This window comes from Tubulanus polymorphus, chromosome 4 (genome assembly GCF_964204645.1).
Source record: "Tubulanus polymorphus chromosome 4, tnTubPoly1.2, whole genome shotgun sequence".
Taxonomy (NCBI): Eukaryota; Metazoa; Nemertea; class Palaeonemertea; order Tubulaniformes; family Tubulanidae; genus Tubulanus; species Tubulanus polymorphus.
The window spans coordinates 19558962-19631050 of NC_134028.1; the positions used below are offsets into that span (position 1 = coordinate 19558962).

At 35.3% G+C, this 72089-nt stretch overlaps 1 protein-coding gene across 2 annotated transcripts; it reads right to left on the reverse strand.

Annotated features, from left to right (window-relative positions):
- Positions 1–8646: 8646 nt before the first annotated feature.
- On the reverse strand, positions 8647–54575 carry LOC141904793 (transient receptor potential cation channel subfamily A member 1-like). Of its 2 annotated transcripts, XM_074793466.1 has the most exons (28): positions 54398–54575; positions 50595–50760; positions 21294–21469; positions 21090–21212; positions 20874–20982; positions 20300–20409; positions 20090–20137; positions 19653–19700; positions 19458–19496; positions 17018–17191; positions 16370–16564; positions 16192–16275; positions 15333–15577; positions 15136–15247; positions 14418–14587; positions 13596–13740; positions 13352–13429; positions 12474–12544; positions 12185–12380; positions 11905–12030; positions 11396–11562; positions 11236–11296; positions 11075–11143; positions 10297–10470; positions 9608–9676; positions 9416–9526; positions 8971–9086; positions 8647–8895 (listed from the first exon to the last, which is right to left on the reverse strand). In XM_074793466.1, exons 1-28 carry the CDS (start codon positions 54566–54568, stop codon positions 8694–8696), a joined length of 3555 nt encoding a protein of 1184 aa, XP_074649567.1. In that variant the 5' UTR covers positions 54569–54575; the 3' UTR covers positions 8647–8693. The 2 variants fall into 2 exon arrangements, with proteins under 2 accessions (XP_074649567.1, XP_074649568.1); XM_074793467.1 differs by lacking the exons at positions 50595–50760; positions 54398–54575 and having other exon boundaries at positions 21347–21469.
- Between the last annotated feature and the right edge of the window lie 17514 nt (positions 54576–72089).

Below are 72089 nucleotides of genomic sequence, written 5' to 3' on the forward strand. Positions count from 1 at the left end.
TCTACCTTAAATGTTGTAAATAAGAGATAACCTCGAGGTTGTGTATATATTGTTCATTGTTCGAATATTTCCAAGAAATAATAAATAGTATTCAAGAGAATATTATCATATACATAAAATTCTAAATCTTTGCCTTTTTCCCTAAACTATTTTTGTGGTGTCGGATTTACTATCAATTGAGGAAAGGATTTTCTTGTGCATTTTTGGGATTCTGTGACACCATAAAATATTCTTGAAGAATCTTGTGGGTTGGAGAGTTTAGGGCATCATGTAAGTCTTCAAAAAGGGGAAGCATTGAGGGCACCCTCTAGTGGGAGAGGCCAAATATTGGTGAATGCTCCTCGTTTTATTTAGTTGGTATCTATTATTCTTTTTGAAGCTAAACGCCTGATCAGGTCGGCTGTGGAGGCCGGAAATACTTGTAGCGCTGGACGCAGTCCTGTATTTCCTCCTCAGTCGGAGAGAAAGCTAGGGGATTTTTATTTTATTTGACTCATTCATGATTCTTCTATTAATTCTTTTGGTCACAGTTTTTCATACATGCACACGCCTTTTTCATGGGTGATTTGTGAGGACATTCAGTCACCCGTGTTACCATTATGACTTATCACTGAGAATTAGGACTCCTTTAAGTATTCTCACTCACCAGAGGAAGACTTGACCTTATTTTTGCGCGTTAAATCTCATGGAGGAAAACAAGAGAATTTTCCCCTTCTAGCTTCTCTACCTCCCAGATGCTAGTGACGTGAGCGAACCCTAGAAGCGACGCCTATATGCAACTTTTTTCTTAAATGTATAGGGTTATAGAAAGAGAGAGAGAGAGAGTTACCTGTATTCCCTCTTGGTCGAGGAAATTCCGAGAGTCGAGACCTTAGACTTGACATTATGAATTTTAACGGAAACGGAAGTAGATTTTTGTAGTCACTTGCCAGAGCACGCTACCCCGAATCCCGGTATTCCGCTTCACAATTTTAAATAATGTTTCATATTTCCGGTAATTTGTTATTCTAAATCTATGCTTAATATCTTCTGTTGGATGTAAGCAACTAATAATTGACCATAGAAAACATTTATTATCTTCATTTTGAACATTTATTACTGCTTTTGTTGAAAATTGTAATTTAATATAAGATGATGCTTTAATATCCTTTTCTGTTATAAAGTTTGTATCATTTTTAAACATTTTATTACTTTTTGATGTTTTATTTCTTTTTGTATTATAAACATTTAAATCTAAATATATAATTTCATTTAATGATAAACCAGAACCCTCAAAATATCTTTCTTCAATATGACGTTTAAATTCATTAAATATTTTTTCTAACTTCTCTTTTATTTGTGTTTTTGAAATTATTTCTTCAGAGAGTGTTTGAATATTATAATCCATTTTTTCTTCTGACTTAATAAAACTTACTTTCCCAGAGATATTAATTTTTGGATATTCAACATCTGTTATCAAATCTAGTATATTTCTATTATTTCATTAAATTTACTATAATCTTCTATTGTTGTACCTTTAAAAAATCTAAATGTAATAGCTACAGGACCAATTTTACTATGTAATGTTTCTAAAATTTCAATTGTATCTTTTATTTCAAGAGTATCGATATAATTTCTAACATTTTCCATGTAGGGTTTATTTGAAATGGATTTAGTTTTTGAAGTTGGTTTTTTTACTTGTTGAGGTTTATCATCGAAATAATCTTTTCCTAAAACATTATTACTCAAATTTTGATGGTGTTTTTGTGATTCGAGATGTGTATTATAATTCCTTTTTACTATAAATTCATTACAAACTTCACATTTTATTTCATCCACATTCATATTTTCTAATCGTTCTTTTCTTTCATTGGAATTTTCTGAAGTTTCAAAATCTATAACCTTTTTTATATGATTTGAAGATTTTTCATGTTCAGATTTATTAGATTTATCGATGTATTTTTTTACAATATGGACAATAATATTGATTTTTATTAACATTATTGTTTTCTGTCTGGTGTTCATTCTCCCCCATTTATAAGGAAAAAAATTACTTGTGGTGATGAGTGGGGATTACTTCCCCTTGTATACAACAAACACGCTATTAACCGTTCTCACCCAAGCCTCACAGCATCTATTTATCCGAGCACAGTTGACACGCAATCACTGTACTACAGTAATAGCACACGCGTTAATAACCGTTCTCAGTAGCGACTCACTGTATTGATCTATCCACGCGCAACTGTTGTTACGCGCACTCACTGTATATGCGTATCACAGAGCAATCGTCCGTTCTCACTAGCGCCTAGCTGTGATGACGAGTGTCTCGTCTGGTATGAAATGAGTTATTTCACTCACACTTTACTCACACTTTTATGTTTAAAAATCTAATTTTTATCAACTCGTTAATTACTCGTTACTTTTATAATTAACATATAAATGATTTTAAAATATATGAAATTCATGTAAATAATGTTCATTTTTATGAGTTTCGCTACTAATTCAAGTAGAAATTGCTATTATTTTCATGTTTTTCATTTTTACGAGCTCGTACCCTCGTACTCTGGGTTGAAAACGCCATCTTCTAATTACTATCAATGATAGGTCGCTCAAATTGCTCAGCAGTTATATCCGAACGAAAACAGGTGGCCGAAATCAACGGAACGACTCATCTTGGAATAAGTCGCTCTAGCTAAGGGAGTTACGCAAGGTGGTATCCTAAGTCCTCTTCTCTTCACTGTCGTTATTAATGATATACACAGTAATCCAAAATGTACCAGACCGAGTAAATTTCCAAAACGACCTAAACAAGCTGTGTTCCGTACATGGTCAGAAACATGGAAGATGGGCTTCAACCTAAAAGGCATGATACGGATATTGGATACAAAGAAAACCCAGATTCAGATTATACCCTTGTGTTCGAGAGAGAAGATTATTTTGTGCGAATTAAGATTACTCATTATAACAAAAGACCATTTAGTTCCATCAGAATTTTGTTGTTTGGAACGAAAACGCTTCGATCGAACAATGTACTTGTTCGAACCAGGGAAGTGTGATGAGATGGAATACGGACGCTTTTAATTGCCGGATATAGGCTATTCAATTCAGCCCGTACATCAAAGGTTACCGCAACAGCAGTAAGGTACGCTTATCGAGTGTGTGTTACCAGCTGAACGCCAGTCAACATCAACTTTGATTCGGTCGCAGAACAACCCGCAATAGTTTTAGCCCGATAAATGTTCTGCGATCGATACTACGCATGCGCACTGCAGTTCATTGAACAACGTGGAAGTGGCTGTGTATACACATATTTTTCTTTAGAAAATCGGTTGAAATTCAACAATTTCTCGTAAAATTTGTCCAAAAAGGTATGTATTTTTATTCTTCTATATCTCCGAAACCCGGTATCGGAACATTAAGTATTTATATTGTGATTAAAGTCTGTTTTTATGTGTTAAACATATGTTTTTGCCAGTTCGTTCCGATTCCGGGTTTTAGCGTTATTTGGGCCTTGAAGATGTCAAATATTTCGGCCCAGACTCGCGCAGCTTTCGTTTCTGACTTCATGTTGCTATGTTACGACACAAACATATACACGAAGTATGATCTTTAAAATGTGTATTTACTACATAATAATGTTACTTAATAACGCTTACATTAGGCCTACAAATTATTGTCTCCCATATAAACCAAGTTGCCTAAATAGCATCAGCAATCTCATTTAATTAACCTTTTCTTGTTTTTAGTCATGGATCTTTGTCGATTGTGTGGAAAAATGCGAAACCTCCGGATCGTCGTCCTATCGATAAAAATAATTTCAAAAGCCATGTGAAGGAGTTGTTCAACATTGATTTTGATGATGATAATGAACAGTACCCGATATATATCTGTAATATGTGTCGTGTCAAATTACAAAAATGGCGTAAGAACAAAAACGTTAAAAAAACTGTCCCTGTGACTATCAAATTAAAACAATGGACATGTAAACCACTGGTTAATTCCAAGTCTGGACGGCAACGTATTTGTAGTCAAAATTTTATCGATCGATTTTCCATAATGTACTGCTGCCATTCCATTTGAACTGAATTTAAATACTCGATGGTTAATCACTTCAGTCATAGCCTTTTCCAAATATATACCGTTCCTGCGAAAATAATAATAATGATTATTATTTTAACATGTACTTATCTGGATTTTTTATATTATGTTTATATATTATTTTCTGTATTCGTTTATTATTTTATAACCTAAAAGGATTGTATTGATTATAAAAATAAATGTAAAAAATACCTGTATGTGTGTTTTCTCGTGATCAGATCGCAGTCTCTGGTCAGCTGAGCCTGAGAAGTACCTATATGAAAAAGAAAAGGAAAGAATAAAGTGCCTGCAATTAGGTGGAAACTATTCCGATATTTCATTGATTCAAAAGGAATAACACTCACTAGAATCGGCCGAATTAGTTGATCCTGATCCAGAGGATTCCCGTAATATTTCCGTATCGATCTGAACCAATTCGTCACTATCAAAGAATAGATCGTCAAAATCGTCATCATTTATAATTTCGTCGACAACCGTTGCCATTTTAATACAGCGGAAAGAACCGATATCACGATTGATAAAACACTATATCCGTCTGAAGCGATGTAGAGATAATCCCACAATGATAACGAAAAAGTCCAAAAATGTTAGTAGTTTATTCAACGTTTCGTCTATGTCCTAATAGTCATCTTCAGAAATAATGAATACTACAGAAATTATGAGAGATATATACAATCCAGAGACAAAGAGACTAATTCAAGTAATCAGAGATGATACTAACTAAAGGAAAATTAACGTAGAAACAGTTACACGCTAAAACAGATTAAAGAGAAGCAGTTAAGAGACAAACTAGGGGGCACTTAAATTTAAGACAATTGTGAATACAAGTTGATTGACTAAAATTGATGAGGGGAAATCAGGTGTTGAGTTTAACCAGTTTACAGAGGAATTTTTATATAAGTTTATTATGGGATGAAAAACCGATATTCGGAAACAACTGAATTATTACGGAGATTCCCGATCTCGCTGGTTATCGCTTATCGGCGCGTTACGTAACAAAGCGCTCGCCGACGAACCGTTATCGGCTTTAGGGCAATTACAACGCACATTCGACAAGAGCTGCACAATAGCGTCCGTATTCCATCTCATCACACTTCCCTGTTCGAACAAAAAACTTAATGTTCTGATCAGAAAATCTCGTTCGAATGCAAACGATTCTGTTTGATCGAATGCTTTCGTTCGAACAAAAACTTTTCTTCGTTCGGACAAATAAATTTGTCGAGCGAAAACGATTTTTCTCGAATGGATGTTTGAATGAAAACGATTCTAGTCGATCGAACAATTTGTTCGATCGAAAAACCTTTCGTTTAAATAGAAATTTATTCTGACGAAAACAACTTTTCTCGACGAAATTTTCAATGAAAATCATCATTTTTGCCAATAAAATATCGTCGATAATTGTGATTGATCATTGGAAGTCAGAACCAGTTAATAACTAATACATGCCTTCTAATTGATATGATTCCTCCTTTACAGGGAACTAAGCTTTAACCTAGTAGAGGCTACTAACCTCTGTAGGCCTATGTATATGCGTAGGCCTAGCATCCGGACAGATTGGTCTTAGGCCTATTGAATTTCAACACCCTCCTAAACATCGTAATCCTACACCTTATTCAACGGGGATAGGTCTCTGGGGTACCGTACTCAATTCTTGAAATCGATTTCATTTTCGGATTATAAAGAAAGAAATCTTTTGTAAATCGTAGCAATGTTGCCGGATTTTTATTTCTATTTTGTTTTGAAGCTCAATGCAACGAGTCCGTTAATAAACTTAAGAATTATACTGCGTTTGTTTGAGACAGTAAAGCTTAGTACCGGTAGGTCGCGTACAACTCGATAAACACTTCAAGTGACACAACGAACTGTCCCCCTGGCGAACGCTTACTCCGAATATCAAGCGTGAGTCCAGCTTACGGATCGGAGTGTGTTATATACTTATATTTAGTTGATACTTTGTGCATTTAACAATGATCGGTATGAACTGTAGAAAAAATAGAGTATTGATATTATAATAAAATGGTTGAAGCCCGCGGCCGAATAAAGTTATAATTTCTTTTATTTTGATACCTCGTCGACACTACAGCTTTTCTCCGCTACGTCTCTTCGGCGTGTTTAGTTTAGGCCTACGACTCCCCGGTACTCTAATGATTTATCCTTGTAAATACACGGTAAATTTGGTAAAGAAAAATAGATATTGTAAAACTAACTGTTTGAAGCCCGCGGAGAAATCACTGGTAGTAATAAATTTATTTGTACTTGATTTGATTCTCATGGCGAGGAAAACTCGCAGCAGATCCGCGTAACGACGATGTCAAGACACACGTTGATATTTACAGCTCGACAGTGCTTGTAATATTGAGAGTAGTAAATATCATGTGGATCGGTAAAGTGTATCTATGAAGAAAATGGGTAATTGTTAAAATTACCGTTTGAAGACCGCGACTGAATGTGAAGTCTTGCGGCAATAAATTTGTTTATTTATACTTGAATTGATAATCGAAGTGACCACTAGCCTGCGGATGATTTCGGGATGACGACTCTAAAAACATGTCGCCTCATTGAATGGGGCTCAGTTTTTCGATGTTTACAGCCCGACAGTGCTTTTGTAACGTTGATTCATCAAAATTCCCATGCAGTATTCTGTAGATCGAAGTGAGCTAAATGAATTAAACAGTTAAAGCGGATTGTATCGGAAACAGTGGTATGGTAAGAAAGCCTTTGCAGTTTTGAATCAATTGTCAATAATAATAATAAATATGAGGAATATCAATAGGGTTTTCCGTGGTGTAACAGAAAACCCTAGCTACAGCATAACGCCACATCAGCTATCATTTCGATATGTTTCACACAGTGAGTGCATAAATAAAAGTTAAGACCTCACTGGTAGCCCAGCAGGAGTATTTTAATCGCAAGTTTCAACTGAGATCTTCAATGAGTGTATCTATGAGTGTATCTATGAGTGTACACACTGGAGTGTGTGATGGGCCGCGATACGTCACCAATGTTTACGTGCCTCACTTTGGATTTCAAATATGGCGGCTCTCATCTGCCGTAAATTTTGCTGATAACAGTATTAAAATCGTTGTATACAAGTTAATTAGGAAGAATTGGAAATTTCTACTAGCATTATGCTAAACAACAACAAGAGTAGAAATGAATGGCCAATAAAAATTTTTTGACCGCAGTTCCCAGGTACCTTGGTATTGTAGTAACTGTAATGGTTCTTTTACTAAATGCCGAAAGGCATTGCGCGATAGCTGTCAACAGTTAAATTTAATTATCGATGTCAGTCTCCACTTATTTGATAGTATTGTTGAGCCATTTTTGCTTAATGCTTGTGAAATATGGGGCTTCGAAAATGTAAATATCTTTGAAAATGTGCATCTATTATTCCGTCAAGTACGTCCTAGACTGAATAAGTAGACACCCAATTTTATGGTGTACGGTCGAATTCCTCTTGAAATTGACATTAAAAGTAGTATGGTAAAATTCTGGCCAATCCCTAGCTAATCCCTAGAAGATTTTGCTCAACTCAAAATTTTTAAAACATGAACTCCCTTTTCTGTACAAAAAACAAAAGAATCCTGATAAACCTTTCTAAATTTATTCGAATATGCTCAAATTAAGTTGTAAACATGTATAATAGAGATGTGTACTGGATCCCCACGCTGTTATACCGTCATTCTGTATTTATGTAATTATTAATGTATGTTTTGTTCAATGCGAATTGTAAAATTTGTGAACAATCAAAATTGAATCACTCGTTATCATTTATCAACTTCGCCATAACAATCTCACGTGCCTGTGCCGCTCTCTCTCGCTGGCGGTCTATCAATGCGCATAGCACTGTCCGCTTGACTGCGTCCGCATCCACGGATCTAACTATGCACTGTTTATTAGAAACACATTGCCCCCGTGCACAACTTATATATATATACTTTAAGGCAAACTCAGCACGAGGTGTGAAGTACGTACCAACTGCACCCCTTGACTGAGAAATCCATCCTTATTGGAGCTGCAACGTCGATGTCGTACAAGTACACATCGAATACCAGGACCATACTCTCATCTGCATAATTTGCGTTTCGAAATGTGCTTCCTTTTAATCTACTCAGCACACGGGACAATCAATTTAGAGGACTTCAACATCAACCGAGAAAAAAAACTAAATACTTTCGGACTATTTACACGAGGACAAACGACCAAAAATGTAATAATGGACAAAATTATCTACAACCTTGCAATATATATCTTTCCAAATTATCTATGTATTAAAAATAAGGCAGCCAACAAAATCGACCCCAATCAGCCGGTTCAGACTGTTTGGACGATTGTTTGAATGAACGGAAACAAACAATTCTGACTCGACCGCTGACCACACAACTATATTTGCACTTCGATTTCCGATTTCAAAATCAAACCCCATGTTTCGCCCGCGACAGGTGTGGTGGGTTTGTAAAGGACACGAAATCAAACAATTAAATAGAAATCTATCAAACAAATAGATAACGTGGTCAATCCCTATTTTGAGATAAAAAAGCAATCTATGATTAAATAACATATCCGGGTTATGATTATTTTAAAAACAAACAAACAACATCAGCTGCTGCTGCAATCTAGACATCAACTAATGCTCGCATCAAGGGTTTCCGGCTGTCAGACGGGGAAGGTCTTGGATCGAATCCCATTTCCGAGAGAATGTACGAATCCTTCTCCGCACGATCTTGTTGCACATCCCTCGTCTCCAGTTCGAATTTACGACCTAATTGCTGAATAATGAGACCTTGTTTCTCTAGTAACCGTTGTAAACCTCGTAATCTATAAAAAGATTTATAATCCATATCATTGATTGATCATCAGTTTTCGAGCGGGGTTCGTATGTTATATTTGTACCTGTTTTTCTGTGACGCCATTTCTTGAACAATTGATTTTAATCTATCACTATCAACCTCGTCGTCTTCCTGTATGAATCGGGTGGATTTAGTTGTCCCAAAAAATTGAGCTCGAAACTAAATGGAAGAACACAGAGGAAAAATATGTTCAAGATCCGGACCGAGTTTTATATTGACCCAGTTCCATCGCAGCCCAGTTTCATCGGGACCCACTTCCATCGCAGCCGACATCCACGGTTCACGAGGCCCAGTTCTAAGTCCAGCACTGGTTCTCGTTGGGTTTGAATTTTCAGTTAGTGAGCAAGTTCTAACCAGTTGTCAGAATTAATTCATCTTCAATGTCCAAATATTGACCGAAAAATCGTGTATCTACGTCCAGGACCCGTATTAGCTAAAATGCAAAATCTTAATGCGGTATTCCATTCTAGTGAGAGATTTATAGTTACCCTCGAGAAACAAGACATGTCAGAGTTAGGTCTGATTGTGTGAGTTTTGAAATGTACTTTTCTCTGAAGTGAACGAGGAAATGTGGTTTCAATATCACTGATCATCTGGAACTAAAAATGGAACAAACATCTTATCCTAATCTCTATCCACTTGATTATGATCGAGGGAGGGCGGTGCTGTCGGGGATTTACCTGCATGGCTAGACGTTTAAAATATGCACTCTTCTGAATTTTATCAATGTCACCCACAGCGATACCGACCTACAAACAAAATATACAAAATTATTTAAAACAAAATTCTTCATCATTTAGATCATTTCATTTCTAATTAAGACGATCTTTAGGTTCGTTTATAGAGTGAATTTTTCTAATCACCATTCAAATAATATGAGAAATTTTGGATAGGCAGTAGATAGACTATAATATTCGGGTAATGTTATCCCAAAACGACCTCCAAAATAGGGCAAGCTTTATTTTTTTTCAAACCCCGCAACGTGATCACTGAATTAGTATTGAAATCAATGTTTTGAGTTTTAAGAGAAAAAAATATTACAAAAGGAAATAAGCATTTCAGCATATGTTCGATGATGAGTTTACGGCGGGGTACGGAGTGGCCGGGTAGTTCAGGTTATAAAGGTGTTCACGGTTTCGTAGTGTAGAGATAGTTCAGATGGTCTTGGCAAAGTGGTCCAGGTGGTTTTGGGTGTAAAGTGGTTCCTGGTCCTAGGTGTATATATGGTTCAGGGTTTCGTGGTGTTAAGTACAGGTTCAGATGGTTTCGAGGTGTAAAGTGGTTCAGATGGTTTCGTGGTGTAAAGGGGTTCAGATAGTTTTAGGTGTAATGGTTCTGATGGTTCTGGCGGATGAAATTATGAACATACCAATAGATTCATGATCATGATGGGCATCACAATAACGAATACAACCAATAGAATGAAACAATCGTGTTTGAACGGACTCAATTCTGATCCTACAAAACTATCTTTATAGTTGATTTCGCCTACAGTCATAATCATAACAGTCACTGCATTTGCTTCAAATGTCTCAAATACCGGCTGAAAATACACATCATTATTCATACACATACGTTATCACATCCCGGTCTATCGAATCCCCGCGGGTACAATTATCTATCCACTACTCCTCAACTCAGGCGTGTCTACCTATGCATGATAATTTAGTGCATTGGGTTTCCAATTGAAAGCAAATCAAGAACACCAATATGAAACACTAGGAATCAATCGATTGGTTTGATCATGGACGTATCTAGTTTAAACGTCCATGGTTTGATTTAATTTGTGTTTTCCTGCTTTACAGGGGTCAGCACCTCTAGCAGGCTGTTAATAATGCAATTACTATCAAACCCATGATAATTGTAGGCATCAATATGATAAAAATTAATAATAAAATGTTTGCCTCATGTACAAAATGGCCCCAAATCACCATCGACGATATTATCGATGTAATTGATTTCACCGATTGTATTCACAGCGATACACACAACATTACTGATATAATCAGAGAATATAGCCTGAAAATATAGAATATATCAATCAGAGCGAGGGGCGGTAGAGGAGGCAACACAACCCAGACACAGAGCTCCCAAGTGTGGAGGAGGGATGGTTCGGATTGAGATACATACCGGTATGTAAAACTTACCAATTTTCCCATAACGATGTAAAATGCACTTCCAAATGCACAAATAAAAAAAAACACAATAACCAACATCTGGAATTCACAGAGATGCAGATATTGATGTTCAGTTTATGACAATATATACCCCACACTGTGGGTTGGGATGTCAACCCAGTCACAATTACCTTTATCGCTGATTTAAAAACTGCTGTGAACATTATCAGATAAATTCCCAACCAATCAACCCTGCGAATAGAAAATTCAAACAATCATTCAAATACGTATAACAGACTGTTCTATTTGGACGATAGGGAGGAAGCGGGGGAGGAGGGGTGGTTGTTTTACCTGCGCATGTACATGATGAAATTAAACCAACTGAGGAACATAGCGATCCATCCACATCTCCACTGCATCAAACACGGTTTAGTCATTGGTGGATATATATATCCACAAGTGCTGATTAATAGTGCTAGCACCAGGTAGTTATAAACATCGAAGAAATACGACATTTTCTGCAAATAGAGAATGTAAATGAATATTGAAACATTCTCTACCCGGTAAATATGCATTATTTGGAGTCAGTGGTCACCCGTTCGATTTTTATGAAAGTAGATCTTTTCTAGCTTATTTGGGTTGAGAATCTTACTATACTTGTTCCTACAATCTGTCCCCAAATCGAGAAAGTTTGAAAGCACGGGCATATTTCAAACGAATACGAATGAAAAAGTGTTACCAATGAGTGAATCTTTTGAAATCGATGCTCAAATTTTCTAAGGGGCGGCATCTGCGCTGAACTTCGTCCAATGAGCGGGGAGGTTGGTTCGAACCCCCTTAATACGGGCGCGTTATTTTACCTGTCGAATTAGTGAGACAATCTCGCGTACAAAGAATGTGACGACCATCACCAGTAACAGAACATCGACAACAGCGAAAAAACTATAATCCTGATCCTGACGCATTTCCCTCGTCATCTGACCATGCTGTCAAAAATCACAGATCAATTCATTAAACAGTGAAATGTCAAATTATTTACTACGCAACACTTTATATAGATTCTACGTAGTTTCTACTATGTATGATTCTTAAATATTGAAATCATCATTAGGGATTAATAGATTAATAGATATACCTTACCTTCATGTAATAATCAACTAATGTGGAGTTTAACTTTTCACTTTCATTGAGGTAAATTGGACAATGATGGAATTCGTCGAATAAAGTGGCGTTTATAGGAAAATCAACGACATGAGCCGTGTAGATATTCAATAACAATACAAACATCACATAGAATAACAGATTACTGTAGAAGAGATACCGAACACATTTCACCCTGAAATTTCAGCAGAATATGGAAGTTTAATGTACATACAATACCGAACACAATATAAATATGGCGGTTACGTAATATGATAGACTTTCTTACCATTTAACTGAGAGTAGATTCTGGGAGAGAGGATGAGATAATAGATCCGTGGATTTAGCCTTTACCATTGTCTGTAAACAATCAATAAACAACAGGGATGAGAACGCCGACCTGTAAAATCCGCGGGTTATTTTTCTTGAGTGACATACGCGAACCAGCTGACGGCGTAGCCGTCAGCACTAGCAAGCGCCGAAGACGCGAAGCTATTTCGGGGGTGTTTGGGGGTCCTCCCCCAAGAAAATTTTAGAAATTAAATACGTTTTCCGAGCACTTAGAGCGATCTCGAACCCATGAACGACTATTATATTTTGGAAGGTAATGGCTAGTTCCAATGTGGTACATCCTCATTTGATGACATTCAGCATCTCATGCATTACGGGTCGAGCCCTGAATTATTGCAGTAAAAATGCGCCGATGAATGCTCACTAAAAATCATCACCAAGTAGTGTATAATATCCGAAAGCGTTCGCCACACACACGCAGCAACAGTAAGTAGACCTATATACGTTACTACTGTTGCTGTGCGTGCGTGTCTGCAACCGATCGATAAAATACATACAAACTCAGCGTAGTACAAATCACATACAAAATCACTGTGTTGCAATGAATATGCATTGAAATGCGATACTTTTACGTGACGATAAGTAAAACAGGCACTGAACGCTTTTACGGTTCACCTGATTACCGATCGCGCCGGACCAATTGAGTGAGATCATCACCCCCCCCCATACTTTTACATCATTTTTGGACTATTTGGAAAATTGATATTTTTCAATACTGAAATCCGCGGGAAACCGCGGATCCGCGGGGAATTCTCATCTCTGAAACAATCAGTAGACAATAGGCAAATAATTAGTAAATGATAGGACTGTACATACATCCATAGCGAACCATCTTTGTTTTTTACACATCGGATCATCAGGTCCCGGATCTAAAAACGTGTAATCAAATGTCACCTGAAAAATTGAAATCTTTATAGCATTAATTTGGCGGGAGGTGGGGAGCAGGGAGGGGAGAGGAGGGGATACGGAAGGGGAGGTAGGTTATGTAGACTATCCTATAAATCTTAACTTAACTAGTCAGCAGGGGAGGAGGAGGGTGGTGAGGTGGATAATGAGAAACCTCTAGATTTTTATCCTCATGATCATCAGTTGATGCTCGGACGCAGTGGTCCATTACTACTTTAGCTGCTTCCGGTAAACGTTCAATCAGTCTCTGCATCGGTGTATATTCATTCTTATCCCTGATACACATTGATTGTCTCCAACTACAATATATAAACAATCACATCATCAGGGGCACCAGTTAGGGGTGCAGGGCCTATCCTTGATTCGCTAGAGCATTTTGAATAGACTCCGTGACCAGTGCAAGATAACAGGTTTCAAAATCAATAAAAATTCGCTCTCAACTTATTAATTTCAGACAATTACTAATCAGCATGAAGATTTTGTGATTTTTTGACGCGATTAGAACCGTTACAATAATGTTTTTATACATTGATAACTAGTGTGCCTTATTTAAGTCTGGTATATGGTGATGATAACACATAAGATAACAATTAGCATTGTGAATTTTGTGATTAAATATATTTCATGACTTGTTTCGATAATTTACAATAATCATTTTTGAGAGGATGTGCACCACAAGATTCCGATCGGGCTGTAGATAACGACTAAAAGATAGATGCATACATAAACCAAATCTAGACTATGCATCAACGCGTAATGAAAACTAGATTCTCTTACTGACGGGTTGACGACGCTCCAAGTGACTAGACGGCTTAGGAAAGTGTGTAAATATACTTCATGTGCGGTATCAATAGTCACAGTAACAGGGAGCACCGACAGGGGGCGTCTCAAATACGCCTTCACAGAATTCTACTTATGAAAACTTTCAGTCATAAAATATTCTGATATAGCAAACTACATTCAAAACGACTGAAACCTTTTATGTTTAAGTAGCGCTATTGCAGCCTCATTGGCTAAACTGTTAATTGCAACGTCTAATGGCGAATGACCGTGCGAATTCTTCAATGTGACGTCAGCATGGCGTTCTAATAGTAACCGGACTGCATCAGCGTGATTACTCGAGCAGGCGTGATGTAATGAGGTGTTCTACAAAATAAAAACATGTACAACATTTACTTGAACTACTGTTATGATTTCGGTTATTTTCAAGGGCGGTGATATGATTGGGGTTATTTTCGTTTTAACCCAGAAGATGTGTGTGCGTGTTGTAAATGACGTTTGTTATGTTTTAAGATGTTCTTATTTCTATTTTTGTAATTAGTTCTAAACACTGTTTTTCCTCCCTATACCATGGAAATGGTTGGAGTGTAATGGATACCCGTATTCGTCGAAATTTGTCTTGCAACAGCTTTGCAAACAAGGAACACATATTGAAAAGACACTTATCCGTGTTTTGACGATAATACTACGAAAATCCCACATTAAAGACGAAAAAAATAGAGTCCGAAACTTTATTCAGTATTCCTGAAAATGACTATTAGTTTATAGTCGAAACGTTTAATAAACTACACGAGCTCAAGGAAAAAATTTCGGACTTTATTTTTTCGTCTTTATAGTGGGATTTTCGCAATATGAAGGAAAACATATGTTTCACTCCAGGGGCGGTCTGCCCACGTGACGTACAATTAACATACCTTTAATTTATCGCCGTCGTTAACATTAGCATGATGATCTAACAATATGATCATAGTCGGGGTGTTGCCATAGTGAGCAGCTAGTATCAGTGCAGTACAGCGGCTATCATCTCTATACGATGATGGTTTTCATTAATTATAGAACATTTTGATTAATTTAACACCACATTCATCTTAGAACATTTATTGATACTTACTTTGATGTTGTATCTGCCCCGAAAGACAACAATACTTTAACCACGTGACGATGCCCGTTAATACTAGCCAATAAGAGCGGAGTTCGGCCATCGATGTCATCATCGTTTAATTCCGATTTGCTAGCTTCTATTAAACTTTCAGCGCAAGCTAAATTATTCGATTCAGCCGCGATGTGCAACGGGGTTTTCTCATCAGTATCTTTAACACTAGCGTCAGCACCAGCTTCCAGTAGAATCCGTACCAACTGAAAATTCAATAGATAACATATTTTGAGCCAGTGGCCCCAGGATTCGATCACTAAAACCCCTTGGGTTCAGTTGGCCAAAATGTGGCATAAAAGTTTATCATCGGGATCCAGCTCCACAATTTGACTCTCGAGTTAAAATGTCTACTCATTTCAACCGTTTTAAAAGATGAAATTTTCCGGTAGGTTTTTAGTGCCCTGTTTCAACGGGTCGAAGCGGTATAGCGGTGAACATTTGACCTAACTTGACTGTACATTGTGACATTCACTGTCAACGATGTATAGGATGAGCACTCGATGGTTATGAACTCTCACAGTTCGATATTTGTTTGTTTTTGTTCGTGTTGCCTTTGGACCTTGGTTTCCCAAGACTAACCCTATTATATTGGTTTATTCAACCTCACGACGGGACGGCCTTTGAGGTGTTGCCCGCACACCGTAAGCAGCCAACAGGACTCAAAACCACTTGTCATCAGCACTGATAGTAGTTACAACAGCATCGCGCCTTATCTCACTGAGCTACTGAGCTACCGAGGCCGCTTAGATCCGTTAACTCTACTGTTACATGCGATTTTTTCCCAGAGCGGACAGTGGGATACTTATAAAACACGTACCGAATTATTGCCCACATACGCGGCGTAGTGTAAAACATTTTGATCGTTCCTATCTTTTCTGTCTAAAATCGATTTACCATTCTTCTGCAAAATACATACGTAAAAACACCACATCGGTTTAGAGACACATCCCCGGCCGTCCGACCCCCTCATATATCCTCAGGCTCCATAAACTTACAACTAACATAGACATGACAGTCATACTATGTTCACCCTCTACAGCCCAGTGAAGACATGTCTTTAAAGATGTATCTAATGAATTGATTTGCGCTCCGTTATCCAATAGAAACTCAACAGCTTCCGTCTGACCTTTCCAACATGCCACGTGCAACGGACCTAGACTATTGATGTCTTTAGCATTGATATCTGCTCCCTACAACAAACAATAAATGATTATTATCCCAATCCCTACAAAACTAAAATAACAACAAATCATTGATGAGTCTGTACCGAAAATTCCTTCGAGGTTTATAAGTACCCCACCTGTCTCAGACTAGAGTTAACGTGGGCACATCACAGAGGACGGGTTAAACCTGCAGGTTCAACCAGGAAAATGAAAGCAACCTAACTGATGAAGAAAACGTTGCGTCTCCACAGTACTAGCCGGTGATCAGTAAATTGTTCAGCTGAGCTTTTGAAATAAGAGGTACTTATTAAGGGAACTCTCGACTGAATGATCCTTAGAGATCTTTTTACTTTATAGCGGCAGACGGTAGAGGCGTAACTCTTTAGGACGGTCCGGTGTTACAGAAATAATCTTGTATTACGGTACTGGTTTGTGTTTAAAAAACGACTGACAAGACGCGGGATATGTTTAGTGAATTACCTGATCGATCAGTATTTTAATGATAACCACACGATCATACATAGCCGCTTTATGAAGAGGAGTCATTTTTTCGCAATCACGAGGGTCGATTTCCGCTTTCCAATCGAGTAGCAACTGGACTAACTCGGAGAATCCGTTCACAGCTGCGATATGTAACGGCCTCATTAGATTCGCCTGTGAATAATGAATACAGAAATATGAACACAGAAATAATGGTGATTTATCTTAGCTGGGTTGGAATTCCTTTTATATTTGTTGTCTTTTTCTCATAGCATTTCAAACAAATGGTAGATGTGGGGGGGGGGGGGGTAATGATTTAAGTAAAGTGTTTCCTGTCGCTATCTCACGCTAGGGGGTAGGGGGGGGGGTTGTTGACCTTGTAATTTGGAAAGTAATAGAAAGAAATGTAAAAACAATCTTGTCTTGTTAAGAATAAGTTATTGCCTTCTCTTTCAAGGTGAATTCTGTAAAAGTTGTAAGATCTGCATTGAGCCGTGGTGCGCAAGACTAGCTCTGTTAAGGGACTGAGAGGCTTGGTCTATTGGTGAGTCGAGTTGAGTGAGTTTAACATCAAAGAATGATGATTAAGCAAAATCAATCAAAAGCAACACCACCCGTTTCAGATGATATCGAGGATGTCGAAGAAACCATTGCATACCGTTACCGTGTATGTTAGTTGTGGTTTCCACTATGAATAACGAGTTAAGTTGAGCATATTCTTTTGTCTTGTACGACATTCACTGAACCTGAGGACATTTTGGTGCCGAAACATGGCAATGTCGACAGCAGAGAACGATGTTCAGGCCCTGCTGGGTAATTGAAGAGGCAAGAAAGGTGCGAGTGTGGAAGGTAGTCCAAGAAGTGATGGAGATGGTTATGACAGAAGATGTTGCAAGGCTGAAGAGACTACGGTGAGTTATTTTGAGAGGCGATTGAATCGGTGGAAGAAACAGCAAGAAGAATGGTAGAAGCACCCATCGATGCAGATGAGGGAGAAAACCTGGTAATGGAGGCAGAAGATAATGTTGGTGTGCTAAGGGATAATTTGTACGATATTGATGGCATTATTCGAGAACATGAGACTCAAGAAATTCCAAGGTTAGCAAATACATTTGGCCCAGCACATGCGAATAGACTCAATCTACAAAAATTGAATCTACTAAAACTTAATAGGGGCATGTTACAATGGAGATCATGTTGAGACTCATTTTGTTCGGCCATTGATAGACAATAATATACGTTTTGGATGTAGAAAGATTCCCATACCAGAAAGCTCAGGTTGCTGTAGATCTTTTGTTAGAAAGATTTGGACAGCTTTACAAGTTAAGGAATTTCCTATGTGAAGGAACTGTTGCAATTGCCAAGGACTGAGGCCTCATCCTCTAGTTTGAGAGGATTATATGATGAAATTGAAAATTGCCTGAGAGGTCTTGAGGGACCAGGAAAATCACCATAAAATTATTGTAACCTGTTGGTTTCAATCATCATTGTGGAATTGCCGTCAAGAATTCGGGAAAATTTGATACGTTCTCAAATGTTCGATCTCCGGGATCTTACCGAACTACGGTTTGGGATTAGGCAAGAGATCGAAATCCTAGAAGCCAATGGGATTGAAGATGGATTCTATTTCCTGACGACGATGAAAGGACTAACTTTCACTTGAATTCCACCAACGTTGAAAAACCACGCCACAATGTCAATACTGATAAGGTCGTCATTGGTCTGATGATAAGATGATTGCTTCGCCGGAGAAGCGATTACAATTTGTGAAGGAACATAAACGATACTTCGATTGCCTCCAAGAATGTTGTATCGCAACGTAGAAGTCTATTTTGTGAAATATAGAAGATATGTCATCATAGAGGTTTGTATGGTGTTTTCAAGTGGGAAAAACCCAGGTTGAGAGCTGAACCCTGTGGGCCAGGTTTCATGTTTCTAATGATGGCACAAAGTCCAGCCAGATATAAATGAAAGACGCTCACCCTGAATATATTGTTCGATGGCGCCTCACATAGATCATACTTGAGAACAAAACTAGCAAGAAGGAATAAAAATGGGCTTGAGTGATTCTACATAATCTGCCATCTAACTGCCCCACGTCTTGCTCTTGGCTAGCCTTTGAGGTAACTGGTTGTAGATTTCACAGGATCACATTTAGTGAAAGAAAGTGGCGAAACCATTACTGTCCATGTGTACCGTTCTACAGTGGAACCTTATTACATGTATTACGAACTCGGATACAAGGATTCATCGGATAAACAAACATAGAAATTCGTCCAAAGTACGACAATTTTGTTAATGTCATAGTGTTATAATGGACATATTTTCTGTTCCGTGTTCGCTGTAAAGAGGTTCCAGTGTATCAAGCTGTGGGCCAGTTAGTGCTGCAAGCTGATGCCAGCTGCTGTCATGTTAAAAACGGAAGCATTTACAAACTTACCGTGGTTTCATTTAAAGTAGTTGATTCCAAATCACATCCCTACGGAATACATTCGTAAATACATACAATAAATAACTATACAACCGATACTCATATAAGCATTAATAAAATACAGCTCCAGACCACAAGCTAAGAATGAAATAAAACACCAAGGTGAATACTTGTGTGAAATCATTGAGATTATTTCATACGAACCTTTCTAACTTTGACATCGGTACCTTCATTCAGTTGTAGCCTGTCACACTACAAAATGTAATGAAACAATAAAATCAGCAAAAGGAAAAATCAACGAATTTGGGACGAATTAGTTCGAAATCATCGGATTCAAACACCAGCGAGATTCAATCATTTGCTTAAACATCATTGCGCGTTGGTGAGCCAGGCTGTGGGCCAGTAGTGCTGCGACTGTTGGCAGCTGTCAGCTTAAAAATGGAAACATTTACAAACTTACCGAGGTTTCATTTTTAGTGGTTAATTTCAAATCACCCTACAGAATACATTCGTAAAACATGCAATAAGGATACAGCTAATACTCATAAAGCATTAAGAAAATACAGCTCCAGAAAACAACATGCGTAGAATGAAATATCACACCAAAAATATTAGTGGAATTAAGAATATTTCATACGTACCTTTCTTACATTAACATCGGCACCTTCATTCAGTAATAGCCTAGCACACTGCAAAATGTAATGTAACAATAAAATTAGCAAAAATGAAATCATCAGCGAAATTTAAGTACGAATAAGTTCAAAATAAAAAATAAAAACATCATCGAAGCTAACGTCGAACCGACAGTGAAATTTGCATACTACATTGCATATATACTGATATATAGTTACCTCTAAGTTTCCGTTTTGCACAGCGTAATATAAACTAGTATTACCTTCATTGTCTTTTTTACCGATATAAGAACGTTTATACTCCGGTATATAATCATCCGAATCCGTTACTGAAACATGATTTTATACAACAATTGATTATATGATTACTTGAATGGGGAGGGGGTTAGTCGTGTAACATCGCCTCGTGGTACAAAAGCCAAATAATATGAGGCAGATTTCTCGTATAGCATCAGAGCCGCCTCTCACTCTTCTCCCTCTCCCTTTTCGCCCTCACCCCCCATATGCGTTCAATATCCCATCCTCTCTCAATCAATCGATTGTTAAAAATGATCGATCACTGGAAATACTATGACATTTTCGATCGTAGGTGTTCTAGTAACATGTTGATATGGAACGGCACCGATCCCGTACAAACAAAATTTTGTTTCAAAGCACTTGGACTTCAAATATATATTGTTGGCATCAAATGGTAAGATGAAGATTAAGTCTGAAGATAGTAAGAAATAGTTTATTTAAGTTGTATAGTATTCATTGGTTTGATAATTTTATTATTTGGGCCAGGAGTTTGTACCTGCATCAATCAATAATCTCATGACCTCTGGATGACCTTCAGCTGATGCTAACATCAATGGTGTCACATCATTGATATCTGTAGCCAAAGGATTAGCGCCTTTATCCAACTATAAATGAAGTGTGAATAAATGAACTCAAAAACTAATTTCGATTTTGAGTCCATGAGTGAATCAAATAGCAGTATGCTTCTCGAGCTTATCAATGATTGACCTACCAGGATCTTACAGGTCTCCGGACTACCATGCAATGCCACCTCGTGGAGAGGTGTGCTGCCATCGTCGTCGGTAACATTAGCGTTTGTTATACCCTGACCACCGCCTTTAGATTCTAATAAAATCTAAACAGAAAATCAAAATATCCAATATTTACAAACTACATCAAATGACGGAGTTACTGACTGAGACAATTTATATGATACCTGAACCATCCACTGAAAACCTCTCCTCGCTGCCACGTGAAAAGCCGTTTTACCTTTAGCATCAACTGCCTTCACATTAGCCTGGTGTTTTAATAAAATTAGCGCCACCTCACGGCAATCGTATTTACTAGCTAACATCAATGGGGTCGAATTCTCATTACCACGTACATCCGGGTCTTCGTGTAAAATCACAGAGAGAAAATAATTTACGTATTACAAGCAAATCACTAAAATCACTAAATGGAAACCATGAGTAATATTTTAAAATGACGTTTTCAGATCAGAGGTCGAGAGGTCGGCACATCACTCATCACCACTTTTAATTTTTTCCCTTAATAAATGAGAGACAAAAAAGTATTCTTAGCGTCAATAAATAACAAAATAAAACCAGCAAAAAACGATATGAAGTAAAAAAATTAGTCGATGTTACAAAAGAAATTAACAAAAAATAATGAAACTGGAAAAGATAAAACTAAATATGGGTTAATGTAATGTTAGTACAACACGAGAATTTAAAGTACTTTTACCCGATAAATGGGTTACATTGAATAAAGACGAATTAAAAGATTTGGAAGGTTATAAAGTAATTTATCATGGAAAAGATGAAGATGGCCATCATGTTTTTGAAGTTGTTGAACTAATATTTTAAAAATAATAGAAAAATAAAAAACAAAAATAATAAAAGTAATAAAATAATAAAAATTAAATATCAAGAATCCGAAATGACTTATCTGGACAATTTAATTGCTCCGCATAGATAGACAAAAGTAGTGAGATATCTAATTAATAAAAAAATAGAAATATTGTTAAATAAAATTGATTATTTTTTTGCTTTTTTCTAAAATACTAATCCATTTTTTATAGTGAATTTTGGAATTTCAGAAGTTTTTTCAATTTTAACAGTAGAAGTTTCAGAATTATTAACAACAGAAATTCTATTCGATACTTTATACCAATCACAACCAATCAAAACGAGTACAATTACAAATCCAGTTGAATAATAAAAATATTCTTCAAACAATTTAGGAGTAGAAATAACATTACTTTCATCTTTATCAGTAACATATTCATTATTTAGATTTTCTTTTTTTAGCTTTTTTAAATTCTTTTGATTTAATTCCTAATTGCCGAGACCATTCAATCTGTTTCTGTGTTCTTGGTTTTTTCTTCACAGTTAATTCCTTCACTTCCCCCACTTCGCTCATTTATAATAGCAAAAATTGTATTATCAATGTTTGAAAATGTCATAACTCCAGTTGATAATAATGTCATAAATGTCATAAATCCACGTAATTGAAATCATAAATATCCAATCAATTCTGTCGTAAAGAGTAATGTGATGATAAAGATTTTTGCAAATTAATAATGCCTACAGAAAAAGATTATCCTTGTTATTGTTATAACAAGGATCAACATTAAAATGTTTTAAGTTAACATTTCGAAATTTTTCAAATATATCAGCCTATATCATAACATCTGATTTTGCATATAAATTTACTAATTCACCATGATTTTTCATCTTAAGATGATTCCAAATATTTAATGTCTTATTAAAAACTTCTTCTTTCACGTACTCATCTTCTAATTGATCATAAAATTGCACTTTTAATAGTTTTGTTTCTTCGAAATCATCATGTTGTTCATCGTGTTAAATAAAATGAATAAGGAATTGCACCTTTATATCTTAATAATTTAAAATCTTGTTCATTTTGATAATAATATCGTGTTGTTATAAAATCATTATCAACTAAACGTTTTGCTAGATTATCTAATGAACTTGCTAAAAATCTATAAGAATCTGAAAACCTAAAACAACCAAATTGAAATGAAATGTAATTTTCAGATGTTTTAGCTAATAGTTTGAAATCACATTTGTAGGGTTTTCTGTTTCTTCACAGAAAACCCTATTGAAATTCGCGTGATTATTAGGGTTTTCTGTTGCTTCACAGAAAACCCTATTGAAATTCGCGTGATTATTAGGGTTTTCTGTTTCTTCACAGAAAACCCTATTGAAATTCGCGTGATTATTAGGGTTTTCTGTTACATCACAGAAAACCCTATTGACATTCGCGTGTTTCTTATTATTAGGGTTTTCTGTTATTTCACAGAAAAACCCTATTGATATCCGCGTGATTATTATTAGGGTTTTCTGTTATTTCACAGAAAACCCTATTGATATCCGCGTGATTATTATTAGGGTTTTCTGTTATTTCACAGAAAACCCTATTGATATCCGCGTGATTATTATTAGGGTTTTCTGTTATTTCACAGAAAACCCTATTGATATCCGCGTGATTATTATTATTATTATTTTCTTCCACACTATTTTTACCAAAAGAACACAGGCTTTGTTACCTTACCGCTGTTTCATATACAATCCATATAATATCGTTCAGCTCACTGAGATCTACAAATAGCCCGCGTGTTTTTCCACGAATCATCGTTACAAAAGCGCTGTCGGGCCGTAAACATCGAAAATTTAGCCCCATTCAATGGGGCGAGATGTTTTTCGAGTCGTCATCCCGAAATCAACCCGCAGGCCGACTGTCACTTCGATTATCAATTCAAGTATAAATGAACTAATTTATTGCCGCACACTTCAAATTCAGTCGCGGTCTTCAAACAGTGATTTTAACAATAGCCCATTTTCCTCATCAAATCATATTACCGATACACTGGAAATTTACTACTTTAGATTTTAAAAGCACTGTCGAGCCGTGAACATCGACGAATCGACGTGTGTTACTACATCGTCGTTCCGGGGATCAGCTGCGAGTTTCTCCTCATCATGAGAATCAAATCGAGTACAAATTAATTTATTACTACCAGTAATTTAGCTGCGGGTTTCAAGGAGTTAGTATAACAATACCTATTTTTCTTTACCGAATTAACCGAGTATTTACTAAGATAAATCTTTAGTGTACCGAGGAATCGTAGGCCTAAACTAAACACGCCGAAGAGATATAGCGGAGAAAAGCTGTTATGTCGACGAGGTATCAAAATAAAAGAATATATTACTTTATTCGGCCGCGGGCTTCAACCTCTATATCAATACCATCAATACTCTATATTTCCTACAGTACATACCGATCATTGTCAAATGCACAAGGTATTTACTAAATACAAGTATATAACACATAATCCTTTCCGTATGCTGGACTCACACTTGACATTCGGAGTAAGCGTTCGCTGTGGGGGAAAGGGATCGTTCGCTGTGTCGCTTGAAGTGTTTATCGAGTTTTACGCGGCTTTAGGCCTACCGGTACTGAGCTTTACTGTCTCAAACAAGCACAGTACAATTGTTGCGTTTATTAACGGACTCATTGGATTGAACTTCAAAACAAAATTTACGATATTTAGGTGGGTTGTTAAATTCAATAGGCCTACGACCAATCTGTCCGGATGTTAGGCCTACGCATATACATAGGCTAGTAGCCTCTACTAGGTTAAGCGTTCGCTGTGGGGGAAAGGAGATCGTTTGCTGTGTCGCTTGAAGTGTTTATCGAGTTTTACGCGACCTTAAGGCTTTAGTATGGTGGCTGATAAGGGCCATGCGTAAAAAAACACGTATATGCAAATGAGGGCGACATTATGACAAAACGACAAAACTAAAATAATGCGACAAAACAATAATTTTGGTTTTGTCGCCCGCGACAATTCATTATTTTGGTTTTATCGCCAGCGACAATTCATTATTTTGGTTTTATCGCCTGCGACAATTCATTAATTTGGTTTTGTCACCTGCGACAATTCATTAATTTGGTTTTGTCACCCGCGACAAATCAATATTTTGGTTCTGTCGCTCATGCCAATTCAATATTTTGGTTTTAACGCCCGCGACAATTCATTATTTTGGTTTTATCGCCCGCGACAATTGATTATTTTGGTTTTATCACCCGCGACAATTTTTTTTTTGTCGCGGTCAAAACAATACTTTGATTTTATCGCCCACGACAATTCAATATTTTGGTTTTATCACCCGCGACAATTCATTATTTTGGTTTTATCGCCCGCGACAATTCATTATTTTGGTTTTGTCGCACACGACAATGGCGACAATTCAAGATTTTGGTTTTATCGCCCGCGACAATTCATTTTTTGGATTTGTCGCCCACGACAATTCAATATTTTGGTTTTATCGCCCGCGACAATTCATTATTTTGGTTTTATCGCCCGCGACAATTTTTTTTCTCTTTTTGTCGCGGTTTTATCGCCTGCGACACTTCAATATTTTGGTTTTATCGCCCGCGACAATTTTTTTCTCTTTTTGTCGCGGTTTAATCGCCTGCGACACTTCAATATTTTGGTTTTATCGCCCGCGACAATTCATTATTTTGGCTTTATCGCCCGCGACATTTCATTAGTTTTGTTTTGTCGCCTGCGACAATTGAATATTTTGGTTTTGTCGCCCGCGACAATTCATGATTTTGGTTTTATCGCCCGCGACAATTCATTTTTTTGGTTTTATCGCCTGCGACAATTTATTATTTTGGTTTTATCGCCCGCAACAATTCATTAGTTTGGTTTTTTCGCCCGCGACAATTCAAGATTTTGGTTTTGTCGCCCGCGACAATTCATTATTTTGGTTTTGTCGCATGCGACAATGGCGACAATTCAAGATTTTGGTTTTATCGCCCGCGACAATTCATTTTTTTGGATTTGTCGCCCACGACAATTCAATATTTTGGTTTTATCGCCCGCGACAATTTTTTCTCTTTTTGTCGCGGTTTTATCGCCTGCGACACTTCAATATTTTGGTTTTATCGCCCGCGACAATTCATTATTTTGGCTTTATCGCCCGCGACAATTCATTAGTTTGGTTTTGTCGCCTGCGACAATTGAATATTTTGGTTTTGTCACCCGCGACAATTCATGATTTTGTTTTTATCGCCCGCGACAATTCATTTTTTTGGTTTTAACGCCTGCGACAATTTATTATTTTGGTTTTATCGCCCGCGACAATTCATTTGTTTGTTTTTGTTGCCCGCGACAATTGAATATTTTGGTTTTGTCGCCCGCGACAATTCATTATTTTGGATTTATCCCCCGCGACAATTCATTTTTTTTGTTTTGTCGCCCGCGACAATTGAATATTTTGGTTTTATCGCCAGCGACAATTGATTATTTTGGTTTTATCGCCCGCGACAATTGTTTATTTTGGTTTTATCGCCCGCGACAATTAATTTTTTTGGTTTTGTCGCCCACATTATTAGCTTTTGAATAATTAGGCCAATTAATAACGTTATAAAGACTTATGCTTTCGCCTATTTTGAAGTCGATTAATCTGATATTGTACGGAAGCGATAAAGGGCCTCGAGTTTTCATGTTCAAACTCGACAAGTCGCCATATTTATGTCGATATATCGCGATATATTGTGTCAAGTCCACATGAATATGTCTACATATCGTGACGTTTTCACGACAAATTTCGCTTATTTGCTCATTTTCCACGGGACAAGCCGTCATTTGAAGACATGTCTAAATGTAAGATGAGGACGCCAGTAATATGACGACTGAGTTTCAAGTCGTCATGAATATGTCGACTTGTCGCGAGGAAAATGGTTAAGAAAACGAAATATGTCGTCAAAACGTCACGATATATCGACATATTCATGTCGACTTGACGCGATACATCGCGGTATGTCGACAATAATATGGCGACTTGTCGAGTTGGAACGTGTCATCTCCGAGGCCCCTTATCGCTTCCGTAGATATAGTGTCGAATATTAAGGTCATTTTGGCAGATTCTTTTTTTTAAAGTGATATTAAAGCGATCATTCAAGTGAACCTACTTAATGAAAGATCTGGAAGCGATAAAGGGCCTCGAGTTGTTGCGTTCCAACTCGACAAGTCGCCATATTTATGTCGATATATGGCATCAATTCGACATGAATATGTCGACATATCGTGACGTTTTGACGACTTGAAACTCAGTCGTCATATCACTGGCGTCCTCATCTTTCAGCAACGCCAGTCACATGGAGTCGTAGGTGTTCTACTTTCTGCGACGCGACACGACTGTCACAACCAACCGACGCTCTTGCGACTGGCAGAAACTAGTCGCACACAATCGTATTGCAAGCGACTTGCATCGAAACTTGCGATGCAACGCGAGGATCGCATCGTGTCACAAGAACAACCAACGTCTGGCTTTAAGTTACTGCGGAGCACCAGAAATTATCTTTTTTTTCGTTCAAAAGACCTTTGCTTGAAAATTCTTTCGTCGGAACAAAATTTATTTCGTTCGAACCAATAATATTCTATACAATTGAACCAATTTGAAAAAATCGTTAGAACAAAGTTGAACAAACTTTTTTTTGCCAAACGAAAGGTTTTTTGTTCGAACAATTGTTCGATTGAACAGAATCGTTTGAATTTGATCAGAATTTTCTTTTCAGAACATTAAGTTTTTCGTTCGAACAAGTATATTGTAAAAAGTTTTTTCTTCGAACCAAAAGTATTAAGTATTTCGTTCAACCGAACAGAATTGTTTTCATTCAAACATTCGTTCGAAAAAATTGTTTTCGCTCAACCAAATTTTTTTGCTGGGACAAAAAGTTTTTCATTTCAACAATAACAAAGCTTTCAGAATGAAGAAAAGTTTCGGTTCAAACAAAAAGCGTACAAGATTTTCTTGTCGGATCATTAAGTTTTTTGGTCGAACAGCGTGTTAAGGTCGTTTTGGAAATTTACTCGGTCTGGTATATTTTGGATTACTGTGTATGTCATTTGTCAGGACATTAAACAGAAGACGACTTAGGATACTACCTTGCGTGACTCGACTAGTTAGACCGACTTAATCCAAGATGAAGCGTTCCGTTGATTTCGGCTACAAGTTTTCGTTCAGAGATAATGCTGAGCCATTTCGGCAACCTATCATTGATACTGTTTCCTAATAGCCTTGTTTAGTATTGGCTGATGTTGTACCTTATTAAATGCTTTGTCGAAATCATAAAGAGTAATTATCGCCTAACAGTCGATTTTCCAGAGTCAAATAGGACATCTGGTTCAGTTGTCCATGGTTTCAAGAAGGTCTAATTGACTGTTTGTCGAGCTTCCTCTTATAAAACTGTATTAACCATTGAACAGGATTCAAAGACTGTGCAGAAAACCCGTTATCGCTGCTTTGCAGCTATATTTATTATTATTTTCTTCCACACTATTTTTACCAAAAGAACATAGGCTTTGTTACCTTACCGCTGTTTCATATACAATCCATATAATATCGTTCAGCTCACTGAGATCTACAAATAGCCCGCGTGTTTTTTCACGAATCATCGTTACAAAAGCGCTGTCGGGCTGTAAACATCGAAAATTTAGCCCCATTCAATGGGGCGACATGTTTTTCGAGTCGTCATCCCGAAATCAACCCGCAGGCCGACTGTCACTTCGATTATCAATTCAAGTATAAATGAACTAATTTATTGCCGCAGACTTCACATTCAGTCGCGGTCTTCAAACAGTGATTTTAACAATAGCCCATTTTCCTCATCAAATCATATTACCGATACACTGGAAATTTACTACTTTAGATTTTAAAAGCACTGTCGAGCCGTAAACATCGACGAATCGACGTGTGTTACTACATCGACGTTCCGGGGATGAGCTGCGAGTTTCTCCTAATCATGAGAATCAAATCGAGTACAAATTAATTTATTACTACCAGTGATTTGGCTGCGGGTTTCAAGGAGTTAGTTTAACAATACCAATTTTTCTTTACCGAATTAACCGTGTATTTACTAAGATAAATCTTTAGTGTACCGGGGAATCGTAGGCCTAAACTAAACAGGCCGAAGAGATATGGCGGAGAAAAGCTGTTATGTCGACGAGGTATCAAAATAAAAGAATATATTTATTCGGCCGCGGGCTTCAACCATTTATCAATACTCTATATTTCCTACAGTACATACCGATCATTGTCAAATGCACAAGGTATTTACTGAATACAAGTATATAGCACACTCCTATCCGTATGCTGGACTCACACTTGACATTCGGAGTAAGCGTTCGCTGTGGGGGAAAGGAGATCGTTCGCTGTGTCGCTTGAAGTGTTTATCGAGTTTTACGCGACCTTAAGGCTTTAGTATGGTGGCTGATAAGATAAAAAAACACGAATATGCAAATGAGGGCGACATTACGACAAAACGACAAAACTAAAATAACGCGAGAAAACAATGATTTTGATTTTGTGGCCCGCGACAATTCATTATTTTGGTTTTGTCACACGCGACAATTCAATATTTTGGTTTTATCGCCCGCGACAATTCATTATTTTGGTTTTATCCCTTGCGACAATTCATTATTTTGGTTTTGTCGCCCGCGAAAATTCAATATTTTGGTTTTATCGCCCACGAAAATTCACTACTTTGGTTTTATCGCCAGTGACAATTCATTATTTTGGTTTTGTCGCCCGCGACAACTCATTATCTTGGTTTTATATTTGGTTTTTGTCGCCCGCTACAATTTTTTGTTTGTTTTGTCGACCGCGACAATTCAATATTTTGGTTTTATCGCCCGCGACAATTCAATATTTTGGTTTTATCGCCCGCGATAATTCATTATTTTGGTTTTGTCGCCCGAGACAATTCATTATTTTGGTTTTATCGCCGGCGACAATTCATTATTACGGTTTTATCGCCGGCGACAATTCATTATTTTGGTTTTGTCGCCCGAGACAATTCACCATTTTGGTTTTGTCGCCCGCGACAATTCACCATTTTGGTTTTGTCGCCCGCGACAATTCACCATTTTGGTTTTGTCGCCCGCGACAATTCGTTATTTTGGTTTTATCGCCCGCGACAATTCATTATTTTGGTTTTATCGCCCGCGACAATTCATTATTTTGGTTTTATCGCCTGCGACAATTCATTAATTTGGTTTTGTCGCCTGGACAATTCACCATTTTGGTTTTGTCGCCCGCGACAAATCATTATTTTTGTTTTGTTGCCCCCACAATTCTTTTTTTGGTTTTGTCGCCCGCGACAATTCATTAGTTTGGTTTTGTCGCCCGCGACAATTCAATATTTTGGTTTTATCGCCCACGACAATTCATTACTTTGGTTTTATCTCCAGCGACAATTCATTATTTTGGTTTTGTCGCCCGCGACAATTCTTCTTTTGGTTTTGACGCCCGCGAAAATTCATTATTTTGGTTTTATATTTTGTTTTTGTCGCCCGCGACAATTTTTTTTTTGGTTTTGTCGCCCGCGACAATTCATTATTTTGGTTTTATCGCCCGCGACAATTCAATATTTTGGTTTTATCGCCCACGATAATTCATTATTTTGGTTTTATTGCCCGCGACAATTTATTATTTTGGTTTTGTCGCACGAGACAATTCATTATTTTGGTTTTATCGCCCGCGACAATTCATTATTTTGGTTTTGTCGCCCGAAGAAAATTTTGAAGACGCTTTGATCAATTACCTTGATCTTTCGTTTATATTTGAATCTACCAAAGGCCCATCAGCATAAGAAAATTGGGTCGATCTGACTCAAGATGGCCGTCCTATGACCTTTTTAGTGCCCAAAAATGTCAAGTTTGGCCAGAATTCTAGGTCCTGTAGCTTCCTACTGGTTTGCCATTTCTCATTGCAATTGCTGATGGATATTCTTTAGAGAGGGAAGTTTTATACCTGGGACAGGTATTTTTGATCAGCCAATTATGACGCAATTGGCGGCCATCTTGGTGTCATCAGTACTCATTCGTAGGTGGGAAAAAGTTTTTCCACAATTAATTGATACCTAAGCATATTGTGTTACTATATTCAATTGGAAAGTTGTAGCCCATAACGTGTTCTATGATTTTGGTGAGTTTCAAGGTCATTGGTTTTTGTATGTGGCCATCAGGGGGCGTTGAATAATACAATAACTTAGTATCGCTATATTATATTTGTACCAAGGCATATTTTGTTACCATGATCAATGTCAAAGTTGTAGTTCATGACATCGTCTATGATTGTGGAGAGTTTTTAAGGACATAAGTTATTCCATATAGTCACCAGGGGGCGTTGAATAGTAGAAAAGCTTAGTTTTTCCTTATTAGATTGGTACCTAGGCATAGTTTGTTACCATGATCCATTGCAAAGTTGTAGTTCATGACATCGTCTATGATTGTGGTGAGTTTTAAAGGACATTAGTTATTCCATATAGTCACCAGGGGGCGCTGAATAGTAGAATGGCTTAGTATTTCCTTATTAGATTGGTACCTAGGCATATTTTGTTACTATGATCAATTGCAAAGTTGTATTTCATGACATGTACTACGATTGTGGTGAGTTTTAAGGTCATTGGGTTTTGCATATGGTCACCAGGGGGCGTTGAATAGTAGAATAACTTAGTATTTCCATATTAAATTGGTAACGAGGCATATTTTTCTACAAAATCATAGCTGCTCACATGTTCTATGATTGTGGTGGGTTTCAAGGTCATTGGTTTTTGTATATGGTCACTAGAGGGCGTTATGTATTGAAATTGTTAGATTGTTGAGCATTTGAAACCACTGCCCAAGTGAGCATGGTGTCCCTGGACCCCTAGTTTGGTTTTGTCGCCTACGACAATTCATTATTTTGGTTTTGTCGCACGCAACAATTCAATAGTTTGTTTTTGTCGTCCGCGACAATTCATTATTTTGGTTTTATCGCCCGCAACAATTCAATATTTTGGTTTTATCGCCCACGACAATTCATTATTGTGGTTTTATCGCCCGCGACAATTCATTATTTTGGTTTTATCGGCCGCGACAATTCATTATTTTGGTTTTGTCGCCCGTGACAATTCAATATTTTGGTTTTGTCACCCGCGACAATTCATAATTTTGGTTTTGTCGCCCGTGGTTTTGTCGGAACATTAAGTTTTTGGTCGAACAGTGTGTTAAGGTTGTTTTGGAAATTTACTCGGTCTGGTATATTTTGGATTACTGTGTATGTCATTTGTCAGGACATTAAACAGAAGACGACTTAGGATACTACCTTGCGTGACTCCACTAGTTAGACCGTCTCACTCCAAGATGAGGCGTTCCGTTGATTTCGGTTACAAGTTTCCGTTCAGAGATAACTGATGTGCCATTTGGGCGACCTATCATTGATACTGTTTCCTAATAGCCTGTTCAGTAATGGCTGATGTTGAGCCTTATCAAATGCTTTGTTGAAATCCACCGTTGAACAGGATTCTAAGACTGTGCAGAAAACCCGTTATCGCTGCTTTGCAGCTATATTTATTATTATTATTATTATTTTTTCCACACATTTTTTGTCAAAAGTACATAGGCTTTTTTACATTACCGCTGTTGCCGATACAATCCGTCTGATATCATTCAGCTCAGTTCGATCTACAAATACTCCGTGCGAATTTTGAAGAATCAACGTTACAAAAGCACTGTCGGGCCGTAAACATCGAAAATTGAGCCCCATTCAAAGAGCCGACATGTTTTTCTAAGTCGTCTTTCCGAAATCTACCGCACGTTTCTTGTCACATCGATCATCAATTCAAGCATAAATTAACAAATTTATTACCGAAAGATTGCACATTCTGTCGCGGTTTCTAAAAACTAATTTTAACAGTAACCCATTTTCCTCATCAAATTATATTACTGATACACAGGAAATTTACTACTTTAGATTTTAAAAGCACTGTCGAGCCGTAAACATCGACAAATCGACGTGTGTCACTACATCGTCGTTCCGGGGCTGAGAATCAAATCGAGTACAAATTAATTTATTACTACCAGTGATTTGGTTGCGGGCGTTAAGCAGTTAATTTAGCAATACCTATTTTTCTTTACCAAATTAACCGTGTATTTACTATGATAAATCATGAGTGTACCGGGGAGTCGTAGGCCTAAAGTAAACACGCCGAAGAGATATAGCGGAGAAAAGCTGTTATGTCGACGAGGTATCAAAATAAAATAATATATTACTTTATTCGACCGCAGGCTTCAACCTCTATATCAATACCATCAATACTCTATATTTCCTACAGTACATACCGATCATTGTCAAATGCACAAGGTATTTACTAAATACAAGTATATAACACACTCCTTTCCGTATGCTGGAGTCACATTTGAAATTTGGAGTAAGCGTTCGCTGTGGGGGAAAGGAGATCGTTCGCTTTGTCGCTTGAAGTGTTTATCGAGTTTTACGTGGCTTTAGGCCTACCGGTATTGAGCTTTACTGTCTCAAACAAACACAGTATAATTGTTGCGTTTATTAACGGACTCATTGGATGGAACTTCAAAACAAAATTTTCGACATTTAGGAGGGTTGTTATTCAATAGGCCCACGACCAATCTGTCCGGATGTTAGGCCTACGCATATACATAGGCCTACATAGGCTAGTAGCCTCTAATAGGTTAAAGCTGAGTTCACTGTAAAGGAGGAATCAGATTTATTAAAGTGCATGTTAATTAGTGATTTACTGGTTCTGACTTGTAACGATCAATCACAATTATCAATTTTATTGACAAAAATTAAAATTTTTTTGAAAATTTCGTCTGAGCAGACAGCTTTATAAGCCAGACTTTTCATCATAAATGAAACTGGTATTTCTTTAATTCCTATGACTTAAGCCGGGGGTGGGTCGGCCTTGCGATGGCTTGTGACTCACTGCGAGGCCATTCACTGCGACCGCCAGCGACGATTGTGTCGCAACGACTCATCGACCTACGCTCCCTTGCGACAGGTTGTGACTGTCAGCAACGCCAGTGACAAGGAGTCGCACGTGTTCTACTTTCTGCAACGCGACACGACTGTCACAACCGACCTACGTGCTCTTGCGACTGGCAGAAACTAGTCGCACACAGTCGCTGACAATCGTATCGCAACCGATTTGCGCCAAAACTTGCGATGCAACGCGAGGATCGCATCGCGTCACAAGGCCAACCTACGTCCAGCTTTGAGTTACTGCGGAGCCCCAGAAATATCTTTTTTCTCGTTCAAAAGACCTTTCGCTTGTAAATTCTTTCTACGGAACAAAATTTATTTCGTTCAAACCAATAATATTCTGTTCGATTGAACCAATTTGAAAAAATCGTTAGAACAAAGTTGAACAAACTTTTTTGTTGAAACAAAAGGTTTTTTCGTTCGAACAATCGTCCGATCTAACAGAATCGTTTAAATTTGAACAGAATTTTCTAGTCAGAACATTAAGTTTTTCGTTCGAACAAGTATATTGTAAAAAGTTTTTTCTCCGAACCAAAAGTATTAATATTTTAACGTTGAAATAAACTACTATCTCGAAGTTTCATTTTCGGACTTTTTATTATCATTGTGGGATTCTCTCCTCATCGCGTCAACACGGATATAGTGTTCTACCAATCGTGATCATGCTACCCACGGCTACATAGGCTAGTAGCCTCTACTAGGTTAAAGCTGAGTTCACTGTAAAGGAGGAATCAGATTTATTAAAGTGTGGCTGTCAGCAACGCCAGTGACAAGGAGTCGCACGTGTTCTACTTTCTGCAACGCGACACGACTGTCACAACCGACCTACGTGCTCTTGCGACTGGCAGAAACTAGTCGCACACAGTCGCTGACAATCGTATCGCAACCGATTTGCGCCAAAACTTGCGATGCAACGCGAGGATCGCATCGCGTCACAAGGCCAACCTACGTCCAGCTTTGAGTTACTGCGGAGCCCCAGAAATATCTTTTTTCTCGTTCAAAAGACCTTTCGCTTGTAAATTCTTTCTACGGAACAAAATTTATTTCGTTCATACCAATTATATTCTGTTCGATTGAACCAATTTGAAAAAATCGTTAGAACAAAGTTGAACAAACTTTTTTGTTGAAACAAAAGGTTTTTTCGTTCGAACAATCGTCCGATCTAACAGAATCGTTTAAATTTGAACAGAATTTTCTAGTCAGAACATTAAGTTTTTCGTTCGAACAAGTATATTGTAAAAAGTTTTTTCTCCGAACCAAAAGTATTAATATTTTAACGTTGAAATAAACTACTATCTCGAAGTTTCATTTTCGGACTTTTTATTATCATTGTGGGATTCGCTCCTCATCGCGTCAACACGGATATAGTGTTCTACCAATCGTGATCATGCTACCCACGGATCGAAATATCGTATTAAAATTCTTCTTCTTCACGTTCCCGTACCTCGTCGCTAGCTTCCGAAATTATGAGAAATGCTATATCAAATCCAGGACTACCAAAAGTAAAGTCAAGTTCCTTCAGGAGTGTTATGCCGAAAAAGTGGTTCCGCGATCACTTTCTTGGATTTGGAAATACGACTCCAGCTCTGCGTTTCCACCCGAAGCTAACAAGCAACTCAAATTCGCTATAGATCGTGCTAAGGAAGACTGTAACTATCAGTTCTACAAATTCCGTCAATCTCAAAATTATTTGAAGTCACACGTACCGGACCTATTCCTCTGGAAATCGCTCTCCACTATTGTTCAAGGCTCTGGAAAATCTCATCAGCACAGAAAGTCCGTGGATCTTACCAACCAACTGAATAAACTCATTGATTCCAGCCCTTGGACTAGATTTAGCAACACCGAAAACATAGTAAATTTGTCTTCAACCACGTTATCTTCTACTCAGTGTCAACTTCTCGGCTACGGTTTGAATTTTTCTCTTCCTCATCAAGATAAACATGTTTTAGACTTTGTCACCCAATTGGAATATCGCAAATCATCTCCGAACAGTTTGGACTATAACTTTATATTCATGAATCTACAGGCTATTTGCGATCAACTCAACAGGAACCTCTTTGAATATCTACCTCGTCGATTTCGGCTAGCCCTCCAAGAACTACGGAAGTTAAAGACTATTAAAATATCTAAGGCTGATAAAGGTGGCAAGATTGTGATTTTAGATCTGGATAATTATAATGTTAAAATGCAATCTCTCTTGGATAATCCTGGTGTTTATAAGAAACTTAAATCGAATCCTCTTCCTCGTATGCAAGCTAATTTCAACAGAAGTCTTTCGGATATTATTAAACGTTTCCCCTCCGCTAAAGAAACTCTGAATAAGTTCCATTCACGTCTTCCCTCTTTACCATATATCTATGGATTGCCTAAAATTCATAAAGATAATGTTCCACTGTGCCCTATAGTCTCCAATTGTAATTCTCCTACATACCGGTTATCTAAATTTCTCGCGAAACAGTTATCTCCGGTGCTCGGTTCGATCGTTCTCTCCGTCGCACCTTCGCCATAATCAACACTTACTTGAACGTATTAAGAATATTATCCCTGGCAACGACAAATTTATATCATTTGATGTTACTTCCCTTTTTACCAATGTTCCTCTTGGACCTACTCTTGATTTCTTAAAACGCAGATTACCATCACTTAACATTAACTTCGGCATTCCTACGGATTGTATCATCGACCTTATCTCTATTTGTACGACGGACTCCTTTTTTGAATTCAACAATTGTTTTTACGAACAGACATTCGGTATCGCTATGGGAAATCCTCTTAGTCCTATTCTAGCCAATTTATTCCTAGAACATGTTGACTCTGAAATATTGCCTTTTTATACTGATATTCACCCTAAAATCTGGCTCAGATATGTTGACGATGTTCTGGCTTTGGTTCCCTTTGACTTCAATGTTGATAACTTTCTTGTATATTTAAACTCCCTTTACCCGTCTCTGGCTTTTACGTATGAATGGGAATCTAATAGTAAAATACCTTTTCTGGATGTTTTGATTTTTAACTGTGGATCCTTTTTGAAATTCGCGGTTTATAGGAAACCTACCAACGCTGAATCCTACCTCCATTACTTCTCTTTTACTTCTCCGGATATTAAACTCGGTTTAGCTCAAGGATTATTTCTTCGCGCTTTGAGAATTTGCGACCCCTTATTTCTACCCGATGAAATTCACCATATTAACCAATCTCTCAAAAAACTTGCCTACCCCGATTTCCTATTGAAAAAAGCTCTACTTAAAGCTCGTACTACGCATTTTAGAAATAACAACCTTAGAACTCCTACGTTGGCTACCGATAAACAGCCTATCATTGTACCGTATGTACCTTTCCTCGAAAATGCTAAAGTTTCTCTTCGGTCACTAAATAAACAACTTATCTTTAAATACAATAATAAACTTAGTAACATATTGATTAATAACAAACCGAAAACCGAATCCCTAAACTGTGGAATTTATAAAATACCTTGTAAAGTTTGCGACAAAGTATATATAGGAGAAACAGGTCGGAATCTTAATCAACGCATAAAAGAGCATAAATTAGATGTAAAACACTTTAAACCTGAAAGCGGAGTTGCTAGTCATGTTTTTCAGACTTCACACAATTTTGATTTTGCTAATGCTGAATTAATTTACCCTTGCAGCGATAAAACTAGAAGACATATTTTGGAATCTGCATTAATTATTGAAAATTCGAACAACGTTGTAAACCTTAACAATGGTTTTTCACCCCATAATAAACTTATATCAAAATTCCTCTGTAAACTGGTTAAACTCAACACTTGATTTCCCCTTTGATTATTTGTTATTTGTTCTCTCATCAAATTCGTCTCTGACTTAACTTGTATTCACCTTTGTTTTAATTTAAGTGCCCCCTAGTTTGTCTTTCTTTTTACTACTGACTTTAAGTTTCATTTATATTTATACTCACTATTGTTGTTTATAATTACCCCTTAGTTTGCTTCCCTTTTAATCTATTTTAGCGTGTAACTGTTTCTACGTTAATTTTCCTTTAGTTTGTATCATCTCTGATTACTTGAATTAGTCTCTTTGTCTCTGGATTGTATATATATATCTCATAATTTCTGTAGTATCTCATTATTCCTGAAGATGACTATTAGGATATAGTCGAAACGTTGAAATAAACTACGAAGTTTCATTTTCGGACTTTTTATTATCATTGTGGGATTCTCTCCTCATTGTATAGGAATTGTAATCGGAGGAATATTATATTTTAAATTTTAATTTTTTATTATGTAAATGGCAGAAGGCGGAGAAGATATTCCATTGGAAGGCATGGGAAATAATAATGAAGGATATATTGATGATGAACCGCAACCCAATTTAAATGAAACTAATATTGATGATGATAATGAATCAGCATATAATTCTAATTTAGCAGATGGTGGTCATAAAGCCCTATCAACAGATGAATATGATAGAAAAACTAGATCGAAAATATATCCTGAACATGAAAATCCAAATTTAGTAAAAAAAAATTAGAATATAATCAATATATTTATAAAATGTAAACCTATATTTGAAATATCTGGGTATAATATAAGTGATAGAGATGCTGAACGTTTAGTAGAAAATCTAAAACTTTTTAAAGGTAAATATTATTATCATTTGGATGGTGATTATTATATTGATATCACTAATCAAAGAACAAGACTAAATAAAATATTAGCGGAATCAACTTTGAAAAATTTAGAGACATTTAGAATTAAGAGAATAAGTAATAGTAATGAAATAACTGATGTTACACAGGAAGAAAGAGATGATAATATAACAGAATTTAGTGAAAGAATTGATTACTTATTCAAAATAATCAATAAAAATTCAGAAACAGAAATGGAAGAGTATAGAGATCGATTAGATAAATTAAGATCTTCAACACCCGAAACATCGAGAAGAGATATTCAACAAATTGATAATGATTCAAGTCAATTACAATTAGGAAAACGTTTAGATAACTTACTGGATACAATGAATTCATTTGAAGAAGATATGATTAGTGTTTTAGATACACCCGGTACAGAAACTGGAATAAATCGAATACAATCTTTACTAGAAAAAGGATTAATTGATTTAACTGATGATGAATTAGTAGCATTTCGTAAAGAAATTAAAGGTATGCAAGAATCATCTGTTGAAATTGCTAATATTAAGATGAGATTTTCTAAAATAACCATGTTAGAAGAAGAATTAACTAATGCAAATGAAAAATTAAAACAATTAAATAAAGATCTTCAAGTAATCGAGGAAGCTGATTATGAAAGCAGAAAGTTAGCTTCAGAAAAAAAAAATTGATGATTTAAAATATAATATAGAATTACAGAAAGAAGAAAGAGATACATTATCAAAATCATATAATCTTAATCATATTGAAAAATTAAAAGTTATTTTTAAAGATTTGTTGATAAAACCAGATTCTAGAATATCATTAAACGATAGAATAAGATTATTATTCAAATTAGAAGGAATAACAATTCTTTCAATTCTAACAGCTGTAACTATGTTATTTACAACAATTGGTTTAGCAATATCAAATTCTTTGAAATCTACTCCTACTCCAAATAAACCAGATAAACCTCCAGATAATAATTCTATACAAGATAAAGTTAAGGATGGTTTAAAGAAATTGGCGAAATATTTATGGGAACTATCTAAAAAATCTGCTGCAGCATTGCCCGGAGTTATTGTCTCAATTGTTGGTTTTATATTGAAATCTGCAGGAAACATTATTAACTTTGCTGCTGAACATATTATTTTATTTCTAATTACAGTTGTAAGTGCAATTATTTTTGGGTTAGTAAACATGATAAAAAATAAATAATTAATTTTTTTGTTAAATAAATGAGTGGGAGTTATATCAATCCTTCTAAGAATCATAGAATATCTAATGCTATTAAAGCAGAGAGATCACATCATATAATTAATTACTCATAACCCTTCTAATATTAATCCCGATGAAACTTTATATGTTAGAATTCCTCGATTAACACAAAATACTTTTTATGTTCCAAATAGTATTTATCTATCAGCCGATATAAAAGTAACCGGTAATGATAATAATTATGTTGTTGATAATGTTGGAAGATATTTGATTAAAAGATTAACAATAAAGATCGGTCCAGAAACAGTTTTCTCATTAGATGATTATAATTTATTTATGCATTATAAAGATTTATGGTTAACTAAAGAAAACAGAAATAATATGATATTTCAAGGAATCCAATCAGAAAACCAAAATAAATTAAGATCAGAAGCTAATAGCGATTAACTAATGCTATAGATAAATTGATAAAAAGTATATATGGAAGCAAATATAAAATTCCATTAGACTTTGAATTGATAAATAATAATGCGCCTTTATATAAATACGCAATTCAAGAAGATGTTACATTCGAAATAACATTTGCTCCTGTTAATGAAATTGTAATATCTAGCGCTAATAAAGATATGAGTTATAAATTATCGAATATATGTTTAGAATATGATACAGTAACTGATGAAAATATTTCAAGTATAATTCAAACTAAATACAATCAAGGATTTTCATTATTATATGATAATATTGATAAATTTAAAACTGTAACTATTAATGCAAATGATGAAATAATTAATGAGAATATTAACTTCCCAAGAAGATCTATTAAAGGTATATTAATATTTTTTACCATTGCAACATATACTAATGGCGCAATAAATGTTGATAATTATTATAATCCTGAAATAACAAAAGTAGAAATAACTATCGAAGGAATAGCAAATAAAATATTTTGTCAAGGAATGAGAATGATAGATCAATGGCCAGAAATTAGAAAACATTTTATGAATGAAAAAGTAAAATCATCTGAAAATTGTAATATTAATCAAATTGATTATTATACCGGCAATAAATATGCATTATGGTTAGATTTTAGAACAACAGAGGATAATTCATTACATGGTTCTGGAAAAAAATTACAGAACACTAAAGATGGAATACAATTATTCATGAAAAAGAAAAGAGGAGACAAAAATTTTAAAATGCACATTTATATTATATCTGACGCGCAATTAAATATTGTAAATTGTCAATTAAATAGTGTTATGTATTAAAATTTTAACTTTGATAAAAATTTATATAATAAATGGAAGGAGGTTAAGTATATAAACATATTCCATACATCGATACACATGAAAATAATGATGGTTTATATTATGTAATACCTTGTAATATAGCTTTGATATTTGATCCTATTTTCAAAATTTATAAAACTAAACTAATAGAAATCGATAATAATAAAAGTGGTGTTGTTGATAATTTAAGTAATGTAATTGATAATAATGTAATACCTTCTACATCTAATAATGTAATACCTTCTACATCTAATAATGTAATACCTTCTACATCTAATAATGCAATACCATCTACATCTAATAATGTAATACCTTCTACATCTAATAATGCAATACCTTCTACATCTAATAATGTAATACCTTCTACATCTAATAATGGAATACCTTCTACATCTAATAATGAAATAATATTAAATATTAGTGAAAATAGAAATTATTGTGATCATTGTAAAGGTGAATTTTCAAACGCCCCATCAAATTGGAATAAACATATGAATACAAAGGTACATATTACTAATGTAATAGAACGTGTTGGTTTAAGAGAATTTATAGAACACCCATTTAAATATGTTACAAAGTTTGTTTCAAATAAAAAAGTAAATGGTAAAGAATTATATGAAGATTTATTATTAGCAACACCTAATAAAAATGAATTAGATTTAACCGATGCTAATAAAATATAAGGATCAAACACTGTAAATGAAATATTAGGAGCAAACACTAATAAAGATGATGATGAAAATATAGTTACAGATAAGCATATTGATAATAAAGATTCTATGAAACATAGAGTAGAAAATAATGATAAATCTGATTGGATGAATAAGCATAACAATGAAACAACTATTGATGATGCGGTAAAAAGGGTGAAGAATAAGTATAAAAATAAAACAACTATTGATGTAGATTCGGTAGAGCATTTGAATAAATTGTTGGGGCCTGATAGTGAATTGGAGAGTGATGATGAAAGTGATTAAGATATTAATTATATTTAACTCAAATAATAATATCAGTTGAAAATTGTATAAAATAATAGTAAATAAAAAAGGGGGTTTTAAGTATTTAAGGTATTTAAGGTATCTAATACATATCTAATACAATCTAATACATAAAATATCTTATTTTATAAACTGATATTCATATGGAAATTGAAACCCCAGGTATTAGGGTATCTAATAGGGTATCAGGTATTAGGGTATCTAAAAGGGTATCAGGTATTAGGGTATCTAATAGGGTATCTAATACATAGGTATACAAATAGTTATTTTATAAATTTATATTCATAGGGAAATTGTAGTCTCAGTAATAATTTTGAACCTTTATTATTCTTTAATTTATTCATATATTCATCATGTAATTCAGTAGGTATAATTTGATTTTCTTCCAATGATTGTTGCATAGATTTTCTATCCTTATTGTAGAATAAAACTAGAAATCTTATATTCTCCCTAAAGTCTTTAAACATTGAATTATATTTTTGATTTAAAACCCATGTTGTTATCCCGAAATGTCTCCCAGAGAAAGCTATTCCATAGGCTTGATATTCGAAAATGTTATGACACCAGTAGAAATTAATGTCATAACCGATCCTAATTGAAATGAAGTATAACCAACCCATTTTTGTAATTCAGTCATAACTAAATAGTCATTTTTCAAATCACTACATAATTTATTTTCACCATCAATTGGTATTAACTGGTTACATAACTTAGAATAACATTTGACAATACCATCTGAAATAGAATCATTTATTCTAGCTAATCTAGCTTCTTCATAAATCTTAAAATATTTTATTACTTTATCTGGTTTCATAGCATCTAATTCTTGAAAAGTAATAGTCTTAGTTAAAAATTGTTTACACTTTCCGCTAGCAATCAATAGTTCAAGATGGTGTTTACAATATAAATAGTATTCATAATCTATATTGTTATTAACTTGAATATTATTTTCAATTTTGGTTGGAATATCCTTATTATCACTAATACCTAAATCATCTAATGTTTTTTCAATATCAATACTATTCTTACTCGATTTCTTTGACATTTATATTGGAGAAATTTAATAAGAGAAATATTATAAGTATTATAAAATGATACTAGCATCTCTTTAGGTTAATACTAAATTGACTAGGTTAGTTAAAGTTAAAGAATTTCTATTCAAATCTATTCAAAATCTATTCAATCTAATGTCAATTAGAATTACCAAAAGAAAATATTAAAAATATAATAGAATTCACAAGCAGTTGAAGTTATTGTTTTTTTATTATATTTTATTTAAATTAGGATTTAATATCTCACTACTATTGTCTATCTATTAGGAGCAGTAATTATAACTGTCCAGATAAGTCATTTCGGATTCTCGATAATAAATCCTAAAACTGAAAATAAATTCAAAGAAACGACTGGTGGAAATACTATTTCATAAACACATATATTTTATTCTACAATCATTATCGATTTCCACATTCCAAGCCGCTCGGCAGCCGAGCAGTAAGGTATGCGTGGAATGCAGGAATCAATAAAGTATAATACAACATCTGTCACTGTGTGTGACATTAACAACAGCTGAATGACGCAATTGAAATTCCGGCAAACGCAATGCATTGAAAGCCTATACAGTATGGCTAAACTGCTACAGTCTCATGAGTTGAAATATCCATAATTTCTGATTCCACATCCATCTATCTTCACTTTCTTGATTCAATGGTCTTCATTTTGTTATCTAAAAGATAAATATCTAGCGTAGAATAAAACTAACTTGAAGTTGTAGTTGTAAAATATTAATTACAACACTTAAACATGGCCATTTGTGGCGCATCTTACCAGGATAAGTTTTACATGTTTAACGTTTCCCAACGCCTTAATAACAACAAAAACAGTACTTACATTTATAACTGTAAACTCCTAAAATTGTGTTTATAGAGAGAATACCCTATGCGCTTCTATGCTTATGTGCTGCGCGCTTATAACTGCCAGTTATTCACTAGCTAAACACTGTCTGATCAACATATGTTCCTTTGTGATGTAATTGATTAATCCTTTTCAACTGAAATAGCACATTTGATCAATATTCAAATGAGGTGCGCCGCATTCAACTGAATATAACGTGCGACAGATGTTTTTGTAAACAACCTAATACAATTGCATATAGGTAGTTTGACATAGATCGAGAGTAACCGGTTTTCTAAGCGCTTAAGCTTCAACGTATTTTTCATTATGTGTTGAATTCCATAATTCAACAAATGTCTTTGCTTTATCCAGTTGATCTAAATATAATTTCATATCTAGTTTGTTAGATTTAATTATGTTTTCCTTCTTTTCTAAAGGTCTTAAATTTCTCCATCTCCATATTAGCTTCTTATTATAATCATCACTCATGTCAAATTTAGAAATCGGCAACACATGATCAATATGAAAGTATTCACCATAATTATCTATATTCATTTTATCATCGAATTGATATATTATCCATGATATGAAAAATTCATCTGAACAACCCAATAAATTAGATAGTGTTTCTGAATGCGTTTCTTTGTTAAATAATTATGTTAATCTAGATCTTTAGCATTGTTTCAATCTAAAATTAAGATCTGTTTGATATCTTCCTCTCATATATTCTGCCATATAATAATTATAATGTTCTATATTATCTTCTCGATATTGTTTGGTATATAGTTTAGTGCAAGTTTTACAGCAATATTGAAAACCATCTTTGCTAATCTTACGCTTACTAAATTCTGTTAAAGCTAATTTATCTAATTCACACTTAGAACACTTCTTGTAGTATATATTTATAACACCAGTGTTATTTGTAATATTGATGGTTTGTGGTTGTTCTGATTCCATTTTAATATCAAATTTTTTTACTAAATTGATTTCCATATTTGGAGTTATGATATTTTGATTTAAGATGGTGTGATTTATTGCTTTGAGTATAATATTTTCCACAATTACATAAAACGCTTTCATTAGGATTATATTTAGACGTAACAATTTCATTATCTAAGTTACATTGAGTTCCAACATCTTTAAATGATTTTTCATTATCTAATTCACATTGAATACCAATATTTGATGAATTTTCATTATAGATAATTGGTTTATCATCAAAATTTGAATAATATAATTGTCTTTTTTCAATTCTTAAGTTAATCAAATCATTGTAATCTTTTGAAAGTATTATATCACTTTTTCTTTCATTGAAAGGGGTTTCAAGAATATTTATAATTTTTCATCTAAAGTTCCTTTATGATTTAAAAGTGTATTAAATATGTTAGGATTTTTGATTCCATTATCTATCAGTTCAATAATTAAATATGCTTCATTTGATAATATTTGATTGATTATAGAAATATTATCAATTTTATATTGTCTTCCATACACTAAATTTGTTGCTGAGATATAATTTTTAATGTTAAATAATGAAAATAAGTTATCATTATTCATATTTCTAATATGACTTTTATATTTTAAATGTTCTTTATAATATCTTTTATCACTGAATGATTGATTACATGTATCACATTTATATGTTTCTTTTTCATTCTTTAATTCATCTAATTTAGTTTCTAATATATCATCTTCATATTCTAATTTCAATTTATTCTCTAAATGTGTTTTAGTTTTATTGTGTCTTGCTTTTTGGGATTTATCTATATTGATATTACATGTTGGGCAGTAGTACTTATTTGCTTCCATTTTAATATCAAATTTTTTATTAAAATTGATTTTAGAAGTTATTCATTTATATTTTATTCATATATATGAATATTTTAAGAGTAATAGGGGTTTAGTTGTTTCAAATCAAAGGTTGAAGGGGCGAGTGAGTAAAAAATAAAAAATAAATTCGAGTGTGCGAGAATTTATTTTTTATTTTTTATGAGCTCGACCCTTCGACCTTTGGTATGAAACAACTAAACCCCTATTACTTCAATATACTGGCGTATTTTACCTATAGAATACAAATGGTAGTTTGCTGTCCTACAAATAGAATTTACGTGATAATTAAAAGACAAAGATTCATCTATGATAACACCCAGATTTTTAACTTTAGTGGAGGGAAAAATATCAACACCTCCAATCGAAAGATGTAAATCTGCAGGGAATAGGCGCTTAGCATATCGAGAACCTAAAATAATAAATTCTGTTTTATCCGAGTTAGCGTGAAGCTTGTTAACAGTCATCCACTGGCAGTTGAATAAAGTTGCAACAAGGTCATCAATGTTTGCTACTGTAGATAACACCTCATTTAACATATTTGGATTAATAGTCTTATAAAGTTGATCATCATCTGCATATATATGATACAAACAGGATAAATTACTAATTATTTTACCAATAGGTTGGGAATACAAAGTAAAAAGTAGAGGTCCGAGGAGTGAACCTTGCGGAACTCTGCAGTTTAATGGTTTACTAGATGAACTTGAACCGTCGACCACAACTGTCTGACTTCTATTTGTCAGATATGAATGAATAAGAGTTAAGACAGTATCATGAAATCCAAAATTATGGCGAAGACAGTCAATGAGGATATCATGATCTATTGTGTCGAAGGCTGCTGAAAGATCTACCATAAAGACAACGTAACCATTATTGATAGCACAATGAATATCATTACTCACTTTAACCAATGCTGTTTCTGTGCTGTGATTGGCTCGATAAGCGGATTGGGAAGTTTCATAAAGACCATGATTTTCAAGATGTACAGTAATTCTAGAAACAATTACCTTTTCTATGACCTTAGACAAAGAAAGGAATGATTGAAACAGAACGATAATTTTTCAAAACCTGAGCATCGAGAGTTGGTTTCTTCAATAATGGATGAATGATAGCCTGTTTAAGCTCATCTGGAAAAATACCAGAAGTGAAACATGCATTAACTATACTAACGATAATACGAAGCATGCCAGATGATGCAATTTCAGATTTCAAAACACTGGTAGGCACAGGGTCTAAGACATTAGACATAATGACTTTAGAAAGTTTAGAAAGTTTACAGTTAGTTTCAGTAAAATTTGACAATGAGGGAGGGGTTTGATGTTCCACCTCAAACAGCAGTTCACCATCCTGTGAATCTACATGTTCTCGGATTTTTGCAATTTTATTATAAAAATAACTGCTGAGTTTCTCAGCCACCTCTTTACTATCACCCGTAGGTAACTGTTTTGGTGATTTATTTAAAAGGTCACGATTGATGATTCTGTAAGTCTGCTTCAAATCAGTCATCTTACTACGATAATATGTAGATTTAGCGTTCGTTATCAACTAGACAACTAAATCCCGTTGTGACTTAAAAAATTTCTTTATGAATTTCAAGTCCGGATTTCAGCCACTGTCTTTCAAGTTTTCGCTTCAGTTGCCGGGCCTGGTGTATTTCAGTGGTATACCACTTCGATGTACCAGTGCGGATTATAACTTGACGTGTCCTAAGCGGTGCCTCTAAGTTTAGCAAGAGCACCAATTTCATTATACTGGTGCACTAACTCACCGGCATCCACAGCCGATGACGCAGCGATAGTTGATGCCCAAGAACTACAAAGTACACGAGAATTGACACTACGCAAATTTCTTCAAAAAGTCTTGAATTCAGGCTTTAATTCAGCAATGCTTTGGGAATCTATAATGTTATCTTTGATCCAGGTTTCTGTAAACACTGCCAAATCAGTTTTAGTGGCTAGAACATATTCATTCAGTAAGGTGGATTTATTTACCACAGATTGAGTGTTGAGCAGAATAGTTTTCAAAGGTTCACAATTTGGCTTATCGTCAGTTGCCACAGGAACATTGATCAGATTACACCAATTTACACCAGAGGGTTTTAGGTTCATAGCACACACTCTATGTCTCAAATTATTGCCAACTCTGCAGCCACGCTTGGTTGACTTTGCTTTGTTGATTCCAAGTTTACAAATCTTCGTATATATATGACATGGAAGTCTATTACCTAAATAACTGAACCATTTAACATATCCAAGCCTTGTAGTACTATAAGCTAATGTATGTCCTGCCATCTGTTGACTAGTTCAGCACTAATAATAGTTTTAAAATATTCCAAATTAAGACCATTAAGTGTTATAAAATCCACTAAATGAGAATCCAGGTAAATCACTAAATATTAATGAATAATCCAAGAAGAGTTCTGTGCAGTTACTCCAGCTATTTTAGTATAAAATTTAAGTTTAATCCAGAGCTCTGACAAGGTGATGCCATACAGGGGCGCGACCTTCACCTGTATAATGTTTCATAATTCCGATAAGATGATGCTCAATATCCTTTTCTGTTGTAAAGCATAAATCATTTGTAAACATTTCATTATTTTTTGATGTTTTATTTCTTTTTGTATTATAAATATTTAAATCTAAAAATATAATTTCATTCAATGATAAACCAGAACCTTCAAAATGTCTTTCTTCAATATGGCGTTTAAATTCATTAAATATTTTTTTCTAATTTCTCTTTTATTTGTGCTTTGGAAATTATTTCTCCAGAATATGTTTGAATGTTATATTCCGTTTTTTCTTCTGATTTTACAAAACTTACTTTTCCAGAAATACAAATTTTTGGGTATTCAATATCCATTATTTTTTCTATTGTCTAATCTTCTATTGTTGTACCTTTGAAAAATCTAAATATAATAGCTGTAGGACCAATTTTACTATGTAATACTTCTAAAATTTCAATTGTATCTTTTATTTCTAGTGAATCAATATAATTTCTAACATTTTCCATGTAAAGTTTATTTGAAATAGATCTAGTTTTTGAATCTGGTTTTTTAATAGATTTTTTTAAACCGGAAGTGATGTCATACGGTGAGCGAGTGTTACTACTTAAATCATTGCGTTTGAGGCGCTATTCAGAAGTGATTCGACCTGGTTTATGCTCCTTTCATACTAATCGGATGGTACAGGTACGTACATGCAAATAGATTTAGTTTTTGAATCTGGTTTTTTAAAAGATTTTTTACTCGTTTGTAATCAAAATATTATGTTCCTAAAATATTTTTAATTAAATTTTGTTGATGTTTTTGTAATTCAAGGTGTCTTTTATAATTCTTATTATTTATAAATTCATTACAAATATTACATTTAATTTTATCTTTCTTTCATGAGTTCTAATTGTTCTTTTCTTTCATTGGAATTTTCTGGTGTCTCAAAATCTATAACATTTTTTTTCATGATTTCCAGTTTCTTCATGTCGAGATTTTTGGACAATAATATTGATTTTTATTATCAATTTTACATGAATTTTTAGGGTTTTCTGACTTTCGTCGAAAACCCTCTTGAAATTCTGTTGATTATTATTATTATATATTTTCCGCCGATTTCGTCAAATAAAATTCATCTTCATTCAGATTCGGCAACTGACAGCTTCGAAACGAAATGTATAAATTGATACTGTAATAACGGTCTCTCTGAACCAACAGATTGTCTGAATGTACTTTCCATCCTATTTGAAACTTAAAATTACTTATTAGGTTACTGTAAATAAAGAATTGAATTGAATTGTTAGACAACAAGCCCCGGCGAAATAACAGTTTGTGACGTCATTAAGTAAGAAAATAAAGGAGGGCTCCGATAATTTCCAAATCACGGGGGACTATACTGGGGTTAGACCATTCAACCAAAAAGAGGATTGCTCCGATAATATCCAAATCATCTCATTTTATTTTTTCCATCGAATACCCGGTAATTAATTTTTCCTATCGATCACATGCATCCAGAAAACTCGTTATCGCTGCTTTGCAGCTATATTTTCTTGTTCACTGTCTAGCATTTATTAGGAAAAAAATTACGAGTTGCGATGAGTGATGTCCCGACCTCTCGACCTCTGATCTGAAAACGTCATTTTCCAATAACTACCATGATGTAGTGAAAACTCTATCAAATATATACATGTACTGTACTAGTCATTACAAGTATACTCAGCCCCGTCAACTTTTTTGTGAATTTGCCACCAAGTTGTGGATTGAGTATTTCGTATATTCTCCGGACCTGAGTGTATGTTTCGCAACCGTGTTAAATTTGCTGTACTTGTTTGCCCAGCCCCGTCAACCTTTTGTGATTTTTTGCCACCAAAATAATGATTTGGACGAACGGACGGACGGACGGATGAAGAGTGAACTTAAGTCCCAAGTGGGCTAAAAACCGTCTTGACTAGGATAAACATTCTTGGAACATTGTAATTGAATTGTCTACTAAAATATTATTGTTTTACGGCTCATTTTTGTAGGGGGCATGTAACGTTACAAGTGTGTGCACTTAGATCCTGTATTGTGTAATGTACATTTCCAATGTTTGTCCTTGTATCACTGGGGGATATCATATACTATTGCAGTGATTTCATGCTACTGTTAGTGAGTGGTTTGGTATAAATACTATGCCACCAGTGACATTAGGCAGTTTTTGGTTTGGACTTGTCGTCGGTGAATAATCAGAATGTATATAGTGTACATCGAAATCTCCTCTCATCTATCGGTTATTCCTGACCGTAACAGTTTATAACTTACTGGCTCCTTTCCTGAGTAAATATTCGACAACTTTAACTCGATTGTATCTAGCTGCGTGATGTAGAGCTGATAATCCTGATTGTGGTTCGATTGAATCGATTGCATCTATTGCTGCTGGATTCTCTACGTGAGATTTTACTACATCTAATAATCCTTCACGAGCCGCCTGCAAATAATCAACCCATCATTATCAAATCCACCGCGCGGAGTTAGATACTTCAATATCAAAAATCAATGATATGTTTAATATTTCATTTGATTCTATTTATACATTCTAGGACGTATTTCAATATCTGAAGAAAATGCTTTTTTCCATTCCATTTTGCGTTCACAAGGTTTCACATAAATGACTTTAGTGACCTTGACCATTGACCCAGGGACTCCAAAATCAGTAGGGCTTATCATCTTCCCAGGGGTGGTAACTTAATTAATTTATTTTTTATTCTTACAGCAAAGTACAACGCTCATTGAGCAGAACAAAAAAAATATGTTTATACAATAGACAAATTATAGCCTGATGAAAAGGTGCACAGCAAATCAATATAAATGTATGATATGAAATTGTCATCACTTTTTAGTGGATACAGAAGAATTCTACAAGTGAAGTGATTTCACTGTTCGAAAATTGAAAATTTGGGTCATTCTTAATTTCAAGAAACTTCATAATAGACTTGGCATTATATACTTATTCACTAACTCAGGGTCATTTAAAGATGTGTATATATCAGGAATAGTTTGTATTAGTGTGAACTTATCAAATCTATAGAGGCTGGACATATGGATAATGAAGCGCCCTAAAGTAAATCTGCTCCCAAATATTGCCAACCTACAGCAGCGGGGTAAATAAAGCTAAATCATGGGCAAAGGAATGTAACCCAACATATTTCTGTCCGACGTAGCACCCATAAGACGATGCTTCTAATCTCTTTAATATGTCATCTATGTAAACATTGAATGAAATCGGAGAAAAATTCGCTCCTTGTTTAAGCCCGTTGGAAGCATTGAAAAAAATATGAGTAGTTTCCATTCCACTGGGTTCTGATATTTTGATTAGTATACATATTTATAATAAATCTAATAATCTGAACATTAATCCCCCTATCGAATAGGAGTGAAAAAAGTTTAATATCTGTGATTAATACGATCGAATGTGCGTAAATAATAAAAAATGACAGTTACCACCCCTTTTATTGTAATAATAAATGGTTTCATTAAGGACAAATGACAGTCAGCTGTTGGTTTTAAATCCGAATTGGAACTCGCTAGAAGATAGTAATGTTGAGTTGATCTTAATCAAAGTATTGTCAAAAACTTTTCCTGAGACACCCCTGAGGGCGATGCCTCGATAATTAGTTGAATCTGAAAGTGATTTACGTTTATTTTTAGGTGTTGATATAATTGTTGTCACCAAAATACTGTCGGTACAATGTGCGTGTTTAATCATAATTAAATAATGTCGTAATATATTGAAAAAGTTTATCCGTCCCATTAATCAGGTGATCAGTATACTGACCAAGATATCCATCATTTTTCCCTTGTTTAATTTCAAAATACTGTCTTTGATGAGGTCGTCGGAGAATTAGAGTTTGTGATCTATCGTTGATTTGAAACATTTAATTTATTTGATAGTTTTGTCATTTCACCCTTATTGAACCCCACTGAGTTGTATTGTTCTTCATATTGAGAGGCAAATAATTTAGCAATATTTTCAGAAGACTTCATTTCGTCTATGCTAGTTGGTATAGATACATCCGTCCCAAGGATACGTTGTACCTGTTCCCAAAAAATTTGGAGTTTCCTCCAGATAATGAAACGGCTAACTGTCTTGATCTATTTCTATTGGAGTGTTTTTATGAATTTTACGGTCCTATGATATTCTTTTCGGGTACGTTCCCGAATATCGAAAATTTAACCTTCTTTAGGTCTCCCATTGCTTTTCCATAGATTATGCCAGAATAATGCCTTATTGCGAATATTTCTAACGTTTTCATCCCACCCTGAGTAAGCATTTTTACGTTTTTTACGTCCACTATTCGAAGTTTTTGGTATTGTATCTTTACTCGCGTCTGTACAGGCTTTTATGATCTGGCTAAATAGTTGCTTAATTAATTCACCATGCTCTGTACAGTTTACCTTTATCACATGCTATCAGACCAGCTGATAGAGTAACGAAATCTAAGTTATTATCTAATGCTGTTTATAAGCCTGAAAGTTGACAACGGTGGTCCTATGCAATAACGTTTTCTCAGCAAACTTCAAAGGTGTATAACTAGTTCTACTGATTAGCTCGGGAATATTTAGTGGAGACTAATCGGGAGGTGATCGGAATAGTTATCCAAACATTCAGTTCTCAAATGACAAGGCACAATCTACAAAATTGCTACTAATAAGAATATGATCGATATTTGGCCGTTCATAGTTCTGTTTACTTTCAACGGTATAATCTACTTTATATAAGGTGTAACATGAACCTGAGAATTCATTTTCTAAAATATCTTTCAACATTATAGTATGTGGGGATGACCGTTGGAAATCAGTATTGAAGTCACCTTCCACAATCATAAAATCGGCATTTTGATTTACACATTAATTCACTAAGATTTATACACGTATTTATTTATACCCGTATTTATACTCATCTATGTTTGATTCCTCATAAAAAGAGCAGTCGCACGGCATATAAACACAGGCGATGAGAATATTCATATTATGTATAATTCAATGATGTATCTGGTATGATGAGCCGTTCGATGATATACTGCAAATTCATTGTTTTTCAAGGAATCAGCAAACGAATAAAACTGTCCTTCGTACATCCAATGTTCTTGAATAAAATATCAGTTTTGTTTAAAATCTTTTTCACAAATTCTGTTCTTCCTGGGCCTAGCCCGTAAGAATTGTACGATGTAATAACGATAGCTATTGTAACACAATATAGTTTTAATACTTTATCCATCATGGTCTAGGAAATTGAGTTTTGGTGAAGGGTGATTTCGTGACGGTCATATGCACGTTATGCATATTTTTGCTTTGGATTTTTAATGCGTCTCGTGCATCTAAATTGTGATTTATGCGAGTGTGGTGAGAAGAAATAATAAAAATTGAACGATATTAAAGATTATATATGAAATGGTATCTATTTTCAACTCCGTTATTTGTGAAGAGAAAGCTGTTACTTAGTTTCTTCTCCATGTTGATTCCTTGGGACTAGAAAACGTATCGGTACTAGACGGCGGTTTCGGTCAAAATAATTTTTAAGGAACCGCGGTACATGTTTGGTCGTAGCACATTTTACGTTTGCAGCCATCTAAAACTACATACGGCCCAACCTAGAGCGACCGTACTCAAATCTACTAAGATCGCAAAAAGTCGATTAACTTTGATAACCGGTGCTTGCTCTGGTGCCGATCTCTTTCTATAGTATTAGTGAAGAAATTCCGTGTTTTAAAAAATTCTGCGATTCCGTCATTCCGGTCTGTAGGTGGTGCTCCTATAAAATTACTGTTGTTTTTTACTGATTTAAGAAGGATTCCGACCAAATCTATGTACGGCATTTAAACTAACAAGTCTAAACCCGTTATCGCTGCTTTGCAGCTATATTTGAATTTGTCACTTTTCTACCTTGCTATTTATTAAATCAGTACATTTTGCGATGTCCCTCTAATACTTTTGGGTTTGAACGTAAATGAAATAAACAAATAGCCTACTCAGATTTGAAATGACATGTTAACCGAAAATAAAACTAATTTAGAAAATCTAAGGAATCAGTTATTATCGATAAAATGATGAATACGATTAAATACCTTTATCAAATTCATTCTGTTGAGCTTCGGATATTTATCGAGTGCAATAAATTCACTTTCTCGATATCTTTTCGCGATTAAATCGCCAACACTAGCAACATACTTCATAGCAGTAGGAGGCTCACCGTGAGCCGGCCTGGATTTCAATCTGAGAGTCGATCTAGGTAACATGCTTTCTGCCGTCTCCAACGCACTGGTGAATTACGCACTGTCATATCATATATCTAACTATCATTTAATCATTCCTAGGTTCCAACCAGGAAATTGATTAATATATTTTGTGAAGGTACCGCGGGTTAGGGGTGAGAGGTTTAATGTACAGCCGGATAAATATAAGTCATAAATTTATCCGGCTGTACAAACCTCTCACCATAACATTGTAATACAATACATGTTTTGTGTCTATATTGTTTAAGTAATAAACTGATACGTATCAGTTTTACTTCGTATCAATGATTGATGATATCCTGGTTATAAGTCAACATTGTAGAAAATAATAAAACTTCCTTAATTTACGTACTCGTGTGTCTTTGGTGCTTGGTTTTTTGAAAGCAGACGCATGCCATTTTGACATTTTGATATTCGATGTATATGAATCCGACCAGAAAGGAAGCCTGGTGCCCCAACCCCGAAGTCATCTAGTGTTAAACTGCCAATAAGACTCTATGATTAGATGTTTAGAAGAATGTTTCAACGCTCTAACTAGTTAGACAGTAAATAAACTAATGTTAAGTGAATGACTTTCATGATAGACGTGTTAAGACAGAGTCAACAATGATGACCACCATTAACTCTTTACAGAACTGTAAATCGTGAATATTATTACAATCAGCTCATTCTTTTTAAGCTGATTGTGTTCAAGATCTAATAACAACTTTTATTACAATAAGTAGATAACATTCATCAAATATGCTCTTAATGACTCGCGGGGAACACAGTGAACTCTAGCGCCGGGGCTCTACCTAACAGGGTGGACGTATCAGTCGTAACCATCGCTCATCTATCGATCTTACCCTAGCAGGCCCCATACTTAATATCTCCAGCTTGCCAGTCGATCATGCTAACCATAGATCGTAGTGGTTGAGAAAGTTTAGAAGTCATCTGATTTGACCCTAGGGTTAAAATTTGAAAAAAAAGACTCAAATTTTAACCCAGGGTCAGACTAGAGTTGAATCCTTAATTCAGAGTTAAAATGGCTGCCCTCTACTTGATGGCTGGGCGACAAGCTAAGGAAAAGTCATATTCCTCGAGGATAGACCGTATTTTAACAGATGATGAATGCTACCACCGATATAGCAGGCATTGAGCGACTTCACGGTCTGTTATCACACCATCTTGTTGACAGAGATTCGAAACGTGGTCTACCTTTAACCAAAAAACCAGACTTCTGATAGCAATGCACTTTTACGCAAGTGGATAATTCTTAGAAGTGATTGCTGATAGTTTTGGGGTGAGCAAATCGACGGTGTCAAGATGTATAAGCGAAGTGACCAATGCTCTATATATGCTCGTTGAAGAATGATTTTTTGTAAAATTTCCTACGACAAATTTTGAAATATTTCGCTAAAACGAAAGCGGACTTATGTCTGATATCGCAATTTCCTGGGATAATTGGGTGCATCGATGGAACGCACATGCGATTAAAGGTTCCAAATGAGAAAGAAGCCGACCATGTTAATGGTTAAAGGGAAACCATAGTATCAATGTGCAGGCTGTTTGCAATGCCGATGGTAAGTTTAATATTTATAGTAAGATAGGTAAGCATATACATTCACACACCGCGAATTTATTGGTACAAAAAAATTATATTTAATTGACTCGCGAATAACAAGATTCGAAATATATACTATAGAAGATTTTGGAATAGTGGTCTGAGCTCAAGCTAAGGGAAGGGGGGAGGGATATTGGTAAGATATTCATACTTTTTAGCTTATGCTTTAAGAATATTCATTTCATTTTCAGGATTATTTACGAATATTTTTGCACTATGGCCAGGAAGTTGTCACGATATAGCTTCATCTACAGAGCCTTTTCGCTTGCCAGGTAACGTTTTGAGAAATTAAAAGCCGCGTAGTAAATGTAAAAGCAATATAGGCCTACAAGGAGCTGAATTTAACTAACGTGCTTAATGTTGCTTCAGTCGTTGTTGGCATAGCGCCGATTGGTTATTTAAGCCTAATATACTTCACAAAATGCGATAGGTTACTTAATAGAAAATGTCTACTCTAACTTCAATATAGAAAATCCATGTATTTTAAACAATTATAATCTTACATTTTAGATACTTGAATGGAACCCCTTACGAAGGTCACTTGCTTGGGGATAGTGGATATGCCTTAAAACCACCTCATTACACCATACTTTAATTGTAATGGACTGCAACAACATAACTTAAATAGATCTCATAAACAAACCTGTCAACTATAGAAAGAACATTTGGATGGCTAAAGAGAAGATTTCACTGTTTACATGGTGAATTAAGATTAGCTCCTACAAAAGCATGCAAGGTTATAACAGCATGTGCAGTATTGCAAACTCGCAATAATGAATAAAGTGGTTTTCAGGGATGATGCAGTGAATTATGAACTAGTAGAAGATGACAGGGCCGTCGTTTTGCTTAACAATTTTTTTTCAAAAGCACGCTCGTCATTGTCTGTACTAGGTGGTTGGCTCACGGCTTCTCATGCTTCTGTGAATGAGACCGTGAAATGGCCCCAAAACGCATCTCCGGCGATTGAATTTTCAAAATTTTTTTTGTATATATATATATATATATAACTTTTGAAAAAAAACAAATTCACCATTTTATACACAATTATTCCTTTTTTCTAAGTGTTTTCTCTTCGCTTTGTTTTCTGGAACGAGAAATGAATTTATGATCGTGCGTGGTTTGGATTGAGTTGGCGTTTAATGAAACATCCGACAGTATTTAGATTCAATCAACGAGCAAACAAAAGAAATCAGATAACATTTATAATGCGATTATTTGATAACTTTGATCAATACATAATTTGTGACACTTACCGCATGAAATATTTTCGGTCGATTTTTGCGAAAATTTTGCGTAACCGTATCTTGCAGCAGGATTTTGTCGGCGAGTACGATGTAATCTGTGTGAAAGAAAATATAATATATGAGTCCAGTGGGATTCGAGCCCTGCCTGCTCTGCAAAAAAGGCGGCGCTCGTGGCACGATGCCAGCCATTGCTGCATGTATTTTTGGGTCTAGCAGTAGACACTGTAAATTTAGGATTATGAATCAATCACAAAGCACTTGGAGGGTTTATATGCTCGGAATGCTTGGAAGGCCAGACATGTTCAGTGTACTGTCAAGTAGGTAACATGGCATAAGCTTAGATAAACAGGGTAAGTAAGAATTTAAATCTTCTAGTCACGAGGTCATGATCTATTTTCCGACCCTGAAATTCAAGGATACTTCCTGGATAGGTTTTAAGGTCATCAATGACGTAATCAGGCAGCCGATAATATAAAACAAATGCTCAACTCATTAGATTCACACCATGGATTCGGGTCTAAAACCAAATGATTTCTTACCCTATTCTTCATTTAATGCATCCAATAAAATTATTCCTTGACCTTCTTGTTGCCCAGTGTTATAAAATACGGGAAAACTGTCGAGATAATCGGTGTCTGGAATGACGCTCCATGCCACCCGGTTTTCATTCGCCGCGATGATCTTTTCAATGACTGGATCTTCCTCAGTGAGGCAAGTATCCGGTGGTCCACCCCCCGTTTTCTGGAGACTGCCTTTCCGCTCCATATTTTTCACTTTCGCTTTTGAGGACATGTTTTTCCATTTATACTTAATGTCATCAGGCTTGCGGACAGCGTTTCCCAGGCTATTGACAGCCGCCGTGATATCTTTCCAAAGCGCCTGGTTCCTTCTATTTATTGGAGATATCTGTCGTCAGTTTCGAAAACAAGACGTCCTTATTCTTGAGCACCATATCTGATAAAACCGCCATTTCGTCTTTGCTAAAATTGCATCCTCTTGTATGCCCTTTTTTGTTTGAAATCAGAGGAGGCAACGTCGCTGATGGGATTTGAAAACGACGCCATTTTTAACCCTGATGATGAATTGTGGGATACTAACTCAGAGTTAGTTAACTCAGAGCTAACCATGAACTGTGGAACACAATTTTAACCCTCGGTTTACTAACTCTGAGTTTGACCTTAGGGGCAAAAGCTAACTCAGAGTTAACTTTAACTCACAACTGTGGAACGGGGTCCTGGGGCCAGTTGCTCAAAAGTTGGTTAAAGTTGGTCATAGAAACAATTAAATTTCAATTGTCACTATGTCAACTATCCAATAGTTAACTCTAGCCAACTTTTGAACAACTGGCCCTTGGCCAATAACTATTGTTTTGGTGCGTTGATTCAATTATGTCGTTTTGTCGTTATGTCGCCCTCATTTGCAAAATCGCGATTTTCTTGCATATTTTGGAATTCGTGATTGGGGTGGGGTCTCGGGAATTGAAATTATAGTCAGTTTTTGCCCATTCTGGTGGGTTTTGGAGGCATAAAAGCTGTTCCGTAAAACAGGACAACATTGATGCAAGATGACTTTCCAAGTGAAAGGGTAATGAAGGTTAATATTTCAGTGATATGGTATTAAAAAACATTTATTCCTAACTTTTAATATACATTTAATGCAAAATAGAAACAAATGATATCTTTATCAACTTTCAAACCTGTAGTGAATCATCATATACAGCTATAATCATATGGTATTTGATCAACCCCTTTTTTTAAGCACTTTAGTTCCTGGGCTTTTGTTTTCAGTTTTACTTTAACTTGTATTATTACACCTAGTTTGCCGTTTGTTGTATTCTACTAATTGTTTTCCTGTCTCTGCTTTAATTTACTTTCTGTTATTCAATGGATACATCTGTCGTAGATATTGCACCTGCTACCTACACTATACATACACACACACTATAGACGTGTCATTTCATTCATGAATATGCTATAGCTAGCAAGGGAGTCGCCGAGCTGTATAACGGGTTCCCGTTACTTCTCGCAAAAGTTACGGGTGACGGTTTGCGAGTGGAACTGAAAAGCTCTATTTTCAAAAAAGGCACAGAATAAACTTGACAGTGTTCCAGATACCCCTGGAGTTTTTCTTTTAGCTGACAGGGGCTATGTTTAAACACGTCCTCTTTTCGGTTCCATATGATACCCAAGGCACATTTTGTGATGGGGCAAACTTGGTCAAATCTTTCTTTGTAGGCCTACCGCTAGCTATATGCCACGTCTAAGTCTGCTATGACCCCATGCAAATTGGAGAGTCACTTGTTAGTCAAAACCCACCCCTTTGCAGCATGAGCAACTATCTCCTTCAACAAGCTAGTCACAGCTCGGATGGGGTTTAATCTACCAATTTAATGAGGTCGTAAATGTAGAAATCTTCTAGAGCCACCATCAACCCCGAGGATAAAGGCAGCAGGACGAAAGAACACACTTAGAGTGTAGTTATATTGATTACACGTCACGGTAAAGAACATAATCATGTTCAATTCGTGAGACTTGTGCCAAACCAATGTTCAAGTTCTTATCATAAAGCAGCAATTCATTAGTCAGTTTCTGTCATTTCAGTAAAGGAAGTTACGTCGTCGCATTTTAGTTTTAGTTAACAACACAGTAATATCAGAGGTGATAGTATGTAGACCGACAGACTATACTGAGTACACTCCTGGCAGTCCAGTTTGGTTAGGTTAAATTTTAGTTTTAGTTTAAGTTCGGTTTTGGTTTTGAGATACAAACCCGGGATACCTAATAGGTTAACCCATTCGACGGCAGAGAACGGTGTCCAATTCCTATTGGTCAATATTGGAATGCGCCACGCGGTCCACAGTGAGTAGAATCAGTCGGTCCCATGTTAAAATGAAGGAGAAAGTGAGTGTTATGTGGGAAGCCGGGTGCGGCGACGAGGTCGGCAGTAATTCGGTTTCGATTCCCGATTTCGACCAACAATGCTCAAACCGGCATGATATTTCGGACGATGAGGGCAATGAGGGACCTTCAACTAAAAGGACCAAATCGGGTTCTGCTGTGGGAAGTGCTCATGCCACTGGCTCGAGCAGGCCTAGCATTTTTCAGCAATGCTGAATAAATGGCAAAGAGACTATAGGAGTTTGGTGAATGGATACCTTGCCAACATAGTGCAGGGGTTATTCCAAGAAGGGATTAGTGATGTATCGTTTACGTTTAAGTCTTTTGCAAGAAGTGTGAGAGACCGGACAATTGTGAGAGTCTCGTACCCGTGAAAGTTGACCAACTGGCTTGGAATATAATCTCGACGAAGTCACAGTCGATGGATGCGAAGTTACGAATCATGCAGACTCGCATCGCAAAGGCAGGAGTATATCTTACTTATCCGGCCAATAAGTTTAGTATTAGTGGATCGGTTGGAAGCCGAGTTATCACAATCACAATCCCAGCAGGATAAGAGTGACACGATTGACTTGCAAGAAGAAATATAGCTGCAAAGCAGCGATGACGGGTTTCCGCCTAACTGGTTAAATGTCGTACTGGGAAGCGTACAAAACTTGAATGGAAATAATTTTAATCAGTCCATAACATATGACTATTTTGACGAAGCACAACCTGGTCAACAATATTCTGAAATGTGGATCCATAAGGTTTACCAAGTACTGATGTACCATGTCTAGTCAAAATGCCTTTGAGGATACCAAAGATATGGTGCTTGCAAAGTCCCCTGGTGGCAATCAATCTGTTCAGTGAGGAATTTACATTCAGAAATAAGCAACAATGTTTAACAAAGTTGTTTTTGTTTTCATTTATAAGCGATAGTTTACTCTTACTTTAGCCTATCGCACATATGTTTATGGGTTTATAACATTTTTTAAAACCGAACTTGTGAGTGTATACTCATGTATACTCAATAAACATTAATTGACATCAATAGGCAACTTTGCCATGCTAATCACAAATTAGAGAATTGTACATAACAAAATTATTGCATCGTCGGGATTCGAACGCGATGCACTTCGTCAAGTGATTTAGGGAATGTTGAGTTTATCCGTCAAACGGAAGTTATACAAATGGTGGCTTTTGAATCGCAGATAGATGAAACACGAAATGACGGATCCTGACTGATGTACTCCGAATCCGTGATTTACGGTTGAGTTGACGCTCATTGGCGTCCGGTAATTTGTCGGCATTTCGAGATGTACTTTTTTATCAATGGATGACGATTCCTTGCGTCATTCTTGTCTGCTGTTTAGACCCGGTAATTGCGCGAAATTATTTCATTAAACGATCAGACGGAAAGTTATATTTCTGTCAAAATAGAAAATAACGTTTATAAGCTATTAGTAGTCGAATCTGAGTGGAGTTCTGTTTTATGAAAAAATTGGTGTACTAAAGTAGGAAGGTGAAAAAGAAATGATGATAATAGATATAGCTGTAAAGCGGCGATGACGGGTTTTCTGAGCTGTTACTGCATTCCTACTACCGTCGTCCTCCCTCGGCAGGGATTCGAACCTGATGGCATCGCAACACTCAGCCACAACACGAACCCCTGCCACAGTAGACCGGATGCGCTGGTACATGCGCAGCTTTGCCACACGTCAACTAGCGGCACCAATCAGATTGCTCATTGTTTAATCGCTGAACCGTGTACACGAGCCGGTAACAAAAACCTTTGGAAACAACAAATTATTCGCTTGTATGAATTTACGCCACTTTTGATAGGACTGCCTAATCAAATATTTCAATCATGGAGATGGCGAGTTGACTGAGCCCGAGGCGCACAGTCAATAGTCAATCATTTTCCTTAAAAGTGTTTCATCTATAGAGGAGATTTAATACAACTTGTCAACTGTTCAATTTCTATAATGCGATGACCTATGCATGAAAATATGTAGATTTCATGGAAGAACTTTAAATGGATTCATGACGTCATGGCTAATAATGCCATCGTCTAAGCTGCGCATGTGGCTGCGCATTCAGTCTACTGTGGCAGGGTTTCGTACCGTGGCAAGTCTTGATGCCATAAGGTTGGAATCCCTGCCTGAGGATGTACTATCGTAGAACATTGGCTGAACATTGTTTTGTCGCACAATCATATGGAGAGTATGGGTCACAATCCCAGCCAAAAAGACTGGTTTAGTTACGCGTAGTAATAAAGCTGTGATAAAGACAAATCTGCGCCATGAAGTCATGCGCAGACATAAATGCCCCCTGGTGACCAAATATAAAAACAAATGACGTTGAAACTCACCACAACTATAGGATATGTCAGCAGCTACAATTCTGTTATTGATTGTGATTACAAAATATGGAATATGCCTAGGTACCAATACAATATAGAAATACTACAGTTATTCTACTATTCAACGCCCCCTTGTGACCATATGCAAAACCCGATGACCTTGAAACTCACCACAATCATAGGACATATCATGAGCTACTTTGCAATTGATCATGGTAACAAAATATGCCCAGGTACCAATATAACAAGGAAATGCTAAGTTATTCTACTATTTAATGCCCCCCCCCCTGGTGGCCATGTACAAACACCAACAACCTTGAAACTCACCACAATCATAGAACATGGTATGAGCTACAACTTTTCAATTGATTGTGGTCACAAAATATGCTTAGGTATCAATGTAATGTGGAGCAAGAGACCCAAGGGGCACTATGGCCAGTCTGTCAGCTTTTCATCAAATGGCAAATGATGCATTCTGTGGGTTATATATGTCAAAATACACTCCCATCTCAATACCATTATACCAATAATTTACACAATACAATTGTGTTGTCAGTAGCACAGACAGCAACTGAAGCTGGCAAGAACAAATACCTCAGATAAATCATGTCCCTTGGTCTCATTGATTTGAATGCGGAATAGCATTACATTTTCTGAAATTTGCTCAATAAAACAAAATGGAATTGGATTTGATGTTATATTTGTTCAATAAAGCAAAATCGAATTGGATTTAATCTTTTTTTTGCAGAATAAAATTTGATTGAATTTGCAGTTTGAGCACATGGCTAATTAGCATATCCAGGTCATCCATCCTATTTGAGAAAAAGCTATTTTCCGGACTTTGCATAAATGTATATGATATTTTCTGCAGTGTAAATAAAAATATTCCTCCCAAAAACCAAATCAGCTAAAAGTTTCACAGAATTCGATCTTGAAATACAATTTTAGATCTTAATATAGAACCCGGCAGTAAAACGGTAGACGATACCGCGGGTTCACGTGAAGACCTGCTGATCTCTGCGGCTAAGCCAATCATATAGGAGTCTTTGCTTTCTGATTGGCTTTTTAAAACAGATATTTTTGAGTTAAGATTTTCGCGAAAAAGCTCATATAAATTTTAGATTCATAAATTCATGTTTGTCATTCATCACATGTGTACTGTTTACTAATATCTTTCATATTTATCATTTATATTTCATTCTTTATTGTTCAACAATGTTTAAAGTCATTAAGGAGCAATAAAAGTATTTTTGATTTAAATTTGAATTGTCTTAGAACATCCTCGCTTGCCCGGGTTTTATTGCCTCCTGCTGAAGCTCACGCCTAAACAAAGCCTGGGCGCAAACCCTTCATTAGTCTATTATTACACTTCCCAAGATTGCTTTAGTGGACAGTTCGCCGCTGAGCAGCCACCAGTCTATGTATTAAGCCTATTACATCAGATGCGTTGTTTTTCGCTGGCAGGTTCGCTCAATCAATACTAAACATCCGATTCACTAGATATAGGCTATAGTGGCAACCTGTCCGCCCAGCAAATCTTAGACCGGAGTAATACAGCAATAAGGTCTGCGGCAGGGTTTATGTTGGTGTGAGCTTCAGCAGGAGGGGATTAAACCCCTGCAAGCGAGCGTGCTTTAATTTAGGGTACAGTTCTCAAGGTAGTGAAAAAATTTAACAATGACAGCATAATTTGGCTATCGTATTTGAATCTACGTGTGTTTTATCAGTCTAATTTGAGTGAGAACTACCGGGTGGGGTAGGCGTTCAAAAACAGTTAAGGCTGTTGGGAATCGACAGATTCAGAATGGCATCTCCGTGAAATAACCAATCCGAGCTAATAGCGTTAACTATGCAGGAGGGAAGAAGGCCAATGAATGACAAGTCGGTCCAGCGAGTCACGAAATAGAAACTTCATTTCAATTCAATGAACTTGACGTCCAATAACTATCATAACAAGAAAATTAATTTTAGAAAATTATTTGACGCCTGCGAAAAAAATGTATAATTTCTGGGCTTAGCTAATGTGGAATTGCAAATTTGAAATCGAAGTTTTAAGAAATTTGGGGAATGATGAGATTTGGCGATTGGGTAGATGATACAGCGGGTCTTCGACTCTAGTAGTGGTTTAAATTGTTTTATTGAAAATTCTCAATAATTGATCGCGAACTTGCGACCGACTTCATTTACTTATGCCTCTAAGCTGGTCTGCAACTTCATTGCCTCCATGGTTGAAGAACGAGCTCTTCTGATGTCTGCTTCATCATGACTTCGAGCATATCGTGTGGCCTAGCCAGCCGGCCCGGGCCACGGGTTTGGCTGTCACTCGATATCCTAGAGTCTTGAGTCTGGGTGGGTTGAAGTAGACATTGTCATTTAAAATAACATGCTTATGTTGTTCTGTTGAATTTGGGAATTTTATCCCGAAATTTCAATGTAATAAGGATCAATAAAGAATTGAATTGAATTGTCACCTAATACACATGCCATCAGAGGACGCGGAGCCGTATATGATAGCTATGCTATTATAAATTGCTAATCTCACGAAACCTGCATACTCCTAATATCAAACATATTTTCTAAAACGTTTGAATTTTGAAATTATATGTTTACACATTTTCATATTGACCGCTTGTAGCCGCTGATGAAATTCACGCCGGCCCTACACACATCGTAGATAGCTTCGTCATTCCACCGGTATGCCCACGTCAGGGTCTGACTTTTATATCAGACTTCCAAATCGTGTATATACCGCCATTTAACCGAATAATCCGATTTACTTATCATTTCTATTTATGCCTGCCGCTTCTGATATAATCATACATCCTTTACTATTACAATACGTCTTCTAATGATATTCAATGCAATATAACATTTCGACGTTCAAATACCAGTCTATGTATTAAGCCTATTACATCAGATGCGTTGTTTTTCGCTGGCAGGTTCGCTCAATCAATACTAAACATCCGATTCACTAGATATAGGCTATAGTGGCAACCTGTCCGCCCAGCAAATCTTAGACCGGAGTAATACAGCAATAAGGTCTGCGGCAGGGTTTATGTTGGTGTGAGCTTCAGCAGGAGGGGATTAAACCCCTGCAAGCGAGCGTGCTTTAATTTAGGGTACAGTTCTCAAGGTAGTGAAAAAATTTAACAATGACAGCATAATTTGGCTATCGTATTTGAATCTACGTGTGTTTTATCAGTCTAATTTGAGTGAGAACTACCGGGTGGGGTAGGCGTTCAAAAACAGTTAAGGCTGTTGGGAATCGACAGATTCAGAATGGCATCTCCGTGAAATGACCAATCCGAGCTAATAGCGTTAACTATGCAGGAGGGAAGAAGGCCAATGAATGACAAGTCGGTCCAGCGAGTCACGAAATAGAAACTTCATTTCAATTCAATGAACTTGACGTCCAATAACTATCATAACAAGAAAATTAATTTTAGAAAATTATTTGACGCCTGCGAAAAAAATGTATAATTTCTGGGCTTAGCTAATGTGGAATTGCAAATTTGAAATCGAAGTTTTAAGAAATTTGGGGAATGATGAGATTTGGCGATTGGGTAGATGATACAGCGGGTCTTCGACTCTAGTAGTGGTTTAAATTGTTTTATTGAAAATTCTCAATAATTGATCGCGAACTTGCGACCGACTTCATTTACTTATGCCTCTAAGCTGGTCTGCAACTTCATTGCCTCCATGGTTGAAGAACGAGCTCTTCTGATGTCTGCTTCATCATGACTTCGAGCATATCGTGTGGCCTAGCCAGCCGGCCCGGGCCACGGGTTTGGCTGTCACTCGATATCCTAGAGTCTTGAGTCTGGGTGGGTTGAAGTAGACATTGTCATTTAAAATAACATGCTTATGTTGTTCTGTTGAATTTGGGAATTTTATCCCGAAATTTCAATGTAATAAGGATCAATAAAGAATTGAATTGAATTGTCACCTAATACACATGCCATCAGAGGACGCGGAGCCGTATATGATAGCTATGCTATTATAAATTGCTAATCTCACGAAACCTGCATACTCCTAATATCAAACATATTTTCTAAAACGTTTGAATTTTGAAATTATATGTTTACACATTTTCATATTGACCGCTTGTAGCCGCTGATGAAATTCACGCCGGCCCTACACACATCGTAGATAGCTTCGTCATTCCACCGGTATGCCCACGTCAGGGTCTGACTTTTATATCAGACTTCCAAATCGTGTATATACCGCCATTTAACCGAATAATCCGATTTACTTATCATTTCTATTTATGCCTGCCGCTTCTGATATAATCATACATCCTTTACTATTACAATACGTCTTCTAATGATATTCAATGCAATATAACATTTCGACGTTCAAATATAGGTCATTATATAATCACAGGAAGCCATTCTACATCTATGTCAATAATATTTTGCCAGATAGCTTGTTTGTGTACACATAGACCTGTGACGTTTTGCACATCGATTTACGGCTGTCGTTTGTAAAATGACGCTGAATGATTAACATTGTTTAGGTTTCATAATGGTAACGTTTTATAAGGCGTCAAAAAACTAAATCACGAAGGGTACCATCACTTACTATCACTGCTGCGCTGCAATCAGTCTTTATCGGTGCAGTGGGTAGGTAAGGTAACGCGACGCCGACATTTTCTGACGCTAATCAGTAAGGCCGCAAATGCGGCACATAAGCGGACCATCTACGGTCTAATGGACCGGACCAATTCAATTCAATATAAAAATGCGTACAACAAATAGATAAAACCTATTGAATATTTGTAATATCAATATCCGCGAACAGGACAACGAACTGAAGCTATTTGAAATGCATGTATCTAGGGTTTTTCACAGTCGCGTGAATACGTACTACACTGGCATTCCGTATTTAGTTCGAATACGTTTTTTCGTGAATCAATTGCTAGTCCAGATACGTTTTCTTCTCGGCTGTGTGTGTCGATCGCCTATAGTGGATTGCCACCGGTGTTGCCTGACAGTAAGCAATTTTAAGTTTAAAATATGATGTACAGTATATACATAGAATCCACGCAGATTCGGAGCGTGATATTTCTATCAGAATTCAACATTCCGTTTAGTAGCTGTTAGTTGTCGAATGCGAGAGAAGATGAATTTAATGTGATGAGAAAAAAGTGGAAAATATGAAAATGATAATGATAATCAACAGAATTACAAGAGAGTTTTCGACCAAAGTCAGAAAACCCTAAATATAACTGCAAAGCAATGAAAACGGATTTTCAGAGCTGCAACTGCATACGTACTATCGTAGAACATTGGCTGGACATTGTTTTGTTACACGATCGTATGGAGAGACACCAAATTGAATCCGTTGGATAACACGGGCTTAGGCCACACCAAAAGAAAACCCTGTTTCTCGGGACCGACCGACCCGATATTTCCCCATTTCAAATAATCATTTACAGAATAAAATTTAATCGCCTACCGACCATTTTTCAAATTTTTGGGTGAAATAACTTTTTTCAAAAATATATATGTGGCCGACCGACTACCAAACTCTCCTTTCTCGTAGAATTTTTTCAAATATCAAATCGTGATGTCGGCACTGAAATCAACATCATAAAAACATTTTATCACATCGGATCTAAAATTTTATTCTGGAAATGGCGCAGCCATGCTCAGATAACTTTGCTAATCGGACTTTGATGGCGACCTTGGATTGTAAAATTCCAGGAATTCCGTGAAATATGTTCAAAATATAGTTTTTTTATAGTTAATTGTACAAACACCTCAATTTCCTTTTATTAGTGTGGTGTACTAGCTGTTAATCATATTCCTGACTAAAAATTTAGACCAGTAAAAATTATTTACGGCAACCTACCCACTGACAGAGGAATAAACGATATTTTTTTTTCTATAAAAAGAAAAAAGACATGTCCTACCTACCTACCCATTTTGGTGATTGCCCCGCCCGAGAAACAGGATTTTTTTTTTGGTGTGGCCTAAATTTGTGACACTGCAAAAATGATAGAAACAGGAAATACTTGCTAATTCTAGATATTATCAGAAATTCAATTCAGTCAAATTATATCCTAGATAATTGAGTTAAAGGCTTTTTTGCATTGTAAATACAAAAATTCATGTTTGATACTATGTCAAAAAATAGCATGTCTACTGTCGACTAATAATTTTCATATTTGTATATCATATATATTTCATTTTGTATTCTACATAAGTAATAATGTTTAAAGTCATTATGGAGCAATAAAGGTATTTTGAATGTAAATTTGAATTGTCTTGGATCATCCTCGCTTGCCTGGGTTTGATTGCCCCCTGCCGAAGCTCACGCCTAAAGAAAGCATGGCCACATACCATTCGTTGAGTAAGGTTGGGTTGGAGATCAAATGTCCTCCCTTACACTCCTATTTTTCGGCTCCAAGACAGTATTTGTTGAATACTGATGGTGCATGCGCGAGGCATATCTCATTTTATCTCCAACCCATAACCTCACTCTATAGAATTCCAGTGAAACTTCACCTTTCAGGTAAGGCTCGTTTAACTTTCAAATTCTACTGGCGTAGATAACCAAAAATTCCGCAATTTTACTATCCGTACAGTAGTAATAGGGATAATAGGCTTTCAGATCAAACGTCGAAGGGTCGAGCTCGTAAAAAAATGAAAATAACAATAATTTACAGTTGAATTAGTCGCGCACACTCCTAATTCAACTGTAAATTATTGTTATTTTCATTTTTTACTCGCCCCTTCAACCTTTAACCTGAAAGCCTATTATCCCTATTACTCTTAAAATAATCATATATATGAATAACATTTGAATTGATAGATTATTCAATATAAAAGTGTGAGCTCTTATAGAATAGATATATAGATATATTTACAACATTATTTCAATATTCATATTTGTATGAGTTAGATTTTTTAAACATTAAAAGTGTTAGTAAAGTGTGATTGAAATAATACATGATATAAATCATTGAACTTCTAAAAATCAATTTAAAAAAAAAATTTGATATTAAAATGGAAGCAAATAAGTTCTACTGCCCAACATGTAATATCAATATAGATAAATCCCAAAAATCAAGACACAATAAAACTAAAACACATTTAGAGAATAAATTGAAATTAGAATATAAAGATGATATATTAGAAACTAAATTAGATGAAATAAAGAATGAAAAAGAAACATACAAATGTGATACATGTAATCAATCATTCAGTGATGAAATATATTATAAAGAACATTTAAAATCTAAAAGTCATTAGGTGTCATTAGAATTAAGAATAATGATAACTCATTTTCATTATTTAACATTACAAATTATATCTCAGCAACAAATTTAGTGTATGGAAGACATTATAAAACAGATAATATTTCTATAATCAATCAAATATTATCAAATGAAGCATATTTAATTATTGAACTGATAGATAATGGAATCAAAAATCCCAACATATTTAATACAGTTTTAAATCATAAAGGAACTTTAGATGAAAAAATTATAAATATTCTTGAAACTCCTTTCAATGAAAGAAATGATGATTTAATACTTTCTAGAGGTTACAATAATTTGATTAACTTAAGAATTGAAAAAAGACAATTATATTATTTAAATTTTGATGATAAACCAATTATCTATAATGAAAATTCATCAAATATTGGTATTCAATGTGAATTAGATAATGAAAAATCATATAAAGATGTTGGAATTCAATGTAATTTAGATAATGAAATTGTTGCGCCTAAATATAATAAATCATTAACAGAATTTCAAAAAAATAAAACTAAAAAAGATGGCAAACAAACATATTGCAAAAGGTGTACTAAACTATACAATAACAAATTTCTTGAAAATAATCCAAATTATTCAACACAATATTATATGGATAATATTGAAAAATTCAAAGTTAGAAATAAACAATGAAGAGAAAATCACTCAGATTATATAACAGAATATATGAGAGAATGGAGGGAGAATAATAGAGAATATTATAAAGCGTATCAAAATAATTATAAGAAAGAAAGATATCAAACAGATTTTAATTACAAATTGAAAAAATGTTTAAGATCTAAAGTATCAAAATTATTCAGTAAAGAAAACCACTCAGTTACACTAGCACATTTATTGGATTGTTCAGATAATTTTTTTAAATCATGGATAATATATCAATTCGATGATAAAATGAATATAAATAATTATGGCAATTATTTTCATATTGATCATGTGTTGCCTATTTCTAAATTTGACATGAATGATGAATATGATAAAAAGTTAATTTGGAATTGGAAAAACCTAAGACCTCTTGAAAAGAAGGAAAATATGATTAAACATGACAAACTAGATTTACAGTTATATTTAGAACAGTTAACAAAAGTAAAGAAATTCATTGAATTATGGAACAATAATCCAAATAATGAACAATATGTTGAATCTTTATTGAGTGGTTAAAGATTAATATATCTCAAATAAAATATATTAAAAAAACAATAACTTCAACTAGCCATTATTTCTATTTTAATTCTTAATATTTTCTTTTACAATTCTTTTCAAAAGAGAATACTTTGTATCACAAATAAAAAATACTAAAAAAACAATAACTAATACTAGAATTCTTTAACTTTAACTATCTAGTATTAATCTAAAGAGATACTGGTATCATTTTATAATACTTATAATATTTTTCTTATTAGATTTCTCTAATATAAATGTCAAAGAAATCGAGTAAGAATAGTATTGATATTGAAAAGACATTAGATGATTTGGGTATTAGTGATAATAAGGATATTCCAACCAAAATTGAAAATAATATTCGAGTTAATTGTAATATAGATTATGAATACTATTTATATTGTAAACACCATCCAGAATTATTAATTGCTGGCGGGAAATGTAATCATTTTATCGGGAAAATAATTACTTTTCAAGAATTAGATGCTATGAAACTGATATAAATGAATCACAGACTTTATCTGATATTGATTCAAATAATAATCCATCTGATTCTTCTAATGCTGGAAGTAATTATAAATTATATATTACAATTGGATTAGTAACAGTTATTATATTATCCGGTGTAATATATAAATCAAAATTCAAATCTGATGATAAAGATGATTCCAATGACAATAAACCTATCATACCAGAAAAGAAATCAAATCATAAAGTCATTGAAACTAAATCTAAATTATTATTAATGGATTAAAATAAGATGAAAAAAGAACAATATTTAAGAGATTTAAATTATAACCCAGAAAGTGAAGTATCATATTCTAAAGTTACAGAATTATGGGGTAAAATTAAATCTGATAATGAAAATATAAAATATAGTGAATTGAAATCATGGTTACAAAATCAACCAACATATCGAATTCATAAGAAAATGGATAAAACCTATTTAACAAGAAAAATTATGGTTTCATATATCGATCAACAATGGCAAGCAGA

Excerpts from the sequence above, each read along its gene's own strand:
- LOC141904793 (XM_074793466.1), bottom strand. The coding sequence starts at position 54,568 with ATGTTACCTAGATCGACTCTCAGATTGAAATCCAGGCCGGCTCACGGT. Across the intron at positions 19,701-20,089 it reads CCGATGTTAATGTAAGAAAG|TGTGACAGGCTACAACTGAA; the intron begins GTACGTATGAAA and ends TACATTTTGTAG. Across the intron at positions 17,192-19,457 it reads CTACTTTAAATGAAACCACG|GCGAATCTAATGAGGCCGTT; the intron begins GTAAGTTTGTAA and ends CATTATTCACAG.